This window comes from Bidens hawaiensis, unplaced genomic scaffold (assembly GCF_021521415.1).
Source record: "Bidens hawaiensis isolate Kalapana, Puna unplaced genomic scaffold, B.hawaiensis_p1.1 tig00056998_1, whole genome shotgun sequence".
In the NCBI taxonomy this organism is placed as follows: Eukaryota; Viridiplantae; Streptophyta; class Magnoliopsida; order Asterales; family Asteraceae; genus Bidens; species Bidens hawaiensis.
Genome location: NW_027500287.1, coordinates 13,332 through 85,420, shown reverse-complemented (window position 1 = coordinate 85,420; position 72,089 = coordinate 13,332). Strand labels below are relative to the sequence as shown.

Genomic DNA, 72,089 nt, shown 5'->3' with positions numbered 1-72,089 from the left:
CCTGAATGTTAATGATAAACAATCGGTCGTCCGTCCCTCCAAAATTTCCGAAGGAAAAGATCCTGGCTACGCCACTAAACATTACTAATATCAATGTATTAACACAACTTATGTACAAAATGTTATTCTCAGATTCTGATGGGTGTATCTGATGTTGCTGGATGGGGAGCATTTGTTAGGGTACTCCCAAATCTAATACTCTATTTGTGTCTTTAAGATTTTCATAGATTTAAATAAAAATTTAATGGTTATGTTTTTAGCACGCCGTTGAGAGAGACAAGTTTCTTGGCGAATAAAAATATACTGGTGAACTTATCTCACATGAAGAAGCAGATCTGCGAGGCGTGTTATATGACTTTGCTAACTCGTATCTTTTTAATTTGAATGACGAGGCAAGTATTTATTAATTATTACTATTATTCGCAATCACGGTATTTGTATAAGAATAGCATTTGAAACTCAAGTCAAGTTATATGTATGCATGCAGTATGTCATCGATTCATATCGACAAGGGAACAAGCTAAAATTCGCTAATCATCGTCAAATCCCAACTGTTATGCAAGGGTATGTGCGTCTTTCTTTTTTAGACTGATTGTTCAAACTAGGCGAGCTACTCGAGCTCGCAGCGATAAATAGCTCAAAACGAGCCGGGATTTGAGCTCGAGCCAAGCCCGTTCCTTAAATAAAGATTGTTTAGTTATCGAGCTTGAGCCTTGTATGGGAAGCTCGTTTAGGTTCTTTGAGCCTTAACGAGCCTTTTGACTTTAAGGTTTACCTTTTGTGGACTTTTATGTATTAATTTCACGCTCCGCATCCGAGCTCGAGCCGAGCTCTGGCTCGTTTAAGGTACTACACAGACTCAAGCCGAGCTTAGGTCCGTTTAAGACTTTTTTCAAATACATAAAAATAATTTTAAAAAACGAATATAAATTAATTAATAAATAATAAACGAGCCGAGCCTGAGCCTGAGCCTGAAAAACAACCCACGAGCCGAGCTCAAGCTTTAGAAAATAAACTCGAAAAACTAATTATCTTTTGTTAAACCTTGTTTTATAAGCAGATAAAACTTTTTTAAATGTTTTGATTCAAAATAAAATAAAATAAAACACTGATAATGAATCCAACTGATTATGTGCAGGTAATAAAAGTGGGAGGAGAAGATCGTATTGGCATATTCGCAAAAAAGCGGATTGAAGAGGGTGAAGAAATATTTTTGGATTACTGTTACGATCCCGAGCATTCATTTCCTTGGACTCATAAACCTGATGATGCAACCGAAGGCTCATCCGGTCCTAGATCGAAAAAGGCACAACCGGATGGTCCAAAAGAAAGCCCTTCGGTTCCTCCTCAGGAACAATCTAACAAGACACAACCTCGCCATTAGAAAAATATGTTTTCTTGCTTTAGCTTTCAGATGTTGACATTTTAAAAAGTCCACAAGCTTATTGTAAACAAAGTTGTTAAATGAGAGCACCTGTGTTTTTACTTATATACAGATATGGCTATTTATGTATTATTACAAAGGTATGACTGCAAATAGCAATACGGGTTTGCATGGGTCGTTTTTGGGCTCAAACCAAGCCAAAAGCCGAAAAATTTGGTTTTTGAAAACCAACTGATCTTGATTTTTTTATTTATTTTTTGGTTTTCGGTTTCCAGTTTAACACAAGATTCCAACTGCTTTATATTCTTTTCAACAGTTTTAAATATTTATTTTAAGTTAAAGACTTATCTAATACTCCCTCCGTCCCATTATAAGTGTCATACTTTGATTTTTCAAGTCTTTCTTGTTTAACTTTGACCGACAATATTTTTGTTTGTGTTATATAATACTTGATGTAAAATATATGAATGAATTGTGTTTTAAATGTATTTTACATTGATATAATTTTCATCAAGTATTATATGACACAAACAAAAATATTTACGGTCAAGGTTGCAAAAGAAAGACTTGAAAAGTCAAACTAAGACACTTATAATGGGATGGAGGGAGTAATTTTATTTGTAAAAAAAAACTTTATTAATTTACAACTTATATATATACACATATATATGCATGCATATGTTTAGTTTTAATAAAAAGTACGGAAAACGACAATCTAAACGAGCCGGGTACGTTAAAATGTTGGTTATCTTTTTCTATCAATTAAAATAGGTTTTTAATGTTTAAAATATAATTAAAATAATTCTTCTTTTTTTTCCAGAAAAATTCATTTTAGGGTCTAAAAGCTTCTTTGCATTAAAAACCGAATAACCCATGGTTCAGTTTCGTGCTTCGGAATTTGCATTCGAAAACCGACCCGTATAACCAATAACCGATAACCGAACCGATATAACTAATAAAGTGGAAAAACAAAGTTATAAAGCTACCCATGAACTGTGAACCAGACCTGAAACTAGTCACATCCAAATCATTTCTGCAATGACATCAACGGTTCTTGGGAGTTGACCTTGAGTCTTTGACCAGAAGCAGAATTTTCTAGCATTTCTTGCGTTGACATTATTTGATGGTCTTTGCTAGGGGTGGCAAATGTGACCCATTGGGTCGAATGGGTTGTATTAAAATGTATATAATGGGTCAAACTAAAAAAAGAAAATGATTGAAACGGGTTGACATTTCTTGAGTTCTTTTTTTTTTTTTTTTTTGGAACGAGAAAAACGGAGGAAACCTTTTAGTATTTTTACTTTTTCAGTTTTTGATTTATATTTCGAGTTATAAATATAAATCAAAAACTAAAAGTAAAAATACTAAAAAGTTTTCTCTGTTTTTCTCATTCCATAAAAAAACAAAAACTCGAGAAATGTCAACCCGTTTCAATCAAATTTTTTTAATTTGACCAATTCTGACCCATTATATACGTTTTAATACAACTCATTCAACCCAATGGGTCACAATTCCCACCCCTAGTCTTCGCCGTTGTCATCCTGCAAACTATATTATAAATGAGATATACAATTTTTATTACAACTGTGAAGTGTCATATACACTAAATACATAATATTTGATATTACCTTGGTGGGATACATATGACCAATTGAAACTTGCATCAACCATGTTCATATGCTAAGGACCAAACCTGAATGTAACCAGAAAAATATCAGTTACTCGATCGTTAAAAATAAATTCCAACAAAAATAACCAGCTGACAGTAACAATTAAAGTAATATCTTTATTGTTCCACATCGTAGGTCCAAGTAAAGTTATGATTAAAAAAAAGACAGAATTACAAATTTTGTCCTTTAAATATATGCGATTTATGGATCAGGTCCTTTAAAAAGTTTATCTGCGAGCGGCATCCTTTATATGACAAAATACATTCGCTAACTGTCATCCAAAAACTCAGTTAAATCCAAACATGCCAAGACTCAACGGGGTTTTTGTTTAACTTATTATATTTAGTTTCTTTTTCTGATAATATATTTAATTTGTTTTTTAATTATAAATACTTAAATAGTATGCGTAAAAAGGCTTAAGTGCCCTCACATGCCAATACTTAACGGGGTTTTTGGATGCCAGTTAGTCAAAAGGACAAAAATCAAACAGACATGTCATGTAAAGGACACCGCCTGCGAATAAACTTTTTAAAGGACCGGATCCATAAATTGCATATGTTTAAAAGACAAAATTTGTAGTTCTGTCTAAAAAAATGCAGGGTTTTGAATTAAAATGAGATATTGTAAAAGATTAAAATTAGTGATCAGAAAAAAGGGTGTGGTCAAAGTAATCATGGCTGACCTTTGAGTCAAAGTAATTATCGATTAGGGGGGGGGGGCCTTATAAAGTAATATCATAAATGATTAAGGCTATTCAACGCAATCCGCTTCATGGAAATAAGCGAATATGAATCCATTACAAGCACTAAACTCAAAAACTTTTAGTAAAAACTACCAACAGTTTGACTTGCTATTAAGTCAAACTGACACCTTTGACTTGAAATGCTTGTTAGACATGAAAATCGGTATACAATAATGACATTTAGTATTTACATGCCGAACTGGAAACAAAAACCAAAACCGCTTTGGCTCAGCCGATATTAACACTATAAAAACATTTAACATAACTTAATACATTTACAAATCAAGTACATTCAAAGAATTGATATTTAATATTATACAAAAACCACTTCAACAAAACTTATCAAAACACAACAGCATAAACACATTTACAATAATCATTTATCATGCATGAGCACTTCAAAAACATTTTAACATCACAGCATCATGCATGCAATCCAAAAGAGTAAATAGGGAATAAATCAATAAAACGCACCTTTAGCTCTTCTCCATTTGGCAACCTCTTACATCATTTGGCCTCGTATAATCGTAACAAGACATTTAACAGAATCAGTTCACGTCACAACATAATATCCCTGTAATTAGATAACACTTTAAATATGGATTATGAATAGCAAACTATTATATAACAGAAACCTAGATTTTCTAAATTTTTTAAACGAACATAACATAGAAACCATATTTAACGAGACAAATTACTATAATTAGGTTTCAAACAGTTTTATCCGGATTTTGTTTTTTAGCGGGAGCGGGACCACTAACGTGTGATGTTAAATATCAAAATATCAACTCCTTTACATTTTAATGAGCCCATATGGAAAGAAATCTTAATGTTTGCACGCGTTTTTTAGCCGACTTTCAAAAATACGGAAAACATAGCATTCCATTGTAAATAAAATCAAAGAAAACAAAAATCAAACTAGCATTTTATATATAAGGAGCTTGGGATAGCATATTAAAATTGTTTATGTGCTAATTGCCTTTTGAAATAAGCACCTTAAAACGGCTTATCTCACTTGCAAATACCAAATGATATAATATAGTGTTTGTATGTGCTTCTGCAGTTTCTAGTGCTGACAATTTGATTATCAGATGTTTATCATTTAGATAATTGCATGTAAAATGACCACCAAATAATAAATAAGTAGTTATTCGTGTGTTTAACGACTAAAATATTCGATGAGCATTGAGTATTTTAAAAACACCAATTATGTAAGATATATTATGGAAAATGCCCCCCAAATTTTACTATAAAAAATGACTATGTGATCCAAGAAGGTCAGATAAATCATAGTATACGCGATCAAGCCCTAAAACTGATCATTTGCGACTTGAAAACGCAATAAACAGATAACTACTCTCAAAAGGTAATAACCAAATAAGCAATCCCAAACAACACCAGAATGATGTAAGAAAGAAAATACGACACGAACAGTTACCGAAATATTAAACGATTTACCACAAATATTAAACAGTAATTTCCTTTCTCATTGGTGATACGCACATAAGCGGATCATGTGTTTCGTATACCATTTTGGATCTTTAACAACACTCATTAACAAATAATCAAATATAACATGCATGCACTCCACTTAAAGGTTTTAACATGTTTTTTTAGCATGCTTTTCTTTTGTTTCAATACGGAAATCTTTTTATCCTTTTTTTTATGTTGATGTGGAATAATAACGTGAATTTTATTTTTAGTTTTTAAGTTTTAATATATTTTAACGGTATTTTTAATTTTTTAAACATAACTACATACATTTCATTTTCCGACCCCCACATCTTCTTCTCCGTTGCTTACTTGACGCACGGAAAATTCGAAGACGTTCGATTTGAAGATTTAGTGGCCCGATTTGAAGAAAAATTGCACGATTGACCTAATTGTAACACTTTTGAAACCTGGTTACTATTCTGTGATATATTCCCTTTTATAAATAAAATCAGTTTCAGCATAACTCAGGAGGTGTTTGGCCTAGCTTTTTTAGCTTTATTTTAACAAAATAAGCTTAACTTGGTGTTTGGTTTAGCTTTTTAAGCTTATGCTTATTAGCTTATATAAGCTAATTTTAAGAAGCTTATTTGAAGATGGTTTTTTAGCTTATTTGAAAAGGCTATTTGTTTAAGGGTGTAGGTTACTCATTTACCATTTTACCCTCAATGGTGGTGGATTAACAATTATTGAAGCAACTTATTACCATAACAAATTAAAGAATGGTGGATTTAACAACTTATTAAGACGCAAAATCAACTTACAGAATATAAGCCAGTCCAAACACTTAAAAAGAACTTCTCAAATAACAGAAAATAAGCTATAAGCTAATTTAAAATATAAGCGTAAGCCTAAAAATAAAAGCTAGGCCAAATTTACTATACTCAAAGCCCTAGAAACACCAAACTATCATATAACCTAATAATCAGAATCAATTTTGTGTAAATAACAATAATAATCAGATAGAAACTAGTTAACCACACTCACTTTCTTATAATCAAATATAAAATCATTTATAAATAAATAAATAAATTATTACCTCAATTTGATATAATCTTCATCCAATCTCCAATGAGCATCAAAACTTTTAATATTTTTTACACCAATTTTATGAATCTCTTCACTTATTGGTTTCAAATCGTATGTAGTCACATTCCTAACTGATCGATCGAAATGGAAAACTGAATCATTTACAGAATTAAGAACCATGTGTGAATCCAATTTCACGGAGCTGAAATCAAGTTTCTGGATTGATTGATCGATTGATGCGTATCGGGTCGACTTTGTGGAGAAATATAACGTAGGATCCGGACCCCAAAAAAGTACTTGGGACCAGGTTTTTAATACCTTAACCCGTACTTGACCTTACCTGTAAGGTACGGATATGATATGTATTTAAGTACCAAAACCCGTACCCGGAACATGGACTGATTTATACCCAGTAATACCCGAAAACCGGAACCCGTTGCATACCAGGAACCAGGTTTCTCCAATACTCAAAACCAAGTTTTTCAAATACCCAATATATACTCGAAATTACCTGAAACATACCCAGAAATACCCCTAAAAAGTGCAACCTCTTAAAAAATATAATCTATACCCGAATAAATGCCAAAAATAACCTGAAAATAGGGGTTCTTAATGCCCGGGAATAGGGTGTTCAAATTCCCAGTTTTAGAATACTCGGTTCTATACCCGACATGAACCCGATGCATAATCCGGTTCCATACCCAAGACCGGGTATTTGAAAAACCCAATTTATGCACCTCTAGAATAGATAGATGAATATTATTTGTGTTCATTGGGCGGATCGAAGACTGGACTCGTGACTCGTTTGATAAAAAGTTTGAACACAATTAGTTAAAAAAAACTTGATTTAAAACAACTTAAGTTGAATTGACTTATTCTTGTAACATAATCAAAATTTACCTAAGCTCGGCTCGACACGTTGCCTTGATCTTAGGCTTGTTTAACTTCAAAATCGAACTCGAGCCTAGCTAAGCTGTCTCCTTTAATATTGAGCACAAGCTCGAAACCACTCTGGCTTTACTCGGGCTCGACTCATGAACAACTTTATACCGCAATGGGCCTTGCTGGACCGGGTCCCCAACTATGTATACGATCACGGGTGTAGGTGGTCCTTCCCAGTTGATGTACATGGATAGCGAGGCTTTGTTGGTTGTTTTAAAAAAAACATATATATAACTTATAAGCTACACATAAGCTATCTATATATATATATATAACTTATAAGCTACACATAAGCTATCTATATATGTTTTTCTAGCGCTGGAAATTGCCGTAGTGGCCTTCGTTGTGAGGCACGTTATGGAGGTGTTCGTTGTATATACAACAAGATGTTGTGAGAGAGGAGGAAATGGTCATGATTGCAAGCGGGTTTTGAGGGTTTTTACCATTATACCATTTTTTGCAAAACTAGCTATTATCGATGAGAACGTCACTTGTCGCAAAACCTCCTTATGCGCTTAGTTATCACTACATGTTGTCTTACAAGGAGCTAGGATAGTAAATATCTTGGACTATGTTATATAATAAATGTTAAGATGTATTGCTATTCACTTCCTGATCTAAAGAAATTTGTTTTGACGTAATAGGCTTTGTTATTAAAGTTATTAAAGAGTTCATCGAATCATCGCTGTATGCCTTTTAGATGAACTATATATAGGGTTTCTGGATAAAACGACTATGCTATTGTACTTTCTTGTAACATGTGCAATTCGCACCATGAATTAACTTTGTTTCCATACTTGTTTAGCGGTATCGTATCCAATAGGAGATTATTAAATGTTTCAGATATTACCCCGCAATGCTCATGCTTATGTGGACGTAGTAACAACCATGATACGTGAGAACAATTCATCGTGAACTCCTTGCTTAATGATACTAAGAGCCATTGCGTTCGACGATCACAATCCTATCATGCCGCCAAAAATTTCCAGGAATCTTGTGCGATCAAGATTGTCTTCATACATATCTGCCATAAATCATAGACCTCTCCTTTGAACAATGAGATAGGAATCGTTGAGTTGGTTTCTTTACCTGCCATTATCGAAAGTTTTGCGAAGAAATTGGTCACATCGTGGATTGCTCTGATACCATAATGTTGGGATTGGATACAAGAGCATGACAAGAGAATTACTAGAAATCAACTATATACTATATTAAGCAACATGTCTTCTTAGACCATGTTTAGTGGAGTAACTAAATAATGCAAAAAGTATTATCATGTCACTATCAAATAGGTGTAATGGTTTAACAAAAAAAAACTTAAGATATATTTTAACTTTCTTTTATAACCGAATCCAAAGCCCAAAAAACCAAGCCAAAGCTAATCGGAAATCGGTAATCGTCGGTTAGCCAAAATTAACCAAACTAAACCGTTCATATTTTTATATACTTATAGCTTTTATACCTCCATTTCATGTACTTTATGTATTATACCACCCGTTCATGTATTATATGCTTCATTTATGTATTTATGCATTCAATTCATGTATTTTTTAAGTAAAAGTTTTGGCCCAAATTTGATTTTGGTTATTTGCTGAACCAAAAACCGAAAAATGTAACAAATAGATCGAACCGATTAACCAAAAACCAATTGTTATATAACCTAAAAACAAATAATAAAAGCCCAAATATTTTTACTGTAACAAGTTCAAAATTGGTGCAAATCTTGTTGCAAACAATAAACAAAGAATATAGAGTAACTGATCTCTATGTCAAAACAATTTGTACAACAAGCAAACAATTAATAACAAATTCATAGATTAATTTATGCTATGAAGATCTTCAATCACTTTCAACAACTTGTGCTCATTTAGTGGTTTTGAAACATGAATATCAATTTCCTTTAAGAACTTGTTTAATTCTTCACCTTCTTCATGAGCTGTTAACCCGATAACGGGGATGTGAACACCATAATCTTTCTCCATTAGTCGTATCTGCCTCGTCGCTTCACAACCGTCCATCACGGGCATCTATAAAGTCATAAACTTAAAATAATACCTCTAGATGTTAATAAAATACAAGATTGGGTATCGGGTCAACACGGTCATGTTGAAACAAGTCCCCTTTTTTAGCATGTGGGTCAGACGGAGATGGGTTGACCGAAAACACTTTTTTTTTAATAATAATCAGATGCCTCTAGGAGTGTGCACGAAACCGAAATAACTGAACCATAAATGGAATAAATAACCAAACCCAATTCCTAATATTTCGTTAAACTGATTTTTTGGTCCGGTTTCCGTTACACAATCAACAAAAAAACGAACTAAACCAACTGGAACCGAACCAAATCGTACCCAAAAAACTGATTTTAAGTAATTTATTATAAATTTCTATAGATGGTGACGCGTAGTCGTGTAGCAAAAAAAATAGATATAAATGTGTAATAATCAGTTCATCATCATCGTACTCAGTATATCCCACCAATAACAAAGCTATGGTAGGGTCTGAGGAGGGTAAGATGTAGACAACCTTACCTCTACCCCATAGGGATAGAGAGGCTGCTTCCGGTGAGACCCCCGGCTTGATAGTAGTTTTGCATCAAGCCTTGGGCATAAGGCACATAACACTCAACCATCAGGACACCGCCGATTGATGAATGTACCCTTGTCTTTCGGCTATCAGCGCCACCACATGATGCCTGATTAACCTTCCGCCACTTTTAACGTTATTTTCACGAAATTAGTAATATAACGTCAAAATTGGTGCAATTTCACTTTTGCCCACCCCGAGGGTTCACACATATATACATTATATGCGTGCACCGCAAGCAGAGCGAAAAATGTGTAATAATCAGTTAATAATTAGATTTTTGTAATTTAAAATCACATTTCTTACATCGAAATAAAAGGCAAACGGGCAATAAGCTTCATCAACGTGTCACTATCCCCTTTTTAATGAAAAATTAAATCTTTTAATTAACAGGTAAAATAGACCCGAACGATTTTCATAAACTAAAAAATAAAATTTTCGGTTTTTGATTCAGTTTAAGCCCAAAACGTGCCTTAAAATAATAAAAAAAAGGGTTACCTGGCAATCCATTAAGATATAGTCATATGGCAAAATATGTGAAGCTCCAATATCTCTTTGATCCGTCAACCCTTTAGATACAAAAGTCAACGCCTCTTGCCCATTGGTACACGTGTCAAACACTACACCATTTTTCAAAAAAACCCTTTTAGCAATCATTTGTTGAGTAGTGTTATCCTCAACAACACTTTCTTACCCTTTAGTGGGCTTTTGTTTGGTGATATCCTAATAATATCTTGTACCTCCACTTGTCTTTCGGGCTCGTGTCGGTTCGCGTGCGGTGGGGTCCGGGCCATCCTATCTCCAAACTCGGGTACCATATCGATTAATGAGTATAAACGGGACCCGTGAAGCGGCATAGGTAAGACGACATCCATCGGTGGGAGTTGGTTCTCATTTAAACCATGGGCTTGCATACACCTTAAGCCCAACCAAACAACTCTAATACATTCATCTTTTGAGTCTTTTTTAAATTTGGCCACCACTTTACATAGCTCCCAAAAGTTGACCCAGGTTGTGTCCACCACAAGCAGTATGAAGCCCGGTAGAGTGGCCCGATTATTCATTTGGGCCAGTGACACATCCGTCCCATCCAATGCACTTAATGGAACATCCTTTGGGCTCCTACTGGGCCTCGGGCTTCTATTGGGCCTTGGGCTTCTACCGGGCCTCGTTAGATACCCGATGCCTAAATTCAAATAAGAGCTCGGGGAGCATGTTTTACCCGCGGGTTGTTTTAATTCTTTGAGAGTTTCGGACAACTCGAGAACGTTTTGGTGGCAAGTACTTTAAGCCCGTGGGCCCGTAGGAACTTTTGTGACACTTTACGTCTTTCGTCGCTACTAATGAAGAGAACGACGGTCGACGAGTTGGATTCTTTTCGTATGGGACTACAAAAGGGAGTGTTTGACCCGGAGGACGTGTTGGTCTTCTCATCTTCGCTAATGGCGTGTGGATCGGACCGAGAAACCTTAAAAATGACATTAAATCTGAAACATGTCCCGTTTTCATCGGGTTCTTTGCCGACTATGCTTATCTCTCCACCCATCAAACGTACCTGTATACAAGTGTTGTTGTTAATATAGTGCTAAAGTCAAACATAAAGTCAATGGATATTGTTCGGGTGTTGGTCCGTTTTCGCCTATTTTGACGGGTTTTCTGGGCCGAACCGTTAATAATTAACTAGCTACAAAATTTAGGCCAAACCGAACCCAAACCAAGAACCTGTACATAAAAAAACAAAACGTACGGTTTTAAAAAAACTCAAAAACCGACAATTCGGTTTTTGGTTCGGTTTTAGCCCAAAACTGAACCGACCCATTCACACCCCCGCAAATATGCCAATTCGACTTGGTATCTAAAAATTATTTTTGGACCTAAGGATATCATTATATTTGCTCAGGGTATCCGTATACATAAAAAAAGAAAAAAAATAACTAAAACTAATTTTGCACTTCGCCGTGAAAGTTGAGGGGTATCCTGGTCACCCCGTGGATACACCCTAGTTCTGCCCCTGGTTTATACGCAGGGGCGGATCTATGTATTAGGTTGGGGGCGGTCGCCCACCTTAATTTTTATTTTTTTTAGTTTTATTAGTATGTGAAAATCCCGATCGCCCCCATTAAAATTAGTGTTAAGTCCCGATGTCGCCCCCCAAGAAAATAATTCCTGGGACCGCCACTGTTTAGACGGTTAACGATTTCTACCATTTTCGCACTTTAAAAATCAAAACAATAAAAAGTTTGTAATATTACCAAAGATTGAACAATAGCAAGTCCTAATCCAGTTCCTTCAAACTCATGTTCAGTCCTTTAACTTGAACATAATTTTCAAAAATCGAATCTCGTTTCTCTTTCGCGATACCAATACCCGTATCATTAACTTCAAACACAAAATCCATACAGTTAACTTCACAACTAACTTCACCACCCGCTTCAATATCACCACTATCAAGATTCACAAAGCATAAAACCGACCGCCCCCAGAACCGGTTACAGGGCTCTGTGTAGTAGAGTTTACTGCACGAGCTCGAACACCAACAGTTACGTGTCCTTCGGATGTGAACTTGACTGCATTGCTTAATAAGTTTGTTAATATTTGTTTTAGTCTACGTTCATCACCGTTGACTTGTGAATATTTGGTCAACATGTCATGTTGTAGGTCTAGTATTACATCAACTTGTTTTTTTAAACCAACTGGATAGAACATGTCTACTACATTCTCTAGGGCTTTGACTAGATCGAACGGTTTTTCGTCGAGATCCATCTTCCCGGCTTCAATTTTATTCGTGTCGAGAATCGAGTTCAGTAAACCTGCAACGGGGTCATAGTTTGTTAAAACCTGGCATGAATCTAACACGAAATTTATGGGTTTGAGTTTGGTATAAATGAGTTCGGGTTAGTTTAGGTCCAACCTGTGGGGTTCATGTTTGCGGGTTGACTCATACCATAATTATTATTTTTTTAAAGGTATTTTTGTGTGATAAATTAAATTGGTTGGGTTTCTTATGTCGTATATAACTAAAATGAAAACTAAGATAAGATTTTATAACTAAAATGGAATTGTTTTACACAAATGTGGATTTTTTTTGTTGCAAAAAAAAGTAAGTTTAAAATATAAATATGAGAGTTCAGGTTCGCGTGTCTTACACGTTTTTTAAGTTAGGGTTTGAGTGTTTAACACCCCTAAAATAGTGGTGAAATAAAGATGTGATTTGAGTCGGAAATAGAATAGTTATGTAATCCGAAAAATACTCCAAAAAAATTGTAGTCCCAAAATTATACTTGAAAATAGAGGTTTTTCAATACCCGAGAATAGGGTATTCAAATACTCGGATTTAGAATACTTGGTTTTATACCCGACCCGAACCCGGCGTATAGGGTATGGTTTTTATAGACAATACTTGAACCCGAACTCGACTCGGATACTGCCAACACCCGATTTTCAAATACCCGATCATACCCAAACCCTGTTTAATATCGAAACCGAATATTAGGCAAACCCAATTTATGCACCTCTACTTTGAGGTCACCTAATTTGGGTTGACCCTAATAACCCATTTGCAAACTTTTTTTTACCCAAATTAGCCCTTCTTTTAAGAGTAAGTTATGATATTAATAATGAATCCATTTACATTTACCTTTACATAAATCAACTCATTCTTTAATAACATATCATAACTCATAATAATGCTTACCTTGAAGATACTCTGTAGACGATTCCACAATTCTTAAGTCCATGGCTAACTCCGCACCTTGATGATTCTCACTGATCGATAACTCTACCGATCCGCTAATCGCTGCCAACGAGGCTCGGATATCATGGCTTGCGGTTTCAAATGCAACGCTTCTATTCTTGCTCTTTCTCTCTAGTTGTTGTGTTACTTCTATTTGTTTGATAAGAGCAGTTTTAGCCGCATTTCATTAGTTGTTGATTTCATCGTTAGCACGATAGATAAAACAACTGCAACGATCATTAGTGACGAAATAACCGACACCATAACTAGATTTCGATGCATCTTGCTTTGCACTTCATCGTATGGTAATGCCAATACATAAGACCTACATAAAGAGTAAAAACTTTAAACTTTTAACGAATTTAAAAGGTAACGAGTTATTATTTAAAATATTTATTCATAAGTATCTGCTTTATAACTTAACGGTATGGAATTTAATATAGCAAAATTGGACTCAGACTTTTTTTAATATGCTAAATTTGTGATTGGAGACTTTTTTTATTTTCAATATATAGAAATGGATAAAGTATATTTCTATAAATGATATTAACCTTTTAAAAGTTTAGAAATTTAGGGTGTAAAATAGAAGGTTAAGGATATAATACTTATAGAGTTTAATATTGGTTTATTGGATTTAATAATTATTATTGAGTGATATTGGTCGATATGATCCCTATTCATTTTATTATCACTAGTGGTCTTAAATTTTAAATAGTTGGCCCCCAATGGTCCTGTTAAAAAGGACAACAGCTTTATACTTTTTTCCGAATTTCAAACTAATCTTTTAGGGCTTTTGATATGAAGGAGAATACAAATATATTGATGTAAAACTTAATTCGAAATATGATCCAAACAACTTGATTTTTGTTAATTGAAGGTTCAAACACGCGAATTGAAACAAAATACAAGTCGTTTGGATCACCGTTTCGAGTTAGGTTTTACATCAATCGAATTGTATCCTCCTTCCTATCAAAGCCCTAAAAAAGTAGTTTGAAATTTGAAATAAAAAACGTTGTTGTCCTTATAAAAGAGAGACCATTGGTGGTCAACTTTTTGAAATTTGAGATCATCAGTGGTGATAAAATGAATAATAATTATTATCGGTCAATACCAATCATCAATAAGGATTATTAAAATCCAATAAACCATATAACTTTTATTATTTAGTCGTTCAAAAAAATAATTTAGAAGTTTGAGGCTATTAAAGTTAGGTTAAATTTTGTTACCATTTAATGCAATTAGCTTATAAGGCTATAAGTAAAATCAAATGAAAGTTTCTTTAAGAAATAATAATCATACCGTTTGCATGCCAATAATGTCAAGTGTGGAAGGGTAGGCAACATATTTTGTTCCTTCAATGTTAAAAAAATACGATTTCGGCGTTTCATAATTAAGTCGCATTGTGATTCTATCCCCTCATGCTTCCAAAATTTGGAAATAAATCGTTGCATTTTCTTCAACAACAACACGCATGTTTGGGATCCCGTCACTCACAACTTTCCCATCTTTGGTAGCCAAATACAACCCACCACCAAACGGTTTAATACCCGAAAACACATTTAACAAAGATTTAAGCTCAAACCCGAGCGAGACAACTCCAATATTATCCACACGCGCTATGTTCAAGACAAGCGGATTTTTGTCGTCGGTCCATGAATTTCCTAACATGGTAAATTCTTTTGTAGTGTTCAATGCTTGGTGTAGCCATGTTTCATTAACCAAAGTAGGAAACAAAACAACTTGTCCATATAAGTTCCCGATATCATAATCAACGCGTTGAGTGTACCATGGATAACTAATTTGTGCACTTGGGTGTTTAGAAGATGACACATTTGAATAGACAGCAAAGATTTGTTGGTCCGCTTGCGAGTATAATGCGAAGAACAAGCCATCCTTTTGGATATATGAAATTTGTGAAACTCAAGGTATAGCTAACAATGCTTCAAATAATAAAGGAGCCACCTTATCAAAAGAATACAGGATTACATGTTAGTGATTGTTTCTTAAGAGTTATGACTTCTATTTCTATGTATATTAATTTATTTTTGTTTTTCTGTTTTTATTTAAATTATAATTTAGTATTTCTCTTACGAAATGTAGTATTTAAAATTTTAAAAAGTTCACACAAGTTTTATTTTATATTTTTTGTGTATGTTTTTTTATAAATTTTATTCAAAACCGAGTTATATCCAAAATAATGTACTTTTATATTTATAATGTGACATAAAGTAATTTATTTTAGATATAACTTGGTTTTCTGGAAAGTTTATATTGAACCATAGAAAAAATATGCATGCAGAATTTTAAAATGAATTAGATATTACATATTATTAAAAAAATCCCATATGTGTAGATAATTAAAATAAGAAACAATTTATGTTAAATATCAAAACGATAAAATTAATAAATAAAAAATAAGGTTCCATTAATGGGTTCTAAAAAATCTTCAAATAAGCTAACTATTATGTATGAAATCCGTTCATTTTAGTGCCCCTACTCATGGGCGGAACCAGATAGGGATGAGAAGGATTATATGGCCTTTCGATCATGAGAATTTGTTGAAATTATATAAAATATAGAGCCTTCTGATGACCCTTGGGTAAAGAAGTTCTGGTTCCACACTGCCATTGCTAAAGTAATAATAGGAATTATGTAAATGGAAAGATAAGCAAACCTTAGCTTGAATGTGAGAGGTGACATTGGTTTCACCCAGTGACCTAGATACAATTTTGGCTAAATTGGTTGATGATGAATTCATTTGAAGCAATGTAGTTGTGGCCTTTTGTATAACCATCCCTATTTCTTGATGAGTTTTATTCATCATTATACCTACTTCCTTTTCATCTTTTACAATTGCAACCCAAAATGGGATTAGTAAGCAAATAATCACCAACCCAGATAGTGACTGCAAATTCAAATTTATATAACTAAGCTTGTTTAATAAATAAGAACTAGAAAAAGATTACAAAATATTACGTGAACCAAACGCACTCTAAGAAAACTTACCGGGAGAATCAAGAAACATAATCTTCGCGATGTAATCATCTTAGTCGACTTGTGGAGTCTACAATCACAAGATTAGTTCAACATTTGTGAGATAAATTTTGAAATGAAAACTAATTTGGTATGAAAAAATAATATTGGAAAAAGATCTTTAAAACTGGGAATTAATCACTAAAAATAATTGTCCTAAATAAGATCATTAATGATAATTAATATTCTTGGTAAATCATATTATAATTTTTTTTAACAAAATCATAGTATAATTAGAAAGGAATTATTCTTAAAAGTCATCACAATTCACTTGCCTTGTTAACCTAAATTATTTCGTATGTTTTATTACTTTTATACATACTTGAAATAAATCTTATTAATCGCAATTAATGCTAAATTTCTACACTAACGTACTTATTTGGTTGAATTTTATCTACACGTTGATATTAATCAGGTCGAATCCATGTGCTAGGATGGGATTAGAACACGGGTGGATCTACGTATTAGGATAAAATGAGACGTGAACGGATCTATGTGATGGGGTGGGATAAGAACACTATTTATCTGATAAAACGCGTATTTGTTTCTACAAAAGTTAGAAGACCTCCTTCTATCTCCTAGATCACTCTCGATTTACAGTGTCGATTAAATATTTAATGCGCTACTCGTTTTACACGATTATTATCGCTTGTAACAAGTATGACTAGCATACAACTAAAACAATATATTAAGTTACAAATTTAACTATAAGGAAAATATCATCTTTTGAATCCACGTTTTTTCCTCTTTTACCACTTTACATAATTTAATTCTAAAAATAATATGTCCACTGTATTTTATAATAATGATACCAAAAAATTTATAACCTTTATAACATATTGAGCATGCCAACAAACTGGTTTCAATCCTATCAAATATCAATACATGGATAATAATAATAATAATAATAATAATAATAATAATAATAATTATTATTATTATTATTATTATTATTTGAACGAGTAAGGAAAACAATACAAAGAATGTAGTCTATAGCTTAGGAGTAACTCATCAACATTTATATCAAATCATATATAAAGAACGAACAACTAAATAAATGATTAACATATCATGATAGACACTAATACATCCTTATTATACCTAATTATAATTATGTGAAGAGTTAAACAAGGCTTACCTTTGAAACTACGGGCCACCTTGTCTTCGTATGCTTCTCAACTCAAATTTTCGGATTGTTTTTTAAACACCAAGGACAATGTGTGTGTGTGTATATAAGTATACATGTATATTTAGTTAATGAATCGTGTGATCCTTGAAATCTCTAGCACAAGATTCTTTTTGATTATCTCATATGGTGTAAACAAGTAGAGCTGTCGTGAGCTATCTAAAATTGGTTTGCTATAAATTTAAACTGCACTGAGCTTGAGCCTTAAAGATGCTAGCTTGTTTTGTAAACGAGCATGACTCGTTGTTCACCTATTCATAGTAAGTTTGCAAGTATAAATGAACATGTTATTAAAACTTTAATTTAACATGTAAACTACAATTGTATATTTATCATTATTGTATGTCAATGTAAAATAAATGAATAATATATATTAATAAATTTATTAATAAATGTATATAAATTATTAATAGAATGTATATAAATTTATATACATTTATAAATGTATATAAATTTATTAATAGAATAACAAATGATTAGTGTTGAACTTGAACTTTAAAAATAGATATTGAAATGAGCCGAGCTCGAGCTCTTATAAATATAATAAGCCAAACTTGAGGCTTGGCGGACTCGAACTAGACTGATTTACACCCTTCGTCTTCTGTTATCTTTAAATTCCCAACCCTTCTATTTTTATTTGATTTTCTTTAGCATGTTATCGTATCAAAATAATACCATTGACGAAAGGGTCGTTGTCATAGGGTTAGATAAGGATTTGCATTTCCAAATGGTTATATGTTCAAGTCCCTTTGTAGTCAGAAAAATGTGTAATTTATGAATAACGTTAAAGAATGTGTGAGTTGCTTTAAAAAGAATAATAAGAGTAGCGGTAGCGGTAATAATAATAATAATAATAATAATAATAATAATAACAACATTCGTTTCTCACTTCATAAATAACATTAATTATTTGTTTTGTTTATTTAAAAAATCTTAGTATGCAATTAATTAAGAATGATTGTTTTAATTAAGTCTTTGATATTTAACGGTTGTTAATTTTAAATTTTAGTATCTTCATTTATTGTAATTCCTAGAGGAAAATAATTCGAAAACCAAATTACACCTAAGACTAAAATCCAAGAATCTTGCAATTCTGCGATTTTTAAAAATTATTAGATGGATCAAAACTGTAATACTTTTTAGTTGAGGGGCTAAAAGTCAAGAATGTATAAAATAAATTTTAAATTCGCGGGTTGGAGGGTACATTAATAAAAGGTTTTTGATCCATCTTCTTAACCCAGAAAGGCATACATAAAACCCAAAAAACCGTTTCAAAACCTAAAAAAATGAAAATATCAAACCGAAAAAAGATCAACAATTTATATTTATGTTTTTTTTAAACCGAAGTTACTGTTCGGTTTTGGTTTTGCATGTAATAAAAATCGGGAAAAATAAACCGAGCCAAAGTTATTGCCTTTTATTTTAATTAATTTATAACAATTTTAATGAATATGTAATTCAAATATTTTAGCCCAAATTTATAAAAATCAATTAGATATTAACTATTTACTAATAAAATGACTTGGACCCAAATTTATAATTTTATGCAAATTCTATTTTCAGTCCAAAACTTACAAGCTCAAATGGTAAAACCGAAACTGAGCCGATTCCAAACCGTCTATTGAATACAGAAAAAAAAATCTAAACAGTTTCCAAAAATTCAAAAACCAAAGTTTCGATTCCTAGTTTTATTTTAGCCCAAAACCAAACCGTGCACACCCCTCCCGACTCCATTAACTTAATTACAAACCATTAATTTCCAATAACATCTTCAACAATTCAAAGCTTGGTTATAATTGTACCTTTAATTGCTCTTGTGACTTGAATGCATCCACCCTTTGAGAAATTTTTGCCGTCATTTGTCTGCAAACAAATCAGGGTTTAAGTAATAAAATGGGGTGAATTTCATCCTTTTATTATTCTATAATCACAACATATAATTTTGGAAAAATACCATTTGAGAAATTTTGTTACCAAATTGAATTCCATCACCAAATCCAGGTTTCATGTATTGGCAAAACAAGCCCTCACGGTTCGTTTTATCTTTAAAAACATTATATTTTCACGACCGGTCATATTGTTCTAAATGCTGCTTCATGCAAGGTGGCTAAACATGAGAAGTCATGTCTTGACAACCAACATAAATTTATACCATTTGCATTTGACACTTTTGGTTTTCTCGTGCCTAAAGCCGTGTAATTACTTACTCGGGTCTAAAGGGTTATGCGTGGTAATGTTTCGACCCCAAGATCCATGAATAAAGTTTTTAAAAGATTGAGAGCTTGTTGCCCTTTTACCTTATGTCTTTTAAAGTAAAGGTTACTTTTTTTATATGTATAAAAGTTTACCAATAAAAAAAAAGTATTTTCCTTTCCATTCTTAGTTATTAGACATGGGAACTTGAATAAACTAGATAGGTAATCTTATGATTTTGTTATATAATGATAAAAATTCGGATCAAGAAGATGCTTTGAGCTGGAGTAACACGAATGGAGTCGAGAAATTTACGGTAATAGCCGCGAGGAAAGATTTGGAAGCCAGGATGGAAGGTAACAAGGTTGCCTAAATATTCCTATTATGTAATTGGGTCCCGCTAAAAGTAAACTATTGTGTTTGGCGACTAAAGATGCCCTAGCCTTTAGAGAAGTTGTGATTTAAAGCCTTATTGCTTTAAGTGAGGGTATGGCTTGGAATCGGTAGATCACTTAGTGATCATGTCTATAAGTGTCGGAAGCGTTTAGTGCCAAATCTATGTTTCGCTAAAAATACCAATCTTGTCAAACGTTCACACAATTTAAAGCTTTACTCAACTTTGGGGAATTGCATAGAGACTCGAGAAAAAAGAAGAAATTAATTCAAGCAATCATCTTGACGAAAATGTGGAACATTTAGATGCGTAGGAACAATGATGAGTCTAACAATATGGTGTTCTCACTTCTCAGATCTCATAATATATAAATGTTTGCGATATATTCAAAGATTTGCATTTAGATTCGCGTACGCATTTTAAGAAGAATGTGAGTTCGAAAAAATGCTTTGTAAGTGAAAATTGACGTCAAAATGACCTCTACCCTACTTCAGCTAACCCTTGGCTCGCCTTATGTTCATCACTTATGGATAACACACGAGTTCAAAAATACTTGTACATGTAAGTTTTGAATACACACAAAATACTCGAAGATGTAGAGGATAAATTGTAAGAAATTTGTAATTAACAGACACTTTTATATGTTAAACAAGGCGGGAATTACATGGTATTTATACGTCTAAAAATAGGTTTTAAGTAAATAAAACACATATCTTATAATACATCGTTTTTAGGCATTTTTTTCTGATAAGTTTTTAGGCATTTAATTTTTTTAGACATTCATTTGATAATAAATAAAACACAAAGTTCTAGGCCCCTGAAGTTTGTATGCAACAATTGTATAAAAACCTTCACTAGCTAATAATCATACATATAATCTGCATACCAGTAACAAGCTTAATTCATTAACCAAAAACAAGATTTATAACCTCAAATAGTTGCTTGATAAACATAAGATTATAAGTCAACATAAAACATAATGCAAATTCCATAGCCATATATGCATACCAAACAATTAGTCCCATTGCTTGAAGCCAAAACACATCTTTCCGGATCAGTTTTTAATCGAATAACGAGTTGAAAACAAACTACTTCGATACATTCTTATATCAATTCCGGCTCCTTCTTCCCAACCATCGAATCCAACTTCACACAAACCGCCACTTTCCAAGTCGTAACCAAACACACGCTTCCATCTATCCGTCATTAACACGTCTCCCTTTTCGTTCCAAACCCCCAAAACATTTATCAAACCATTAGCAAGAGGCGGCTTATGCTCGAACGCACAATGCATCACCCATCCTCTCTCCTTCAACACCCACACCTCCACCCCCCGGTCAACAATATTATACACGTATCCATGTTTACCGTTTAAATCAACCAACCGCTCCATAACCAAATCGTCACGAGAAGGTAGACCTTCATGAGGCGGATTGATTTCTCTGAATTCCTCCTTAGCCATATCAAAGGATATTATTCTCCGTCCTGAGTAGTCTTCACCAGCATTATGAAATTCGTTACATTAACGAACACGCCTTCACCAGATACTGGACCACACGGGGCGTGTGGTATCTTTCTCCACGTGTTCGTCCCCAAAACATGCACCGTGGTGCATAGATTCTCCTTTAGTCGATTAACATCTATTGACTCATCTTGTAATCTTAATACAACACACACCATCTTGAAACTATTAGTGGAACCATCAAAACCAAGTCCACTAGACTCCTCGACACATACTCGTGTCGATTCTTCCCCATGCCCGCTCTCGTGAGTGGAGAAAACTAAATGGTGTGATCTTCATGGGTGGCAACTCATAACGTTAGAGGATGGATCACAACCAGAGTGGTGGAGTCAGGGTAACGTTGTGACGAATACATCAACCCGTTGCAAGAACCTAAGATTACGCCATTAGGGTATCTTGAACTCGTGTTGGTACACATAAACTCCATAGCTTGTGGCTTCTTTGTCACTTCTCGGGTACAAGTGTTTGATGATATTTCGTTACGTTCCAAGAAAGTGAGTGTGCATGGCGAGTTCGGACAATGTGATGGATTTTGATGGAACATGATGAGCGTTGGAGCGGTTGAAGCCGCTCGTTTTGCATGCATGGTTTCGAGATGAGGGTTGTTGATGAAGTTGCGCCAATGATCGCTTACACGCCGCATTCGAGCCAGAGATTTCACCGGGATTCTTGATAAGATGTTGTGCATGTTATCGGAAGGTAACTCGGACATGATGATTGTGGTTTAAGAGTTTAGGGTAATTGGGTTGATTATAGTTTGTATGTAATATGCAAGATGTTGGTGATATTTATATATGTAGATTTTATTGTCGGTTAATATTAGGAAACTAGATCAAACAATTTATTTAAATTTATTATACAAATCTATTTCACTAATGCAATTGTTTCATTATAATTGAACTTTTTTTCTTCTTTTTAATTATTTTGCCTCTTGTGTATGTTGTTAAAGGCTATTTGAATGTACGTGTATTAATGTTTTACTATTATTTTTTTATAGACAATGGTAATTCGAGCTTAGTAGCATTATCTTTTATAGCCCAGAAGTGATCATACTTCAGACGGGATTTCAATCATCCATCGTTAATTTGATGCTCGAGCATGTCACTAACCCATACTAAGAAGAACCCGACAACTCGTAAAACTCGCCGACTTTATTACTTTTGAGAGCTAAATAGCATTCATGTTAATGGCAACAAGATTTTTCGTGTTGGAAGTGGGATTCGAACTTATGACCACTAAGGGCACATAGTCTTATCTAAGGCTGGCAATCTATACATGAGATACGAATACACGACACGTATCTACACGACTTTAACAGGTAACATGTAAGGCCTTAACAAGTTTCGTGCACTAAACAGGTAGATACGAATTTATCTGTTAATTTTCATGTCTTAACAGGTAAAATACTTGTTTACATGTTAAGTATCTGGTTAGATTTTTATAATTATATGATAAGTTATCCTAAACTCTAAATTCTTAAAACGTTCTCACTCTCTTTTTCTCAACCGTCACCACTCACAAACTTTCCCTCTTCGGCTTTTGTTTCATAAACAGGTTGTCAAATATGTGTTTCTAGATCTTATCGTGTATTATCGTGTTTGATCGTGTATACCATGTAGTAACAGGTTCATGTTCATGTTTAGGATACAGGTACATGATAAGTTTTCGTGTCGTGTACATGTATGCACATTTCGTGTTCGTTTCTTATCGTGTACGGGTATACACGATATGCCAGACCTAGTCTTATCCACCCAACTGATGCCAGTAAACCAAATGGCCATCGACAACAATGCATTAATGGACAAAGAAGAAGACGCGAGACAGATTGTTAACAAAACACATACTTCTATATATTGAATAAGGCGAGAATTACACGTTATAAATAGGTCTAGAAATAACCATTAAAACCTATCTAACCATCGCCTTTTTTAACTGTCCTATAAATCGTTTAGACTCTTTTCGGCTTCGTCGGTCCACTTAAATTGTCCCTTCTTTAGACATTCGAATAGTCTCTAAAATGTTGCTAGCCCATGAATTTAGCTATGAATGTGAATCATTGTCTTAAGAAAAAGCACGGTAGGATTTACTCAATGTAATTACATTACAACACCTATAATAACTAGACTAATAAAATTACACTACAATATCACAACCAATGTAATAAACTTTATAAGTAGCGTAATAGAAATACTCTATTTATAAAGTTGTAGCGTAGTAAACTTACGTCAGTTGCCATACTATTTTTTTTATTACAACAGGTTAATTGACTATTTACTTGAATTTTAACCTTGCATTGATGAAAACGAAATTGATAAATATTTTTCTAATTTTGAAAATCTCTTTAATTTACCTTATTACACTAGCTTTTCCAATCTTCGTCCATTTACTATTAGAGATTATATACTTATAATTCGTTTTCTAGTCAATAACTCAAATTAATTAACTAGAAAACATAAACTTTATATATTTAATTAATTGTACGCGTCCTTTGGTTAATTAACTTAAAGTTTTGAAGTATACATAAAAGGAGTAAATCCTAGGAGTGTAATTCCTGACACGACCCGAAACCCGACACGAAAAAATATAGGTTTTGAGTTAGTTGACATGACTCGTTTTCTTAAACGGGTCAACCCGAACCTAACTCGTTAAAAAGTGGGGTGACCTGTTAAACCGTTAAACAATTTTAGAGAAGTTGCTATTTTAATTTTAAAGATAAAATGTTTTAAATTTTAAAATTAAATACTTAGTTTGTTAATTTTCATATATCAATTAACTTTTAAAAGCAAGATTAATTTTCATTTTACACTACTTTTAATAATTTCATTTTATTAATTCCAACTGTATATTCTTTGATTATTTCATTCGTTTGTTATTATCTTGAGTTAAATATGTGAACTTAAGTTTGTTAATTTAGAATGAGAGATAAATACACAAAAACAATTAGATTTATCACAAATTATTAACAAGTTTTATGTGAATACAAGAGTAATTAATTACTTAATTTATTACTAAGTCAACAGATATTACTCATATTCGTATATGAACGTAAAATGGGTTTACCCGAAACACAACCCGAAAATGACACGAATTTAAATTGGTAGATACGACCTGACCCGACACAAATAAAAATATGGGTTGGGCTAGGGTTGAAAAATCTCAACACGCTAACCCGCAAGCCCGAAACTCATAAACCCGTCAACCTGACATGATTGACACCCCTACTAGATCCTCTTAGAATGGTACATCTTTGAGAGAGCACGATGAATAAACTGATCAATCCATTTAGTTTATAATACAAACGGGCATATTATTTACGCAAAATATTAAACTAATTTATCTATGTATTTTTCAATTTTATACAGTTTCTATACATATGTGGATTATATATTTAAATTACTTAAATTTCAGTATGAGAGTAGCAACATTAATATTTCATGTTTCAAGATTAAATACATTTTATTCTTAACATGAAAACAGTAAAAACTAATTTGTTATTATTATTATGTTTGATTTCATAATTGTTTGTTGCTATTTTTTTGTTCGTGTTTGCTAATTTTCGATTATGAGACGTTATGAGTATTTGTTGATTTACATTTTGTTGTTATTATTAGGTTTTTTTCTTATGTTGGTATAAGCATTTGTTGTTATTATTTTGTTGGTGATTTTGATTCTTTTGTTGTTATTATTAGATTTTTTTTCTTTGTTATTATAAAACATTACTTATGTAGATTGGTATTGTAATTGGTATTGTTTTATACGTTCTCATTTTAGATAAATGGTATTATTTCCAATATTCTCATGTTAAGATTATTTTTTACATGAATATTCCCTATATTTTCATTTATATCAATCTTCTTATTCCTAACATAAAGTGTCTTAAATAAAGTTTAGTTTCAAAGGAACTCATATTGGGCTCCACAGGAAAGGGCTGTCGCGGTGAGATGATGGCAGGTGGGCCGAATGGTAAACCGGGTCGGGTGAACCAGTTCCGGTTTTGGTCAACAAAGTCAAGAACCGAGTTAGGCAGAAACGAGTTCGTGTACGGTCGAATTTTTTACTGGGTTTTGACCGGTTTTTGGCTACGTTGGTTACGGGTTTTGACCGGGTGGAGGTGGAACCGGTTTTGATGGATCCGGTTCATGTACGGTTTTTCTAAGGAATTGAAAATTGATTCGTACCCTTGGGTCGGAACTGAGTTTTACGCCCATTTCTACTATTATCGACCATCTTCTGCATCATTAGATTATAGTCACTGGAAATTTGAATCGATATCATATTCGTTTGATTACTGATCCAAAAGAGAACAAGTTGCCACTTCGGTGCTTCATTACCGGAAAGACAGGTCGAAGGGTGGTCTGAGGGAGGAGATTTGGAATCTTGTGACATATGACCCCAGGTATTTGTATTTGTAGTTCGTTAGGAAGCCAAATCAGAACCCATGTTATTGAAGAACCGAGTTATCTTAGTGTGGAAATGTAAATATTCGGCATAGATGAAACGAGCCGAGCCCCACCCGACGCCGATTATCTCAAGGTCAAGCTCAACTCTCAAGTAATGTCACAAGCTAAGGTTCAGCTTGCTTATCATTCATTATTAAGCGTTTATGTAGCAGCATAACAGATACTAACAATTACTTGTATCTAGACTTATTTATACAAGTAAAAGGCTCATATAGGCTCACAAGCTTAATCAATTTCGAGGTATTAAGCCCGAGCTAAAGCTCATTTAACCTATTTAAGCTTTAACGAGTTGATCTCAAAAAGTTCAAGATCGACCCGGTATCATCATAATGATAACTATATATGAAGCAAATAAAGTAAATAACAAACTCGAAGACAATTTCAACTTATTTGCTTATTAATAGATTGATTTACTTTATGTTTTATCTCTAACGGGTCAAACGAGAATTCAAAAAAATAGTTATAAAAACATGTCAAATGGGTAGAAAGGCGCCCAACGCGTATTATTAATGCATAAAGCCTACTAAATCATACTGTTAATATATACTAACCATGCAATAACAATTTCACAAATGTTTCATAAAAAAATAGACCAAATTCTTCCATAATAATTCATAAAAAATAGTGCAAGCACACCAAACAAAACTTAAATCAAAATAAAAATGTTCTTTTCTTGAACTCTTGTTATTTCATTTCTTCAAGATATTGTTTTTGTGTTTCTTGAAAATAAAGAGAGTTTATAACAATAATAATACCTGACAAACTTTTGTAATAACCTATTTGATGTATTGCGAAACCCATTTGAATCCGTCACCGTAACCCATTTTGCGCACAATACTACACATAAATACCTCCAACGGACGTACACTTGAATCTTGAAGGTTCACTTTTCCTTTGCCGGTTGTCACACCGGTCAAACCCAAATGGTAACGCAACTCGTCCTCTGAAGCAGCATATGGTATGTCAATCTTGTTACCCAAGATAAGAAACGGGACCGCAGCTAGATTTTCATCAGAAAGAAGTGCATCCAGTTCTTTTTTTGACTCTGCAAATCGTTCCTTGTCGTAAGCATCCACTAAATAAACGACAGCATCAACCTATAGACACGTAAACTTATGATCATTTGCAAAACAATATCATATCATATATTCATATGTATGTTTTAGGTGGTGTTTGTGATTGCTTATCCAAATTATTGTTGTATTAAACACATTAAACAGATCAAAGCAAGTTGGCGTTCACAATAAAGAAAATATACTATCATGATACAGAATGAAATCCTAACTAGTTTGGGGCAGTAGAACACAATTATTTCATTATGAGCTCAAATTCAGGATCTTTCAAGTTGAAATGAACCAAAAACTAATAGAACCTTATGTAATCGACAGTCACTATATGAAAAGAACTTAATGTAATTGACAGTCACACACATGAAAAGAACTTAATGTAATTGACAGTCACTATATTGAATTCATAGCAAATTTATGTCAAATTAAATTGCACATATAGGGCTGTAAACGAACGGAACCATAAAGGTCTTGTTCATGTTTGTTCGAAAAGATTTTATTGGACAAGCGAACGCATCACGAACACCTAACCGGACAAAATTTCTTGTTCGTCTTCATTCACTAAGAAAATAAACTTGGTTGTAAAATGGTTCACGGACACAATTGAACGAGCACAAATGGTCATAAACAATGTTTAATTTGATAGGGCTAACCGGGAATGATCAGTGTCAACGGTTCGCTCAGCCAACCAAGTTTGTGTTGCTTTTTTTTTTAGCTTTCGTATTCATATGTTAATTTTACATTTATTTGTTTACTTTGTAGTTGATAATATTGCTTAAATCTATATATTTAGATTAGAAATATTAAAAACCTTTACATCAGTGCACAAACACAATTGAATGGGCATAGCCTCTGCCCATGTTCATTTAATAAAATTTTTGTTCATTTATTAAACGAAAAACATAAACGAACTTCCAGTCAAACAATTCACTGAACGTTCGGTTCGTTTATAGCCCCACTCACACATATACATGAATATACGGTTATGAATTTGTAAATCAAGGTAACATCAAGCAACAAATTCAAACATATGCAGTCAAAACAAAGTCTATATGAATGTAATTATATACCTTCGCGTAATAATCCTTCCAGACTCTACGAGCAATCTGATGACCTCCTAGATCAAACGCTTTGAACTTAATTTTTCCGATACTCAACTCTTCGGACGTAGGATGTTGCGTCGGTTGATGCTGAACTAATCTCTGTTGAATCAAACAAAATAAAGTGAGAACATACCAAAATCGCTATTAAAATAGCACAAACCGGTGAAAATTAGGCTAAAATTAATGCGATTAGTGTTAGGAAACTGAAACTGAAACCGAAAGGAAATTAGGTCAAAATTGATCAGGAAACTGAAATTGACAGGTAACTAGTTCAAAATTTATGAGAATTTGTGGTAAACTGCAATCAAGTGAGAACATAACAAAATCACGATAAAAATTACACAAAATCAGCAACAATTAGGTTAAATCGATGTGCATATGTGTTAGAAACTGAAATCAAGTGAAAATATAACAAAACCGTGATAAAAACTAGATAAAACTAGTAACAAATAGGTTAAAACTGATGCAAATTTGTGTTAGGAAACTCAAATCAAGTGAGATTATATAAAATCGTGAAAAAAATCACAGAATTGACGAAAATTAAGTCAAATTGATGCGAATTTGTGACAGAAAACTGACTGTAACCAAATTGCGATAAAAAATAGACAAAATCAGTAACGATCACGTCAAAATTGCTCCAAATTTACTGAATTCAAGTGAAAATATATCAAAATAGTTAACAATTAGGTCAAAATTGATGCAAATTTGTGGTAAAATACTCAAATCAATTTAAATGCAACAACATATCAATTAAAATTAGACAAAATCAGTAACAATTAGGTCAAAACCGATGCGTATTAGTGTTAGCAAACTGAAATTGAAAGATAAATAGCTCTTGTTGATACGAATTTGTGATAGGAAACTTAATATAACAAAATCGCGATAAAAATCAGTAACAATTAGGTCAAAATTAATACGAATTAGCTTTAGAAAGCTGAAATCAAGTTAAAATATAACAAAATCAAAATAAAAATTAGACAAAATCGTTAGCAATTAGGTCAAAATCGATGCAAATTAGCGTTAGGAAACTGAAATTGAAAGTAATTAGGTCAAAATTGATGCGAATTTGTGTTAGGAAACTGAAATCAAGTGAAAATATAACAAAACTGTTAACAATTAGGTCAAAATTGATACAAATTTTGACCTAATTGTTACCGATTTTGTTACATTCAGTTATTAATCACAAAACCGCATCAATTAGACCTAATTATGTTATGAAACTGCAAATCAAGTGAAAATACAACAAAGTCTCGATGAAAATTAGGCAAAAACAGTAACAATTAGGTCAAATCGAAGCGTATATGTGTTATGAAACTGCAAATCAAGTAATATAATAATATATAATATAACAAAATATATCGATGAAAACTAGGCAAAATCAGTTACAATTAGTATTAACAAACAGAAACTGAAATTGAAGGTATAATATTATTATGTTAGATCTGGACTGACCTCATCTTTAAGCATATGAAGCAAGGTGGTTTTACCGGCGTTATCGAGCCCAAGGAACAAGATCTTGGCTTCCTTCTGCCATAACCCCAGTGATGCCAGTATGCCGTAGAACCAATCGAACAGAAACATTATTATTATTATTGAATTATGTCAAAATTGAGTTGTTTCTGCAACTGCAATAGGCTTTTAAATTGATTTGTTGTCTCACCAAGATGACAGCTCAGACTGGTGAGCCGATCTGTAATTGTAGTTTATGTTTAATAATATCATATGTTCGTAACTACTCTTGGTTGTAAACACGTCGGGTTTGCGGGTTGACAGGTTAAACGAACCAAAAAATTGTGTTAAATTTAGGATTGTTTATGAGCCGAACCGAGCCCAGAACCGAGCGGAGCGACTTGTGTATTTTCAAGCGAAAAAACGAGTGAGTATTTGCCGAGAAATATCTGAGTGAGCGGTTTGAACAACCCTAGACTACTCAAATTTATTGGCTCGAGCGTCATACGAATATTTATTTGTTGATACGAAGAAGACCTTTTTTAAACGTGATTTATTTTATGTCTTGTTTTAATATTTTAAGACTCTAAATTATAGATCAGCTCAGTATCGGTACCGATGGTAAAGATTCGATAAAATACTGATCTCGAAACCTCAAAAGGTTGATACGGAAATGATGCTAACGGTGTTTGATTCGGTACTGGTACCGATCTCATTTGCTAATCCTTACTTCGAATTATGTGTGAATTATAAAAGTTGTTATTTCTATTTTTAACTTTTAATTTTTGGTTGTTATAAAGCACATAACTTGAAGGTTAAATGAATAAATAACTTAACTAGTTAAAGTGGTCGGCCAACGAGCGTGTTAGGATGACCTAGTGGGACATGTTTAGCTAAATTTCCTTGTGGGATTGACCCGAAATTGACCTAAATTCATTTATTTAAAATAAACACAAACTCACGAATTTCGTGTCAGTTGCTTGTTGGTTTTCGTGTCATGTTACACATTCACATCCCAAAGTTAAATAGTTTGTTATTATTAGTATAACTATAGATAATTTTTATCTCTATTCATTTTTTATGATTTGTGTTACATTCGTCCTCATGGACCTCATGTGGCGTTAATAATTCAGTTTGTGCAGCCTTAAATTTAATTGACTAAATTCTCATCATTTTGTGAATAATATAATAAATTTAAACATACTTTAGACCACCTACATTTAATAAACATTAATAGCATTCATTGCTATATTAAATTTCTTTGCTTTCGGAAGAAACATAATGTCTAAATGCGTTATTACACAATATAAATATTAAAAATAATAAATGTTCATCCTTGAAAAATAATAATGCTATGTTTTTGTTATATGTATTTTCTTGAAATTTAAACAAAATAATAGTTTTCTTTTTTGTTAGCTTCTTTATTCGAGCATTTTATATGTTAAAATTAAATATTGACAAACTCGAGTGACTAACTAACAAAAGGGCGTTAGGTTGAGTACGTCCATCATCATACTAGTAATAAAAATATAAATATATTGAAATATTAAAAATGAAGTAAATATAGACTTTTTGATTAAATTTATTGTTTCGGCCACGTTTAACACATATAGACAATTAAAAAAATGTTTCATAACAATTAAAACAGTAAAATATAAGTATTTTATTTAGTTTTCACTGTTTTTTTATATATGTTCATATGTTATCATTTTAAATAACTCATATGGAGGAATAAAAGAAGTCAAAGATAGATTGCTTGCAACTATGAACTATGTACAAGTACAGTCAAGAAATGAAAGCTAGACCTAGACACAACAACAAAAATAAAAACAAAAGAAACATGGGAAAAAGCTAGATACCAAGCCATGGATCATAAGTGTTGGGCATGTAACTTTAAACTTAAGTATTGGCCCATGGACTATTATTATTATTATTATTATTATTATTATTATTATTATTATTAGGATTATTTGAGTTTCTAGAAATATTATTTATAATTTTTAAGGCTTTTGTAAAGTTATATTAAAATGCCTTTTGTGAGGGTCTTATTTGATTTTAGATTAATACATGATGCTAAAAAGGCCAACCAAACCCGAAATTAAACTGATTCAACCAAATTGTTTGAATTTGACCCAGAACCATTAATTTAAGTAAGCTCTAGCCCATAGTAATAAGCCCAGTGAACTTCAGTAATTTATCCAGTATTTTCTAAGCCCGGTGAGTATATAACAATTAACAAATGATGAAATGAATATAGTTTGTTTCTTTTTCTTTCTTTTTTTAATGACGACATTATATCAACAAAGGCTAATTAGCAACTACTAATCCTCAACAACAAAAACAAGAAACTTAAATTTACACCAGATATTTCAAACGGCTACTATTTTATTCGATCTTGAGACCACCTCGTTTCTTGCTCTTCAAATACACCAAATTGTGACTCGAAAAATGGCTTGAATTAACTTTGTATGTCTTCTATCCCGGGCCGAACTAGATTGATAATCCAACACATCGTTTATGGAGAAGGCAAAAGCTTACACCAACTAGCTATATGTCACCAAACAAGGTCCGTCTTCTAGCAGTAAATCAGCAAATGGTTCATTGTTTCATCAAGATCAAGACAAAGAGGACATATCATATCCCCGTGTTCATGTTCCTTCTCAATAACTATTTTTAAAAAATAATAATTATATATGGAATGTAACAAACTGTTTTAGGCGGCTGCAGTTTTTTCATAGTGCGCTAATATATAACAAAAACACTAGCAAGATGCTAGATAAAAGCAATACAAACTACGTGATAAAATTCTGGGAGCAACACTAAACCGGTCAAGAAAGATGATGAAATGTTGCTCTAATACGATCCAATTGAACATGGAGTTCCTAACTTCCTCTCTTTCGAAATATATGGAGTTCATCAATGTTCTAACTTTTTAAGAAACAATAAGGAGTTCATTGTTTTTCCAAATGTAGATTAAATCATATGTACTCTTTCCAGCTAAGGATTTGACTCGTGATATTTCTTGTTTACATAGACTTGTGCCTTAATACCCTAGCTTGCAGTAGATTTTAATGTGTATTTGTGTTTGTACTCGTTAGAGTTGATCAAAAAAACCGGTTCCTGGAACCGAACCGGTGGACCCGAACCGGTTCCTACCCGTTTTTGGTAGGAACCGGACCCTATCTGATTCAACCCGAAGATCCGTGACCGGTTCTTGCGTTTCTGAGTGGGGGCGGGTAGGAACCGGAACCGGAACCGAACCGGTTCTAGCCGTTGGATCGATTAAGCCGTTGGAAATCGTTTTTTTGGCCGTTTTTTGACCGTTGGGGTCAAAAATAGCCGTTTTTTGGCTCCCCCAAGCACCCCACTACTAGTATAAATAGGTATTTGGTGTCATGGGTTCATCACAACACTCAAAACGCAAACCCGAACGCAAAAAAATACAAAAAACGCTATTACAACTTTTTGAGTTCTCTAATCTCTTGTTTTCTCTTCTTCTATATTCATATTTTTTGTTATGGCTGCCTCACAATCATCGGTTGGTCAAGGTTCCAACGCCGAACCAAGTTTCGTTCGTATTGTACCTCATAATCGTAATCAAGAGATTTGGTGCAATTGGGATTTGGTTGAATTGAGTGACCATTCATTGAAGGCTCGGTGCAAGTTTTGTGGGGTTTATTTAAACCCACTTTCGAATTCAAATTTGAAGAAACACATCAAAAAACCGTATTGCAAGGCGTTGAAAAAGAACGTCGATTCGCAACAAACGCAAATGGATAGTGAAGGCGGAATATTTACATACCAAATTGATCAAGTTCAATATCGTATGGCGAAGTTTGTGATTCAAGAAGCTTTGCCATTTAGCCACTTTGACAACCCTCGCTTAACCGCCATGTTTCGAGATACGCTTCAACCACAATACACTCACGTAAGTCGTCATACTCTTAAATGTTATTGTTTAAAATTGTGGAAGAAGGCCAAAGAGGTACTAATTGCATATTTTGAAAATATAAATACGGGAATAAACTTAACTAGTGATGTTTGGTCGGCTCCACATGGTCTACCCGAATCTTATCTTTGTGTCACCGCTCATTGGGTAGACCCGTCATCGTGGGAAATGATGAAACGCACCATTGCTTTCGAACTCTTTGAGTATCCACATACGGGAGATAATTTGTTTGAAATTTTAGATTATGTTATAAAAACTTATAAACTAGAAAATAAAATATTTTCAATGGCATTTGATAACGCGTCGAATAATACATCGGCGGTTGATAAATTAAAATTAAAATATACGCCGATTTGCAACGGTGTATTTTTTCACTCAAGGTGTGTTGCACATATCATTAATTTAATCGTGCAAGACGGACTTGCTTCGGATGAGGTTATATCGGTTATAAACGATTTTAGACTAATGATACATGAAGTTTTTAAGAAAAAAAAAAGACAAATGGATATAGAAAATTTTGTAAAGATACGGGAAGAAAAGCTTTGGGAGCTAATTGGGATGTACATCATCGATGGAATTCCACTTGCATAATGTTTCAAAGTGCTTTGAAACAAAGAGAAACTTTACAAATGTTTCATTCTAGTCTTGCCGAGAATGATTTGGCAATCCCCTTTTCAAATGAGAAATGGGAAATTATCAATGACTTATCGACTTTTCTTGAAGTTTTTAAAACATCAACTACGAAACTATCGGGAACGTATTATCCGACAAGTCTCTTGGTTCTTTCGGAGTTATTTTTAATCGTTAACAATCTTAAAGAATTTGAAAATAAAAGTCCAATATTTTCAAACATCATATTACCAATGAAGTTTAAATTAAAAAAATACTTTCTTGAATTGCCACCGGTTTTTACTTGCGCCGCCGCTTTAAACCCAATGTTAAATGTTACGGGGGTTGAATTTGTGATAGACGAAATTTTTTCAGCCTTAGATATGCATGAAGTTGACCCAAACTTTTCAACAGAGGCAAAAAATGATTTTAACTTGAATTTTAAATTTATGTATGACTTTTATTTAAATAAATATGGGTCAAACATACACACGCCTATGCCGGGGGGGGGGGGTCTTCATCAAGTTCAAGTGCTACTAGAGTACGAGATCCCATGATTAGTCTTATGAACACCGTTCGCAACGTAACGATAAAAAAACAAAGGGGTAACACCCCTTCAAGCGAACTAGGAAGGTATAGTGCAAATGATTACTCTACCGGTTTATCCGAAGAGGAATATGGCACTTTTGATGTTTTGGCTTGGTGGAAGGTAAAGGAAACCGAGTTTCCGATTCTTGCCACCATGGCCCGTGATTTACTAACCGTCCAAGCTTCTACGGTAGCTTCGGAATCCGCTTTTTCTCTTAGTGGCAGGGTAATATCGGTGAGAAGAACAAGACTAAATTCGGAGTCGGTGGAGATGTGCATTTGCTTAAAGGATCACTTGGACTCAATCGATCGTATTCAACACGTAACCACTCTCGAAGATGAAACACCACTTGATGTTCGAGTGCACGACGAACAAGAAGGCATTTCTACAAGTAATTCCGAGGAAGAAGTCGCCGCTCAATAATTACGACGAACAAGAAGGCTTTTCTAGAAATAATATGTCACAACTTTATATTTATAAGTTTAATGTTTTGTTAGTTTGTTTTTGAAGATTTTAAAACATGTAACCTTTTTTTTTGAACTTCTTAAAGTAAATAAAATGAATTTTATGTTAATTGTTTTGTTTATTTTTCATGCTATACAAATACGAATCGTAGTTTAGAATCCAAATCGTAAACGAAAAACGAAAAAAAAAAAAATTTTTACACTGTAACCGGTTGGAACCGGTTACAGTGTAGGAACCGGTTTAGGAACCGGTAAGAACCGGTTAGATAGGTTAGGGGTCCGAGGGTGGGAGAACCGGTTCGGTTCCCTAACCGGTTCGAGCCTGGAACCGGTTTAAAAGGGGGTTTTGAATATAGGAACCGGTTTGGAACCGGTTCCGGTTCCTAGTCCCAAACCATTTTGAACATCTCTAGTACTCGTTATTCCATCTTCTCTTAAGTTATATGATTCGAGATTACAACATGACCATGTTATACGTAAGATTGCTCATTAGTATTTGTACTTTGTTACCAGAACATGCAATCGCACATGTGATGGGTCCGCACGTATAACATTACGACATGAATGATGTAGCACTAGATGATGGTTCGTAATCTATATTACATTATAATAGAGATAGACACTCTTTCACCTTTTTACATTATCTCTTCATGAGACACAGTTATATAAACACCCTATTTAGTCTCCGGCAATCTCAATGTTCTCGAGTGTAATCTCTAAATTAAATACCCTCATTATGTCTACAATGACTCCTATCTCTGGCGATTTAAACACATCGTCCGTTACAAGCATTAACAACACCGCCTGTTATACCATTACTTTCTTCAAAACCTATTTTTGCTCCCAATTGTATATGAATAGCGAGAATTCAGTGGGCTCAGCAGTAAGAAACCCATCAATTTTTCGCATGTGGTGTTGCAAAAATCTCGAATAGGCGTCGATTAATCCCCGATTAATCGATAGTCCCCACTTCACTGATTAATTCTGGGCTAATTGGTCAATGGTCAAATCAGGCCAATACAGACGATTTCTAGCGAGATTCCAACCAAAATTAGCGGTTTCCGGCGAGATTCGATAAAAAACCAGCGGTTTCCGGCGAGATTCAAGCCTATTTCGGGCCAATATGTGTGTACGTATCTATAAAACAGTAACTTACATATAAAAATGTGTGTCCGTATATAAAAATTTGAAAATTATACATTAAAGTTCGATCCAGTTTTTCTTGATTAATCCCTATCCTCACCCCACGCTAGACTAGCGACTAACGATTTTTACAACAATATTCACATGTATGTGTTTTATTTTCAATTTTGTTGAATCCCATGTTTGATTATTCTCAATCATTTTTTTTTCATTGTCATGTTTATAAAACATAAAGCTAATCAACTTATTTACATTCTTTATAATTCTAATATATTTATAAATTATAAAATCCACTTTTCCAAAAATAAAAACTAAACATTGAGCACCTTGAAGTCTTGAACACGTATGACTCACTAAATTACCAAATATTATCATCCAACGCGTTATTTTAAACACTTTTTAACACTAAACATATACGTTTCATCCAAAAGTCAACCACGGTTTCATTCACAAGTCAACAGTTGTTGTGAGTCAAGAACCGGGCCTGTCAAATACGGGTCAGACCCAACTCAGAAGAGGAAACCGGACCCGGAACACTCCAAAAACATGGAATGATTTTGTTATGCACGCCACATCAGCAGAGCAAGGAGGATGAATGCAGTAGTGGGTTTTGTTATGAAAATTGTATGAATTAAGTCTTTCTCTCTCATCTCACCTTCTATGTTGAATAAAAATCTATCCTATGTTTGCTTGATTTGTTATTTCAATCACTCCAACAGTCAACCCCACTTTACACTCCACCACACAACACACCATATATATAACATTGTAACATAATATAAACTCATCATTCATCAATCATCAAAAGTATTCAAACAATTTCAACACATCAAATAACTTCATGTTTCAACACAAACCTCAAACAAGCAAAACTCATCAACATTAATGGAACGTTACAACATATTAATGTTCCTATAACAGCCGCCGAGGTCATGCTAGTTCAACCCCCTCGTGTCCCGGGTGCCGAATAATCTTTATTCAAGTTTTCAGTTATCCGCGTTGCGAGCGGATGAGGTGTTGGTTAATGGTGGGTTGTATTTCTTGATTCCTGGTGATAGGTTGAACTCGTTTGTTACGAAATCGGAGTTGGAGATGTTGCGGTCGGGTTGTCGGAAGGGGAAGTTTGGGAAAAGGCGTGGGGAATCGAAGGTTTTGCCGGTGGAGGTGAGCGGTGGTGGTGAGGGGGTTATGGGCGGGCGGGTGTGTGGTTCGCCTATGTGGAAGCCGGTTTTAGAGCCGATATATGAATAATTGTAGTTTAAAATTATTGGTGTAAAGTAAAGTTGAAGATTAGAAATTTGAAATGTGAATTAAGTTATAAGAAGTAATATATTAATCTTTTGGTTGTGTAGTTTATTAGACATTTGTATGTGACATTGGTGTTTTAAAAACAAACTTAAATAGTCTGATAACCCTGTAATATTGGTGGACGGTTGGACTCTAGTCAGTGTTGTAAAACTCGTTAGGAGATGGTCGACCTGTGAGGTACCGACTAGCAAATAATCCAAATTTATCATACTAAAAATCTTATGTGTATTTTTTCAAGTAGATAGGTTTTAACCCTTCCCGACCCATTCAGAATCTTAAACGCCGAAAATTAGCCAAAAACTAACCGAAATTAAGCCCTATTTGGGGCGATTAGGTCTGGATTTGACTGACTAGGGATGATTATGGCCAAGCAGGTCCAACTTTGACCGATTAGGGGCAATTAACAATTAATTGTCACCCCCACACTGATTTTTACAACCACGTCGCCGGTCACTTACAAGCTAATGAACCTTACCTAAATTAATCTGCGGTATTTGGTTAAACATGTGAGTCCTACTTCTAGTCGTATGTCCCTCGGGCACGTAAGAGTTTTATGTGAATTAATATCACGCTTGAAATGCGTGGAAATATACTACATTTATAGAAAATAAAAGAAATGCACTTGCAGTCAGTAATCTGCTAGTGAATTAATCGCCGACTTTCTCTTCTTTGTTTTCTTATTACCTTCGTCGCGTATGTTTAGTTTTAAAATAAAAAAAACACTAGTCGTCAGTAATTTATAGTATGTTTGGCCACTTAGAAATGTCCTTGGTTAAAACAGTGAACTTTTTATCTAATTTACTGTTAGAAGTCATAATCATGAGTTAAGCAATATCAATAAGTAAATGAGTGAATAATCAAGTGACCCACCTAATGTTTATTGTTAGTTTAAGTTTGGTTAGACCCATAAACATATAGGTACATCATTCACCATGTGTCCAAAGTCTTACTAATGTAGCAGTTTAACTAACACTTATTAATGTTCACCTTTATATTCAATAAATTTCATAAATCAAATGAACAAAACGCCACCACCATTTATATTATAATTACACACTTCTTAACTTTCTAGTCTAACTTTGATTAATATCTATGGGGAACCATGTCTCAAATGGCTCAACAAGGGTCATACTTCCCGACGGAACGGTTACAAAATACAACGAACCGGTGACGGTGGGTGAGCTAATGCTAGACCACCCACAACAAGCAGTCGTTGAGTTTCAACCCGTTGCTAAAAAACAAAAACCGTTGGTTGCTGATTTTAGGCTCGAGAATAATAAGGTTTACTTGATGGTGCCGATGAGGCGGGGTCCAGTAGCAGATATAACATTAGATATGACAATGGAAGAACGACGACGGTTTATTTTGAAGTCAGGGTTGTTTTTGTCGGCTTACACGGGTATTATTCCGTTGTTTGTTAAGATGTGGCCGAAGACGGTGATCAAGAGTTATAATAAAACGAAAATAACGAAGAAGCCGCCTGCGGTGATGATGAAACCGGAGTTGTTTAGGGAGGTCGAATCGGTGTTGGAAGGGAGGGGTGGTCATTATGTGAAAAAATCTTGGAAGCCTAGTTTGGATACCATTAAAGAGAAAGGTGTCAAGGCTAAGACGCGACGTTGGTTGCCACTACGGGAAAGTTTATAGGTTCAATTTTTCACAAGAAGACAGTGTAACTTAAGAGTAGTGTAGTTTATCGTTAAGAAAAATGACGTATTGTGTCGATAGACGGTTGGTTAAAATAAAATGTTTATGTTTTTAGCGGTTTGGTTATTGTGTCAATAAACAATCCGTTTGCAATGCTCCTTGTTATGTTACTTTTGAATTTAGTATCTTGTAACATAGACTACACACTGATTATTGTGGTCAAGTTGACTGTTTCACACATAATAGTAATGTGCAACTAGTCTTAATTTTAACATATGTATAATATGTGAGTACATCAAAAACAGAGAATAAATACTCTTTTTCAAATAAATATTTGTCCTCTTTTAGTGCTCTAAGAAATGTATATGTTTCTTTACATAAGAAATCCAATATTTAATTTTTAATTACTTGTTAATTAAACTATTATACTTCTCAATTCAGTTCATGTAATATAGCATGTATTTTAAAATTAAGTTAACACACTTATTAAGACTAGTTTTAAATCAAGTTTCAAGATTTTAAGATTGTGTGTAGCGGATTGGACACCTTATTCATATATAGGGTTCTTATTGACTGATAAATAGGGTCTACATGCACTCCTCTCTCATGCCTACTAACATCTTTAGGCCGAATGTAGTGGACGAATTTGGAGGAGCGATTTTTGGGGGAACACCCCCCCCCCGGGGGGATATTGGGGCGATAAGGGGCGGGGGCGGGAGGGATTTGTCGCCGGAAGGAAGAAGAAATTATTATTTTACTAACATGTGTTATATATATATATATATATATATATATATATATATATATATATATATATATTACTATTTGTAGCCCCTACACTATTACACCCCTAAAAACAAATTTTCACCTCTCACTGACTAGGCGTCAAATATCGCAATTCGCCCCAATTTGTAGTCCCTTCACTACGCATAGCCTTATAAGCATGCCCTTGGCGCCCATAGCATGGTGTTTAAGACCACTTTTTGCTTGTATGAATGTGGTTTTACGACCACTACACATAGTCTAATAGCTAAAATTCACCACTCTTCCGTCGCATGCCATACCCATCTCCCTCACATTTCTTTCTTTCTTTATATATATATATATTAATTTCTAGATCTATTTTTTTTTCATTTTGTGATTTTGCTTGTTTTTCAAAGCTTAAAAGATTTATTCTAGATGAAACACGAACTTCAAGATAAATAGAGATTTCATATATGTTTTAAAGACCCAACACAAACAACTTAAACATGGACAAACATCTTCTAAAATCGAGACAATGTTTTAGAATTTTAAGATTAAGTTATTGGATTAACTGAAATATTCTTTTTTGAGCGAAAAATCAGAGTACTTACAAAACTGATGAGTGTGCTGTAAATTGAGTATATGTTTAAAACACAATGAGACATGTTATTCGAAAAGGTGCGGCATGTTTTTTTTTCTTAAATAATTGAAATTAGTATGCAACACTCTATTATTTTCACTTATTGGTACATGAAACTTTAAACAATCTTATAGTCATAACATATATAAAGTAGTTAAACGAATATTTTCATATTTACTACTTGTGTTAAACGTGTAGTGTCTAATATGTTAAACCCGTTAAAATACAAATTACCAGCTCTACTAATGAGAACTAACCTTGGTGGGTTTTCTTTGTTCTTTTTTATAATGCAAAGGTCGTGCTTATCAAATCGGATCAGAAAATCGAATCAATTATATTATACATGTATTTTTTATTTATATGTTTATGTTGAAATTCGATCGTGTGTGGATTATTATACTGGGCCCACGTACTGTGTTGCAACTTGCAAGTTGGTAAAAGTGTTCATTATGTTTCCAATAAATATTCAAACCAAGTGGATGATATGATATTCATGTAAATCATGTTTATTGTATATTAATTGGATTACTAGTAACGTTTACCACACATTTTTACCCTTTCTTAATAGTTTATTACACGGTTGGTCCATGATGTTTTTCAAAAGTAACGGATCTACGGTCTAAGTTTTTAAAATAATATGTCAGGGTTTAGTGGTTTTCAAATTTGTAATAACATTGGGCATTAAAGCTAACCGTTTCTTAATAGTTTATTACACGGTAGATCCATGATGTCTTTTAAAAATAATGGATATACGGTCTAAGCTTTTTAAATAACATGTTAGGTTTAGTGGTTTTCTAATTTGTAAGAGTGTTCTATACAAGTTACTATTATTAGTGGTTTTCAAATTTGTAAAATTTGTAAGGCCATGTCTTTTAAAAACAATGATCAATTTGTTTTTTCTACTATACAAGTTACTATTATTATTATTATTATATTATAACATCACGAACCACTGTAGCCGACCACCACGAACCACCCATCACCACCAACCATCACCCTCGCCCATCATCACCATTTCCTGACCCACACCACCACTGACCACCATTACCTCCCGCACCCCATAACCACTGTCACTAATTAGCAGTTTTTTTTTTATTTATTCCATCCTTTTATTACCACTTTATTGGATTTCTAGTTTTGGTATCTATTCAAATTATCTATTTTGGTGGTTAATACGTGTTGCACGCCAGGTGTTCGACGAAATTATGACTTACGTTCGAATAAGTTAAAGGTTGTTTACTTGCATTTGGGTGCTTAAGGGGGTATTTTGAGTTGGAGTTATACCCGATTTACTTTATTTTGGGGTTATACCTTCCTCCTCTTATACCTTAGCGGTTGTTGTGGGGTGCTAGATGGGGGGTGAGGAACCCGTAGTTGCTCCCCTCCTTCGAGTGTGAGGGGTTTGATCTTTGATTCTTGCTCTAACTCATCTCGAGTCGGGGTCTTTAGGGGTCCGTTGTCTTTTGTGATTTGTTTGTTTTCTGTTCTCGTGTGTACATGGCTACCATAAAAAGAATTCGAAACATAAATACAGGAGGGCTTGGTCCTAGCTCCACTAACGATTTAAGGCCATGCCCCTTTAAGCATTTCCACGAGTGTAAGGATGGTAGACCTGGGTCCTCGTGGTTTTTCCGCCTACTTGAGCACATGCAAAGTACCCATTTCAAAACGGGTACTCGGAAGAACCTTTTAAAAGATGCTATCTCCAAGGATTTGGACCTTTTTATAGATGTTGGGGAAGCCCTTCGTGCGGGGGATAAATGGTTATGTGGGAGGTGCATGACGTTGCATGCCCTTAGCAGGGAGTGCAAGCATGTTGATGGTGTCTATTCTTTTTCTGTGGATTCTAGAGATGCTGGAGAATTCATCGTTGGGATCCAGAAACCTAATCGTGTGTCTGTGGATAGGGACCCAGGTCCATCTGTAGGAGTGGTTGGGTATGTATCCCTTTTGGAACGGGTTTTCTCCCTTCACGTTCAAACGGTTAAGAGCATCCCCCCAAGTTGTCGTTTGGCGTTTGCTCAGACTTTGGCATGCGCTTTACGCAAGGTAGTGGATTCACCAGGCTCAATTGAGAATTGGGTCAAATTACTATTGTTGTCGCGTTGTACTTTAAGGGTGGTGAAACCTTCCACTAGGCAGGAACGCAGGTCAGGGTATCGAAAGTCTTTGCAATGTAGTAGCATTCAGCAAGCACCTGCGGTGTGGAAAGATGTATCTGGTTTTGCTGACTTGGTTCTTTCTCTCTTTGATAACGTGGGGGGAAGCACTTTTTCTAAAAGAGAGGTTGGAGGGGATGAGGGTTCTGAAAACAACCTCAATATTAAATAATGTCTTAGGAAAGTCAGGGATGGTCATTTCACAGTTGCAGTCAAGGTATTATGCTCAAGTGGGGTTGCCCCTCTCAGAAATTCAACCATGAAAGCCCTCATTGATAAACACCCAGTGGTGCCGCCTCCGTCCTTGCCTTCTAGCTCTGTCGCCTTACCTACTCTCTTTGTGGATGGGGATTGTGTGATTAGATGTATCCGATCATTTCCTAAAGGGACCTCATGCGGGAGAGACGGGATGCGGGCGCAACACTTGTTGGACGCTCTTAGTGGTGAGGGATCAGTGACTTCCATGGGTCTGCTCTCAGCCATCACTAAAGTCGTCAACTTATGGCTAGGGGGTCTGTGCCCCAAGGTGCTCGCTGAGTTTATTGCTTCGGCCCCCTTACCCCTTTATTAAAGCCGGATAATGGAATTCGGCCCATTGCTGTGGGGGATATCTGGCGTAGGTTGGTTTCTAAAGTGGCTATGAAGATGGTTGGGAAGGAAATGACTCAGTATTTAGGGGACTTTCAGTTTGGGGTAGGACCCCTAATGGGTCAGAGGCGGTGCTTCACAGCGCGAACCGGTTTCTTAACTCCTTTCACGCGAATGGTTCTTTAGCTATGCTTACCGTGGACTTCTCCAACGCCTTCAATATGGTCGACCGCACAGCCCTTCTCCGTGAGGTTCATCATCATTGCCAGTCTATCTATCTATGGGTCCGGTTCTTTTATGCCCAGCCGGCTAGGTTATACGTTGGTGATGATTGTATAAGGGCTACTACTGGGGTTCAGCAGGGAGACCCCATTGGGCCCCTCCTCTTTGCCTTAGCATTACACCCTCTTGTTCTCCGGGTACAAAATGACTGTAACCTCCCATTTCATGCTTGGTACTTGGATGATGGGACTATTATTGGTGGTGCCAAGGAAGTCGCTAAAGCCCTAGACATTATCAGCTCGGAAGGGCCATCATTGGGGCTTCAACTTAATATTAAGAAAATCGAGGTTTTTTGGCCAGCGTGTAATGGAGTGAAAGTTAAAGATGGGCTTTTCTCTAGTGGGATTGGTAGACCAGAGAGAGGGGTAAAGCTCCTTGGAGGGGCTGTTAGTCGAGATCCCTACTTTATTAAGGAGTTGGTGAGGCGGAGTGTAACATCCCGAAAATTCTAAAAGAATATTTAAATGTATTAGTTGCGTCGGGTGAAGTAATTGAGTTAGTAGGTAAATAATAATAAAAGGATAAGTAGGCTAGTTAAAGGAAATCAATCATGGACCAAAAAGGAAAGATGGGATTTGAGTCCATGGGCTTAAGGGAGTATAAATACCCCCTTAAACCCTAATCCTTTCCATTTCCATCCATATTATCCATCTTATTCACTCTACACCTTAAAAACACACACTTAAGCCAACCATTCCCTCCCTAGCCGTCGGTCACCATCCAAACCCTTAAACCGATCATAGTAGCGTTGGATCTTCGATCATACAAGCTAGATAGCAAGCCCAAGATCACGTATCAAGCTAGTCGTAACCTGGAAACGTCTAAAGGTATGTTCTTGATCTTAAAGGTTACGTGTTTATGAACGAATAATCATGAAGCTCAAACCTAGAGTAGATCGGGTCTAGATACATCACAAAAATGCAAACTTGATGATTAAAATGGATGAGAGGGACTCATAGATATAAACGGTTCATAAAGGAAACCCTAGATCTAGCCTATAACGTTTTAACCCTATAAAGGTTTAAGCTTTATGTCTAAAAAGGGTTAGATCTTGAAGCCATGATGATAATGGGTGTATAATAGTTAAATGGTGGAGAAAATTTGTTAAGTTCATGGTATAAACAATAAAATGGTTAACTGAGCTAAGGAAATAAACGATAAGGTAGAAAAAATCTGAGCTGAAAGCTTCAGACCAAAGTTCTCGGTGGCCTGAGCCTTCATATGGGTTCTCGGTCAACGAGAGAACTCGGTCAACCTGAGATTTCGGCCAAAACAGAGTTCTCGGTGACCAAGGGTTTCCGGTGACCAAAGATTTCGGTCAAATAGGAGTTTTCGGTCAAGAACATAGGTTCTCGGTCAACACATGGGTTCTCGGTCAAACAGGTGTTCTCTGCCAAGAGTTCTCGGCCACTTAGTTCCCTGTTGACCTTGGGCCTGACCAGTTGGGCCCAGATGCCATAATGAATGGTTGGGCTGAATTGACTAAGTCTGCATGGTGCAGGCCTATATCCAATGTAAAGCAAACCAGCCCATTATCTTAAGCTTAACAAACAAGCCCAACTTAGGAAATAACTTGAAATGTTAATGGAAAAAGTGTTAAGACAGCTCGACCCCAGCCAGGGGCTCTACCCCTTGGACCCTGCTAGGGGCTGCCGCCCCTAGAACCCCGCTGCCAGGGGCGCTGCCCCCGGACCCCCGTTCGTTGAGGGTAATGATTTGACTGGAAACGTGAGATGAGTAGTGATAGTTAATTGATGCATGTAATTATTATATAGTTAGCCGTTCCTAACTGAAGAGAGGAATTTCGATTAACGGCGAGCGAAACAGGATCCAGGTGAGTTTCTAGCCCCATTTTCCTTGTTATGTTTTCGGGGCTGTGTGCATACTCGATGTGAAGTGTGAATACACTTACCTTAAGTGGTAAGTGTATGCTATAGATGCTATACGAGGTAGTTATCATATAATGCTTGTCGGTGCGTGAACGATCTTCGGATGTTGCACGTGTTGCCAAGGAAAGAGATTAGTTCCTTACATGGATATTACATAATAGCTTATATACGGTGTTCCTTATATGGATAATATATTGAGCTCCTTCTATGGATAAGGTATAATGTTCCTTCTATGGATAGTATAGTGTTCCTTCTATTGATAGTATAATGTTCCTTCTATGGATAGTATATTGTTCATTCTATGGATAGTACGTTGTTCCTTCTATGGATAGTATCATGTTCCTTCTATGGATAGTATAGTTTTCCTTCTATGGAAAGTATAGTGTTCCTTCTATGGAAAGTATATAGGGTGTTCCTTCTATGGATAATATATATATGGAGTGTTCCTTCTATGGCTAATATATGTTTAGAGTGTTCCTTCTATGGATAATATATGTATAGAGTGTCTCTTCTATGGATAATATATAGAGTGTTCCTTTTATGGATAATATATATATAGATTGTTCCTTTCGTGGAAAACATATACAGTACGAGTAGTAGTACTGATTCCCTTATTTGATATTATGTGACGTTCCTCTTATGGATAATTATACAGAGTTACAGTATTATTACGTGTCTTCGGATACGTGTAAAAATGTATGAGAACGAATTGTATGTTAACTGATTAAATAGAACTCACTCAGCGTATCTGACTTTTAGTATGCACGCAGGTACATATGTTCATTGAGAGGGCATGAGGATGACACATGGCATGGATTGAACGGCTGGCATCTGAAGATAGAAGAAACGATGTTTTAAATATGATATTTTATGTTATGGTTTTAAAGAAAGTTTAGTTGTTTTGTAATGAACGGTTACAGTTTTTATATTCCGCGAAAGTTTTAATTAACTCTGGTTGTGAACTACGTGAATGAGTAAATCCAAGGACTAGATGTGAGGCACCGGGAACGGGGCCTTACACGGAGAGCATCTCGTGCGGTTGATTTTATGAAACTCTTACATTGCCTTAGGGATCCCCAGATCGAACTCCTTCTTCTTAGGTCTTGCATGGGGGTTGCTAAGTTGCTTTTTGGGTTACGAACATGCCACCCCATATGATGGATGATGCGGTATCCTGTTTTAATAAGGGGCTTAGAGAAGCCATCGAAGACATAGTTGTATGTGGAGGCCCGTTCTTTGGTGATCTTCAGTGGCGACTTGTATCTTTACCGATGCGCTTGGGGGGGTTTAGGCCTTCTTTCGGCTCATGATGTTGGGGTTTACGCTTTTGTAGCGTCGATGGCTCAGTCTTGGAAGTTACAGAATCACATCTTAAGGAATAGCAGAGTTGTCGACCTGGACTCAGACTACGTGCAGGCTCTGGAACGCCTAAATGGCGCTCTCCCAGACTTTGGCATTGGCGGTTTCTCTAATAAGGACACCGCCCCACCAAAGCCTCAAAAAACTTTGGCGAATGCCCTTTTTGGCAAAATCGCTCAGAGCCTGGGAGAAGTTTTTGGATTGTCCTCCCGACAGAAGGCGGTTATTGAATGCTTACAAGGTCCTCATGTCCAAGAATTTCTGACCGTTATCCTGATTGATGGCTTGGTCCAAAGCATCTCTGCGATCGAGTATAGGGCCATGCTTAAGTATCGTTTGATGGTCCCAATGTACCTAGAAGACGAAACATGTCCGATCTGCCGTAAGGCTTGCCTGGATAAATTCGAAGAACATGCGGTTCATTGCAAGGAGATGCCTAGGTTCAAATACCGACATGATTGGGTGCGGGACGTTCTTTGGGACATCTTAAGGCGAGCTGGGATATCGGCTAAAAAGGAAGCCCCCGTAAACTTCCTTACAGTCCCCACGGAAGGGAGATCCACTCTACAACCGGCAGATTTGCTCGTCTTTGGTTGGGCCGGGGGAAAACACGCTTGTGTTGACCTCACAGGGGTATCTCCTTTAGCTGGTTTGAGGGATAATGGGTTTGTAGTTGGGCAAGCAATGAAAAGGGCTAAATGAGGAAGGTGGAGAAACATGCTAAAGCCTGCGAAGAGAACCAACATGTTTTTGTCCCTCTGGCTTTTGATACCTTTGGCTTCTTGGCACCGGAAGCTATCTGTTTCCTAACCAAGGTCCAACGGGTTGTGCATAGCAATGTGTCGACTCCAAAGGGGCAGGGGTATGTCTTTAGCAGGTTAGGGTTTGCAATTCAGAAAGGGTGGCGGCGCAGCTTGTTGCCCGCCTACCTGCTATGTTGATGTAATATCTATGTTTCTATATAATGAGAAAAATTGATTTCAAAAAAAAAAAAATGTAACTACAATGGGTATTAACGCTAACGGGTGTTAACTTTAAATCGAAAAGGGGTCACGTGCAATAAGCGTGAGGGTATTTATGGAATTTCAGTTCTTTTTTTTTGGATAAATGTAAGAACAAGCAATACACAAACGTTTGACACTTCGACGGTATGGTTTCTTCGTGGAGATAGCTACGACAGTGGTCTTCTCCAGGATCCTTCGACTAAATACCTTCACGTGACCACTCAACAACAATACGACATTGATATGAGCTGATTTGGACGAGTCTAGTTGGATCCGTTGATTTTTTAACCAACCAAAATTTATTAATAAGATTCTATAATGACGTCACTTTTGTTTAGTTTATATTGTTGAATTATTACTTATAGTGTAATCAAAACAAATGTATAGCCGTTATTATGACTAAACATTGCAAAAGCTTTTGGTCTGGAAGCTCAAAAGAAGAATATGTTGCAGAGAATTATCATCATCTCGTGTTAGAGTATATAAAAGGCGAGGAATGCAGATTTTTTGAAGGTAAAGAATAGAATGCTTAAGAGATTATATGTGAAATCAAGTTGTTAGGATTTCTTGGTTATAACAATGATCAAAAAGAAAAATGTTAAGAGTGGTTAAAATGGTGTAATTTAAGTTTTATGTAGCGGTATGTTCTTGAGGTGCCTCTCTGAATTATGAAGGGCGTCTGTGTTTTTAATTTGGTTGATTGTTTATAAAGTTTACGGTTCAAAACCAATATAAATTATTATGACTAACCTAAAAGTTAATGATTACATTACTGATCAACATTTAATATTTTATTTAGTAAATGGGTGATTTCATATAATATCAACAAAAATGTAATATATGGTTGATTGGTTGAGAAGCAAACGAAGTGAAAGTTGGTGGTGACATAATTAAGGTTACAACCAACATTTCTTCCAAGTGAAGCCTTTTGCTTTGCGTAACAAATGTTTTTCTTGTTTCCTTAAAAACCCAAAACCACACATTCCACTACCACTCGTTTGTATTTAAAAAATATATAGAAAACTTATTTTAATAACTAGTAACATATTATAAACCCTATTATTCTTTCAAAGTTTAAACTCTTATTAGTGACTATGTTATGTACTTATGTGTTACTAATCGTAGCATCTACACAATTTATAAACTTGATACTAACATGCTTAATTTTGCTACTTTACAGCAAATATCAATGTACATTTATTTCAAGTTTTTAACATATTGTGATAAAAAATAATACAAAAATACAATTATTCTTAATAATGTTCTAGTGGTAGGAGGCATCCCTCCTTAAATGGAGACGTGTGTTCAATTTCTATATGGACGGGTTGGAAGGACATCTAGATGAAATGACAAATCAAGGCTTTAATCCTGGGTTCGAACCCGACAGAGGACAAGAGTTTACGGATTCAATCTTGTTCCCATACATCAGCGGGGTACGGTCTCATGGTGGTCAAGAAGTCGACCTTAGACATGACCCCGAAAAATAGATTTATAAGTCTGATATGCATGTGCCATTAAATGAATAAAACAATGGTGTTGATTCATGTATGTATGTATTCATAACATATTCGTGTATCTAAAACCTACTTGTATAGTTGTATACTAGACGGGTGCCCGCGCGATGCAGTGGGAACACATACTGTTGATGTTGATAATGGTTTGGTTTCAATTTTTAACAATTCTGTTTTGGTTTTCGATAACCAAAAACCGTTACTAATGGTTTAATTTAAAAACCATCGAAACCAGATCGCAAATACCGCTACTTAAATGTTATTTCTTTTAAACTAAAAAAAACTAAAGCAATATCATACTCAAATTAAAGAGAATAAAATTCTCGTTTTTATGATGCCAAATTTTTAAAAAAACAATAGCGTATGAAAAAATTATAACCGTTTAAAAGTCGTGGGTGGAAGTTGGGTTAAATGTGAAATTAAAAAGAATATATAGTTAAAAGTTAAAGGGCTAAGTTGTAACTAATACTAAAATTTACAAAAACTAATTAAAGTTGAGGGGTTAAGATTGTAACCATGTTTAAGGAAATAAAGTTTAACCGTGCATCATATTGTCTAATAGACTATTTTGTCCCTCCTCAACATGCTATGTAAGTTGTACAGTTTGTTAATTAAGTAGTAAATTACTTAAAACTCAAGTGTCTTAATTTGGCCATCACTCATACATTATATATAGTATAGATTAAAGACTATAATCCATCATCTTAACCATTGGCGTAGCTAATTAGTTGGGGCCTGGGGCGGCCCCGGCCCCCTCCGTTTTTTTCACTCGGTGGTGTAAATTTATCATTTTTTGTCCGAAAATTTTATACATAGTGTAAATCTGTCTGTTTCTGACCGAAATTTTGAGCCCGGCCCCCTCTGTTTTTTGCTCGGTATGGTAAATTTATCTTTTTTTCGGCCGAAGATTTGTATAAATAGTGAAATTTACCTATTTCCGACTGAAATTTTGAGCTCGGCCCCTCTGTGTTTATGCTCGGTAGTGTATATTTATCCTTTTTTGGCCGAAAATTTTTATGCATAGTGTAAATTTACCCGTTTCCAACCGAAATTTGAGTATGCCCCCCTCTAGTTTATGAATTTTTGTATACATATTGAGTTCGTCCCCCTCGACATGTATGTCCAAGCTTCGCCACTGAATTCTTAACCCAAGTGTATAGTTGTATATTAAAGACAATAATCCTCCTTCTTAACCCAAAGGTAGTCTATGTTAAATGTGTCCAACACCAACTCAAATTGAAGACTTTTAAAAAATTTGTGAATGTTTAGTATAACAATAATAATTAGTTTATTATTATAGACAAGTTAGTCATCTTTAATCTTAACTGTATTTGGTTTCAAATAATGTATTTGAAATAGGTTAGGATTAGGAACCGTGGGTTTAATGTGGTTGTAAAGAGTTCTACAAATCTCGTGTTTGTGTTATTAATTCACTTGCTCAAAGTTTAACGGTTTATTAGTTAGTTCTCTTAATATGGTTGTATGTTAAAGACTAATACTACTTGTTACTATATGGTTGACTAGTAGGGATAGACAAAGACAGGGAAAATCAAGATGGTAACGTATCCCTTTATTAATTTACCTATGTACCTTTTACCTATATGTATTTTTTTAGTTTTAATATATGTACTTTTACCTATGTACAGTACCTGCATTTTTATGGATTTACATAGCAACGTTTTCTATTTTATAATTGCTATGATTAATAAAGTAATTAACGTAATTGTTTTATCTTATTGTTAATACCTAACGTGGTCGTCAATCGTAATTTCGGCCGGATTTTGGCTGATTGACGTTCAACGATGTCGATCGGTCTTCTGCAGCTCTGTGTTTTCCAACTCTTTCAGTCTTTCTTTTCTTTTTCATTAAGATTTAAAAACACGAACCAAGGCTTAACCTTTAAACATCATTTAGACATTGAGCCTAAGAATTAAGACTATACAATGTTAACATTTAGACATTGATCATTAGCCTTACGAGTTATCATTTAACATCTGAAAATTGGGCTTAATTATACAAGTAACTAGTGCTTAAATGAGAATTATTATTTACATTAATTTATTTTTGAATGTTTATAACTAACTAATTTAGTTTTTCTCATGGGACGGTTTTTAAATTTCGTATAGTTCGGTTTTAAAACTTCAACGGGGCCGAATACTTTATGAGGGCACTCGGGATTTAACGTTATTATCAATATTAAAAACTAGTGGGATTTACCCGGACGTTATGGCAGGAATACAACAAGCATTCAGTTGTCAATTAGGTTTGTTATAGTTCAACAATCAAAAAAGAAAATCCAAAAAAATAAAGCCGTCTGAACACTCATACTAAAGTACATTAATTTCATCATCCTTAAAATAAAAGAAAAAAAAACACAAAGATAAAAAAAGTAATTTCATCTTATATTTATTCATTTTTTATCTATACTTTATACGAATTATCTATACTATATATAATATATATAATTTATGAAAGGAGGGCAAATTAAGACACTTGATTTTAAGGGATTTACAAATGTTTAAACACATGGTACAACATAAAATGAGGGTAAAGTAGTCATTCTATCATAAAATATTATGTATTTTCCATTTTTTTTCAAAATAGTTATAACTTTTCTCCTTCAACTTTAATCAACTTATATAAATTTAAAGAAAAATTATAAATTTGATCATTCATCTTTTAACTATCTATTCTTTATAATTTCATTTTTAACCCAAATACCCCCACGATTTTTAAATGGTCATAACTTTTTCGTACGTTAATATTTTTTTTTTAAATTGCACCATAAAAACGAGCATTTAATTCTCTTTAATTTGAGTATGATATTGTCATAGTTTCTTTTCTGTTAAAAAAAATAAAATTTTACGTATATGCTTTTCACGTCCGGTTTTGATGGTTTTAAATTAAACCATGAGCCAAGTCATTATTAACGGTTTCTGGTCACCGAAAACTGAAACTAGACCGTTGAAAATAAAAACCCAACAAAACCAAACCATTAACGATGGTTAGGTTTCGTTTTCGTTTGTACTTTGATATTAAATTGAGTTTAAAATAAGAACTATGAATTTACTTATAACAATAAATGGTTTCACGGTTACAACGAAACAACAAGCACCCATAAATCTATATGATTACCAAGGTATGTATTTCCCGCAGTATCGCGCAGACAACCATCTAATACATTTATATACACCAGTTTCTTCAATTTAAATAACTGTCCTTGATATTTATCTCATATACGATCTAACACCAACTACACTCATAATAATAACCATATCTTAAATGCCCCTCTTAACCCTTACGTAAACGCACAATATTACTCGTTTAACACTTCTACTACGTTTCTTCTTCGATGAGTCAAGGGTATTAACGACTTTTCACAAAATATTAAAACTTAACATAGATTCCTTTCCAACAATAGTTGCAAACTTACAATGACAATACAATTTCCAACTCCATTACTAGCCCTACGATTCATCCATCTTCTGAGGACCTACCATTAAACTACCACACTAGATTTTTACCATCTTTAAAGATGTTTGTTAAAGAGATGTGTTATTCATACACCCTTTATAGGGTGTATATATAGATATGTTATGTGTTAAGAGAGTGTTTGAATAACCAAAAAGGGTGTATGAATAACCATTGACTTGTTAAATACTAAATACTAAAATACTAAAATAATAATATAACCTTATCCATTAATTCACAACTTGATGTAGTAGAAAAAAACCTACTCCCCGTACTCCTTTATTAATGAAGAAACATGGGGCCCACCCAGCCTCTTTTCATACAAATCATAGAGTGCCACGTGTGCATTAACAATAAATACATTGTACCTTTAATACTTTATTTCACTTTCAAGTTCTCACATATAATCGTGTCCGTAAAAAATATGAAAGCTCGAAATCGTTCTCTCTTTTTGTTTCGATTTGAGAGTTCATCTTTTTATTATTATAATTTTTTAAAAGTTTAACTAATATATTTAAATTGCGTCTAAAAATACCTTTAAAGGTACGAAAAAAACAACTAAATAAATTTGTTAAAAAAAATATAGTGTTTACGTCGAATAACATAAACACTGATATTGTAAATAAGAATAGCATGTTACATCCACTAGATCATGTCCTTTTGATGAAAATTGACATGGTTTTATGTAAATCGGTAGTCTTTTCAAACTACATTTACAATGCTTGATCCGATTTACGTGAAGTTACCTTGTTTAGGAGTACATGGAAGATTTATCGACCTAATTCATTGTTTTGTGCTAAAAATTTTAAACACAAGTTCATTATTTTGATCATAAGGTATCGCCAAATTCAATATTTTAGATCATTTTTTGCCGTATCTAAACATCCTAAGTCCAAATATAAATCGAACAAAAGCCATACCTAAAGCTCAAAAGCAAGAAGTGAATGGCTATTTGAAAAAAAGGTAAAAGAAATCAGAATACTCGCCTTTTTTTTTTCTTTTCAGCATGAAGTTTAAATCTAGAACCGACTCATGCAGGTACCTCTTTAAAGCGAAGTACATTGGATTCTTTTTATAGTTTTAAACTAAAAATTTGTCAACTAAGTTCAAACAGATTTTAAAAGCAGCACCCTATGGTGACCATTAGTTTAAAAACTATATTTTTCAAGCATGAAGATCTTTATTCACAAATCTTTTCTATTCAATGACAAATCTTTACCCATTAAAAACCAGATAAAAAACCCCCTCAAAAATGCATGACTTATTATCTTGTTATATTATATTATACTAGTCACACAACTTGCACCAAAAGCAATAGTTATTATTATTATTTTTTCCTTTACACAAGTTACTGATCAAAGTGATTCCCTTTGCATCAACCAATTTGCCCATACCCAAACTTCAATGATTGTATATAACTATATATATACCCCTCTATAGCCTATGTAATGTTCACCATCACACCACCACCAATAATAATAATATGGCCTCCACCACCACTATACTACACTCTTGTATTATTATTATCATACTACTACATGTTACTTGGCCTGCTAGCAATGCTAGGAGGACATTCGCATGTGACCCGACAAATGCCGCAGTGAAAGATATGCCGTTTTGCAATGTTCGCTTGTCCTCGGTGGATAGAGTGAGGGATTTGCTAAGTCGATTAACTTTTAAGGAGAAAATCGGGTTGTTAGTGAATAAAGCGGCAGCAGTGCCACGTTTGGGAATGGATGAGTATGAGTGGTGGTCGGAGGCTTTACATGGTGTGTCTAATGTGGGTCCCGGGACAAGGTTTGGTGGTGACTTTCCTGGGGCCACTGCTTTCCCGCAGGTTATTACGACTGCGGCCTCGTTTAATACGTCGTTGTGGGAAGAAATCGGACGGGTAAGTAGTTTAGATTTATCAGGGTAAAGTATAATAAAAGAAAATATTTTATTTTACACTAATTTCGAATATGATACATTATGCATATGATATTATGATCTCTCACATCAATGATTTGTTAGATAAATGTTACAAGGGTATTTATGTCATTTAAAGTAATATTCTTATCTACCTTAATGTGTAAGGCTTTTCAAAAGGCAATATGCCTTGCCTATTTTTGTCAAAATACAAAAATAATTAAATTAAACACTTACTACATTACCAAGATTGTTACAAAAAATGACATCTTTTTCCTGTTTCCAATATAATATAATATGTTAAAATCAGACCTGTTGAGAAACAGTAAAAAAATAAATACATCAGTCAAAACCTAATAAATAAATTAATCAATGTGACAAATTTATATTTATTTTTAAAATGTGTAATTATCAATATTTTTATTGACCCATCTTATCATTTTATAAATTTTAATAAAAACTACTAATTTCAAGATAATAATACTACTAATAATAATAATAATTAAAAAAAAACCCTTTTAAACTGTCAAACCGATAAAACTGTACATTTTAGATATGCCATCCAACCAGCAAAGTAGTAGTAATAATAATAATAATAATAATAATAATAATTAAAAAAAATCTTTTAAACTGTTAAACCAATAAAACTGTTCGTTTAAAAAAGTCATCCAACCAGCAAAGTTTGGTTTGTCGTTTCTAGAAACAAGTGGTCCTAAAATTTATTAAAAATATAAAATATGTAGTCATAAGTCATAACAAAGCTTATGATTGATATGATATGTTATGATTAATTGATTTATGGTATACAGGTTGTGTCTGATGAAGCAAGGGCAATGTACAATGGAGGCATGGGTGGGTTAACCTATTGGAGTCCAAACATAAACATATTTAGGGACCCAAGGTGGGGCCGGGGTCAAGAGACACCCGGTGAGGACCCGATCGTAGCCGGTGAATACGCCTCTCGATATGTTAGGGGACTACAAGGTAACTTGCCTGGTGACCGGTTAAAAGTGGCTGCTTGTTGTAAGCATTATACTGCTTATGATCTTGATAACTGGAGTGGGACTGATAGATTCCATTTTAATGCCAAGGTAATTTTTTGTTAGAGTTAAAAATAATATTTTAAGAAACGTGAATGTGCATGCATTATTATATAAATTGACTAGAAATGTATTCAGATTTTAAAAAAGTAAAAAAATATATGGTATTTGTAGCGTCTTGTCTAAATACAAATGTGCGCATACGCTATATGGATATGTGCATAAGTTTATACTATTTTAAAAATAATTACGAGATAAACATTTTTTAAAACATAACGTACACTAGAGGTGTGCAAAAAACTGAAAAAACCGATTCGAAACCAAATAACAGAAAAATCCAAACCGAAACAAAAACCGGTGGTTTGGTTTTATGTTTTTGTAAAAACCGAACTAATGGTTTGGTTTTGGTTTTGCAATTGATAAAAACCGAAAAAACATATTCGAATTCTTAAAATTTTTGTTTTTTTTATATTTTATATTAAGTAATTTATAAGAATTTAATAAATATTTAACTCATATATTTTTGATCAACTCTATAATATTCTATTATTTTACAATTAACAAAATTATTTATACCTGAGATCATTATTTTTTGCCAATTTTTTTTCTGCCTAAAATTTTGAAGCTCAAATGGCAAAAACTCAAAACCAGAAACCGTAAAAACCAAAACCAAACGGTTTTAAAAAATCCAAAAACCGAAGTTTTGGTTTTCGGTTTGGTTTTAGAGAATAAGAATAAGTAACTATTAAGAAAGCCCATTTTCCACTAGAAAAAGTAAAGAAAAGACAGTTTCTTTATGTAAAGTAAAAGTAAAAAAGATAATATTATGCAAATGCAGGTAAGCAAGCAAGAAATGGTGGATACATTTGAAGTACCATTTAGACAATGTGTTATGCAAGGGAAAGTAGCAAGTGTAATGTGCTCTTATAATCAAGTTAACGGCATTCCGACTTGCGCTGACCCTAGACTTCTTCGTGACACCATTCGTGGCTCTTGGAAACTCGACGGGTATTTAAAATTATATAGCTAATAATATTTAGGATGTTACACTATATAATAAGGTCACATGGTACATGTCATGTTAATTTAACTTATAACTATTCTCGGGTTTGGGTGAAGTCTAAACAGGTTCTGACCTGTTTTGGGCCGGACCCACAAACACATTTAGCAAAACAAGTTGTGTTTAGATTAACCTGACAACTTGACATGTTTAGTTTTATAATGTGTTTAATATGGTAACTTAAAATGATTGGATATATTAGGGGTGAGCGTGAACCGAACCAAAAACCAAACTTTCGGTTTTATGATTTTTTGTAACCGTTTGGTTTCGTTTTTTCGGTTTTTGGGCTCGGTATGCGGTTTTTTTCGGTTTTGCTAATCGAGCCAAAACTTTTTGGGCCAAAAAGAACTTGACCCAAGATATTGAAATTGGAGATAATAATTTTTGCTATAAACTAATGATTAATAGAATAATGAAACTTTGGATCTCAAATATTAAAAGCTAATAAAAGTTACGTTTAAAATCAAAATTCAAAATCAAAACTAAATGTACGGGTATTATTAGTTATTAACCATACGTAGAAACCAACACATATTTGTTATTAACCATATGTAAAAAAAAAGTAGTCATCGATAGATTTTGTTTAAATGGTTAGCGTTCAGATTTTACGTTTATTTCGATTTTCTGGTTATTTCGGTTCTGTTCGATTTTCCGGTTCTTAACAAAATACAAAACCGAACCAAAACCAATATTTTGGTTTTTGCTAAATTATAAAACCAAATCGCCGGTTTCTAATTCGGTTTGTTTTTTCGGTTCATTTTTTTTGTTTTTTCAGTTATGGTTCGGTTTTTTCGTTTTGTGCAAACCCTTAGGATATGTTGTCAAATTAATATACACAATAAATGAGCATCAAGTTTTGAAGTTTATACGTAATTATCTTATACACGATTCTAAAAGAAAATTTCGGGTTAGACAAGTCATGTTCATGTCATGATTTTCGGGCTTGTGACGGGGTTGACCCACGAACACGAACTATTTAAAATCCTTAATTTTATATTTTGCTACATTTTTTTACATGTCTTGCTTATTATGTTTTTTATAATGTCATTGTTTCCAAAAATAGGTACATCGTCTCAGACTGCGACTCGGTTGGAGTATTTTACGACAACCAACACTACACCGCGACTCCTGAAGAAGCCGCAGCCGACGCAATAAAAGCAGGTTACACCAAAATACTATATTTCATCGCCGTCAACATTTACATACATGTTTCGACATCTAGTCATAAACTTCACATAACAAAACTAGTTACAAAATATTTTCAGGTTTGGATTTGGATTGCGGTCCGTTCCTAGCAGTGCACACACAAGGTGCAGTAGACCGAGGTCTTTTAAAAGAGACCGACATCGATAGTGCATTATTTAACACGCTTACGGTTCAAATGAGATTAGGCATGTTTGATGGTGAGCCATCATCCCATACCTTTGGTCATCTTGGTCCACGAGACGTGTGCACACCGGCTAACCAAGAGCTAGCCCTTGAAGCAGCAAGACAAGGGATAGTTCTTCTTAAGAACCACGGCCCGGCACTGCCATTGTCGCCTAAACGACACCGAACCGTTGCTGTCATAGGGCCTAACTCAGATGTTAGTGTCACAATGATAGGAAACTATGCAGGTATACTGCTACCAAGTATTAAGTTTCGCCGCTTATACTATAAATAATATACGTTTTTAGCGCTTTTAAATTTTAATAATAATAATAATATTTTATTTATCATCTTAATTTTATTTCTATTAATTTTTTCTTCATCATTTTTTTTAAATTTATGTTTAATTTTATTTTTCTCAACATTTAGTTATAAATTTTATTGAAAACAGAGCTGTATTAAAAAAACCAGTAATATGAAACTTTTTTAGTTTTCTTTTTGCTTTTAAGTTTCACTCCTTATACTATATAAATAATATACGTTTTTAACGCGTTTACATTTTAATAACATTTCATTTATCATCTTAATTTTATTTCTAGTAATTTTCTTCATCATTTTTTAAAAAATTTCTAAATACGCAGCTATGTTTAATTTTTTTATCTCAACATTCCGTAATAAATTTTATTGAAACAGAGCTGCATTAAAAAAAATCCAGTAATGTGAAACTTTTTTATTTATTTATTTTTCTTTTAAGTTTCATCGCTTATACTATAAATAATATACGTTTTTAACGCTTTTACATATTAATAATATTTCATTTATCATCTTAATTTTATTTCTAATAATTTTTCTTCATCATTTTTTAAAAAATTTCTAAACGTGACTATTTTTAGTTTTGTTTCTCAACATCATGGTATAAATTTTATTGAAAACAGAGTTGTATTCAAAGTAAAGTATTTTTTTGCTATCTTAAACGATTTCACTCGTGTTTTGATAAGTTAGTCTGCTAGATTGTAGATACACATGTACAAAATCTCTGTCACATCACGCGATGCAACTCCAACTAGTCGCATAATAATAATAATAATAATAATAATAATAATAATAATAATAATAATAATAATAATAATAATTTTATTTATTAATTAATTGATTTATTTTTCTTGACAGGTATTGCTTGTGGATACACAACACCACTCCAAGGAATATCAAGATACACAAAAACAATACACGGGAGAGGCTGCCCGGACGTACACTGCAAAAATGCGCACCTTTTCGGTGGTTCAATCCGGGCAGCCTGTGAAGCGGATGCCACGGTTTTGGTAATGGGTTTGGACCAATCAATCGAGGCCGAGTTTAAAGACCGAGACGGGCTGCTTTTACCCGGGTACCAACAAGAACTTGTTTCTAAAGTTGCTGCAGCCTCAAAAGGCCCAACTATATTAGTGTTGATGTCTGGTGGGCCTGTTGATGTGTCTTTTGCTGAAAATGACCCGCGGATTAGTGCTATTGTTTGGGCTGGGTACCCGGGCCAAGCTGGCGGTGCAGCCATTGCTGATGTGTTGTTTGGAGCCCATAATCCAGGTATAACTTATAGGGCCAAGGGCCACCCCTAGATGTGTCAACGAACTGAACGAACACGAACAATTACATAAATGGGGTTTTCTTGTTCGTGTTCGTGTTCGTATTCGTTTGTAAACAACATTAATGAATGGTTCATGAACGTAAATGAACGAACATAACTGAACTAAAACCAATTAAAAGTAGGCGTGCACAAAATACCCGGTTCCTACCCGTACCCAACCCGCAAGTACGACCTGGTATAGGATTTCTCTCCGGACCCACCGGAACCGGAAATACCCGGTCAAAAACCGATCCTACCCTACCCGACACCCGAAAAAAAAACCCGGTCAAATACCTGACTGTAACCGGGACCGGTTCCTACCTGATCCGGTTTTGACTTTTGTTGACCATACCCGGAATTCGTTCTGGTTCCAGAAAATAAATGGTTTGTGCACCTCTAATTATAGTAAAAGTGAACAACAATGTGTTGGGCCTAAAAGTTTATTAAAATTAGACTAAATCACAATGAGCTTATAAAAATTGAATCGGCTATATTAGCGAACATAAACGAACAAACTTAAACAAAGTTAGCATTTCTGCCAAACAGTTTACCGAATGTTCGCTTCATTTACAGGCCTATAATCTCAACTAATATTAATTATAAATTCTTTTTTCAGGAGGAAAGTTACCAATGACTTGGTATCATCAAGATTACCTAAAAAATGTACCAATGACAACAATGGACATGAGATCAAACCAAGCAACGGGCTACCCGGGCCGAACCTACCGTTTCTACAAAGGCCCAGTCGTGTACCCATTCGGGCACGGGCTAGGCTACTCAAATATCATCCACACACTCGCAAGTGCACCCACACTGTTCACGGTCCCAGTGGACGGGCGCCACAAAAACACAACCGCAGTCACTAACGACGTTAGGGTGACCCACACCAAATGCGGTGGCCTTACGTTCGCTCTACAAATGGATGTGAAAAATGTGGGGTCCAAAGACGGGTCCCACACAATGCTGGTGTACTCAACGCCACCAGTGGGCCATTGGGGCCCACATAAACAGCTGGTGGCGTTTGCAAAGGTGCACGTGCCAGCACGGGGTAATATCCGAGTGCCGATTAATATCCATGTGTGCAAGTTTTTGAGTGTGGTGGATAAAAGTGGGATTAGAAGGATTCCTATGGGTCAACATAGTTTACATATTGGTGATGTTAAACATCTTCTATCAATTCAATCAACACCACTAGGAGTGATTAAAAATTAAAATGATATTGGATACAAAATATATAAAGGTTTAAGAATATATATATATAGGTTTCATCTACTATTTAGAATTGGAATTTGTAAAGCTAAGTGATAAGAATTGTTGCTTATTAGCTCATTCAACTAGAGAATGCATTAATGAATTCATGGTGTTTCATATTTTGAATATATGATTTATTATTTGGATCCATGTTATTGTACCTAGCGATGTAAACGAACTGAAACAAACAAGGCTTTGTTCATGTTCGTCTGTTTAAAAACCGTTCCGATTTGACTGAAAAGTAAAAAACTTATTGTGGTGGACCAGGAATGTCATGGGCTAAGTTGACCTACTAGCTAACCCACCTCACTATTGGACCATTGTTTAAAAAAAGAAGATGGTAGAGGTGTTTCCTAACATTCTCATGGACCATGGACCATGTCACCATGGTCATACCGTCATAGTTATTATTGTTTGTAATTAAAGTAATGCAAGAATAAACATAAAAAGCAAAGCATAATGTTTAAGATTTGGGCTACAAGAATAAACCTAAAAGGTAAAAAAGTTTTGGCATCTAACAAAATGGCATTTAAGCAGGTAAAAATCCTTAAATAAATTTCTAAATGATTTTTTTATTTATGATATGGGTGTATATCTATAGTCTACAGTGTATACAGCTATATAATACATATTTTTTGAAAGGCATACAATACATTTTCCATGGAAAAACTAAGACAAAATTTAAGTAACTATGATTTATTATTTAATTAAAAAAAATTAACATGTTAAGTGATTACCGGGGTCAATGACTAATTCATAGTTGTAGAAGTGTGGGCCAAGGCCCACCGTCCAGTATAGTTTGTACTTTGTAGTGTAAATGTCTAATAAAATAACCCAGTTTTTTTTCTTTTAGTTAAAATGTACACCATCCAAAATTTTAAACCCAAGGCTCAAAACAGCTAAAATATCATCCTGATCGGTTAATTGTAATTTTTAGTCTTGTCATCGTGAATCAACTTCTGCCTCCTAGGCACGTACCACTTACCGCTAGACTTCTCATATTCGACAATCTGCCTCCCATCGCGTCACGTCACCCCACTGCCGCCACCGTCCGCCGTATTATGCCTCCAATACAAATGTTTTCTGTATCCGTCATTATTACGGTATTTGTGTTTCCGCTGCATCTCGCAGACATTCCTAACATATATATGCGTGTCATTGATTCAATAGAGGTGGTGGGACTTGAGAGATCATACAACATGGTCCAGAAAATAGACACGTGGCAGATGACTCCTAGCAAATAATTTACATTCAGGCCCTTCAACAAATAACATTTTCCAAAACTATACCAAAACATTTATATGAAAATAAGAGATTATTATGAAGTTATAAAACCATGAACAAAATAATTGCTATTGAGAATAATATGATATCGCTTTCTAAAAGTAGAAAGCACATGCACACCACGTGAACAACTTATCCACAACTTTCATGCTTTGCCATTGGCTCAACTTATCTTACTATCATTTTATATCCATTTTCGTACTTGCAATTTAATTATTCACATGTGTTAACCATCACCTTTTATTTCAAGTGAGTTTTGTTTGTATAGTTAAATAATAAGCCATTACCATTTTGCTGGAGTGGCTAGTATAAGTGTTATTCGGGTTTCGAGTATTTTGGGTCGGGCTTTTCAGGTTTAAAGTTTTAATTTTTATTTGAACCTAATTAAGATCTATCATGGTTTTTTTGAGTTCGGGCTATTTGGGTTTGAGTGTTTTTGGGTTGATTTAATTGGAGTTCGGGTATCTAAGTAAACAAAAATAAAATAAAAAGGTAAAGAAAAACTACAACACAATAACTGAAGCACATTTTTTTCTTTGCTTGTTACATAAATAATCAAATTATAAATAAACGTATCCCAGCAAAACAACAATTTCTTCTATTATGATCATTATTAGAAAAGATATATAAACAATAAGTAGTCGATCAACTATAACAAGTGGAATGTGTAGAGTGTTTCACTTATGGTGTGCGTACATAATAATAATAGTATTATGTTTTTAAACAAATTGTTTATTCAGGTTGACCCGAAGCCTAGAAATCATGCCCAAAAACCAACACAAATTACTTCGGTCCAGGTTTTGGTTTTTTGGGTCATGTTAATTTGACTTGGGTTTCGGGTAAAAGTGACAACCCTAGGTCAAAAGTTTTGTCTTAGGTTCATATAAGAGTTTTTTTTATTTATACTGTGGGTTCGCATCCCACTTGCATGTCATATTCTTAGGTTTAAGCTTGAATAAAGCCTCAATAGATAAGTTAGATTTCACGACATCAAATCCCCATGAAACTATCCATGGGTTTAATTAGTGTTCATCGTTAAAAAAAATAAATAACAATATGTTATTCTTTTGGGTATTTATTAATTTATTTTATAGTCGTTTATTATCCAACTAATTTTGATAATTTATAATTTATTTATATATTGAATATTATTAGGACTTAAGGGAAGGTCTATATGCTATGTGCCTACTTTACTTTTGTGCATTTATTTTTTCCACGTACCTTACCTTTCTAAGTAAGTTAGGTTTATACACTTTTTTAAAATGTTTATAACGATACATTTCAAATATAATATTTGACATATAAATTTAACCCAATTAATACTTATTATGTCTGGTTAATTTAAAAAAAACAGGGATGCTTCGATTATCAGTGGAGAGGAAATAAAAGTGTTGTGTAAAACAAGTCGTGTTTGATACGCGGTATAAACATATCCAAACAATGTCGTGTAAATTAACTGGCGTCGTTCGTGCAATTTGCAAAAGTTAACATGTTTAGTTGCTTACGATGATTGATTAAACGTTATATGTGTCATAAATAAATTAAGTAGGTTGGACCAGCTTAGACACATACGTTAATATAATGTCATTAATGTGTTAACATTTACTACCTATTTAACGTATTGTCTATAAGTTGGTTATGGCTCAATGCTAGAGCACTCATTATAAGTGAGAGGTAGGGGGTCAAACCTCACTACCACCAACTTATATAGGAGATATGAGAGATGACCCTGGCTTGCCATGGTTCGAGTCCTGATCTCACCTGGTTTTACCGGCTCCTCGCTGTCGTGCTGTTTGGCGGGCGTGGGGGTCGGGTTTTATCCGGTGAATCCCTCAACAGGTGGACCGCTAGGGGCTCCGTCCGTCCGGACTAGTGGCCGGCTCGGGCTACCTTTAGCCAATGGAGGCCGCGTACGGGATGCCCGGCGTTACTTAGTTGGCCGTTCAAAAAAATATTTAACATCTTGTCTACTAATATTGTGTTGGATAATCCTGTCATGAATTATCGGCTTGACAAGAGACATCATGGTCCATAAATGTACAATTTATTTATTTATTTTTTATACATTTTTTCATGTATATGTACATATTTAATTGTACTATTAAGTTTTACGCAATAAAGAATTTCATGATAAAACAAAAGGCTACATGTATAAGATGTGATGCTAGTAAAGTAACATACACAGTTTAAAATAATGTAAAACAACTATTTTATTATTTAAATTCTTTAATGAAGTGTTGGTTGAGTCATTAAAGAATTAAAAAGATACGATATCATAAAAATAGTAATAAAATAATACATCCAAGTGCTCCCTTGGATACCAACACTTTAAGCAACTTGATTTAATAATATTTATTTAATGAAATGAGATGTTGAATTATTATTTATGAATATTACTTGAATAGAGCTCCCCATGTTGTTGATTCCTTAACCATGGATCTAGTTGTAAAAGCCTTGCAAATATGCAACCCTCACATGCACATTTTCCCTCCACTTTCAAAATTCACTAACAAATTAACAACTAAAAAACAAATAATTATATGACATGAGATCTACAATATTCAGGGTCGTTTTTAAGATTTCGGGTGTCTCAAACGAGTACTGAAAAATACTCTTATATATAAATTTTTATACCAGAGATCGACGATGTGATAACAATAGACAAAAACCAAGTTCCTTTAATTACATGTAATTTTTCATTTGTATTTGTTCCAACACCTTGCTAAGGTTGTTTGTTAATGAAATGTGGCATTAAAAAAATTTACAAAGCGAAGTTAAACAATAAACAAAACAAAAATTAGATGAATATAGTCTCTTCTATCTGTTGTGGGCTTAGATGCTTAATTAGTTTGATTTCTTTTAATCAGGGTGATGGTCGGTTAATTTGTATATGTTTTAGTTAGTTTATTATTTAGTTTTAACTGTTTATTTTAAAACTATCGATACTTCATACGTGTGTTATTGGCTTTCAGGTCACAGGCGTTAAAGTACTCATTTTGGACCTGTTGTGACACGGAATGAAGACCCGAGATGTCCAGCACGCGAAACGATAACATTCATTGCAGTTGGCTGTAGCAGAACCCATCGCGGTACGCGATGGGTGTGTTGAAGGTCCCATCGCGTACCGCGATGGGACATAAATGAGGCTTTGACTTTTGGTCAATCGCGGTACGCGATGGGCCATAGAAGACCCCGTCGCGTACCGCGACGGATGTGTAGACGGGAAAATTTGGTTATATCATATCTTTCATCATATGAAACCCTAACTCCGTTTTTTAAGAACCGAGACGATTCCAGCAGCTCCGATAGGCGATTTCACCATCCTAGCTCGTGTCAAGACCATATCTATGATCCATATCATCCGTATTGAAGATTCGATGATGTCGCGGCTCGGCTAATCTCCTAGAATCACACCCGGGATGTATAGTTTGTAACCATTTACAGTTTTTCTCATGTGATTAAGAATACTTATGTTTTAATTATTGAAGATTGATATATGATTATTGATGTTTAGTATTTCTGTGTGTCGATCGGTTTAGGTTTACGTTGGTCTGAACGATATGTTACCAGTTGCTAGATAATTAGTCATATAACTGTTTGGTTAGATTGAATACGATAAAACGTACAATTACCCTTAACCGAGTCACACTGGCAATGACTGTTTGATAACCAGTGCCGTGTGTAAAGTAATTTTTGACGTCTAAGGTTTTGTCTGGTTGATCAGTTTTCAGTTAATCGTTAATAATAAATCTGTTAGGTTGCATGAGAGACTGTTTGGCTGCTTACTTGAATTCCCGGGTGTGATTTGCTTTGTTAACTGTTTGAAATTCATTTACTTGTTCATTGCTTAGTTCTCTACATTTACTAAAAATTGTTTGTGTGATCAGCACTAAAACCAGTCACTTCATAATATTAAATCTGTTACACGAATTGCATTGACCACATACTACTTGTGATACGATATCTTACTTGCTCTAACTATTTAGAATAATTAGGTTTTTGATTGACTCAAACGACGGTCATCACAGGGCTACCATGAGCTTAGGTTTTTAATAAAAGCCTATTATATGCTGATTTACCATATGTGTGTGTGTGTAACTTTTGAGTCCCTCTGGATACAGTGCCCTCAATGGCGGCTAAGACCTGACTAGCCTTGACGCCAACCCTCACAATATTATTAATAAAAGCATCCACAATGAGTGTATTAGGTCTGGGTTTGAGCTCGACGTCCTTGGATGTTTTCGGATGCCCCTGTCTATATACAAGGATCAAGATGAACACGTTATGTGAGATGGCAATAAAAGTTTTTTTTAGGCTTTTCATTAAAGATTCTCTAATATAGTATATATTTAAAATAAAGATAATAGAACTAGGCTTGTTATTTTGTTTTGGCATGCCTCTAGCAAAATATGACCTCTACATCTACAAAGGTGAGATGTTGAAACTTTATGTACTTTTTTAATAATTCGATTTGAATTATTGGGGGCAAATTTGCTATGTATATACAAAATAATATGACAGCAATTTAATGTGTGGGGTGGTTTGTAGATCAAATAGGAACCAAAGTCAAGAAGCTATGGTCCAACAAACAATGCAAAATAATGCACCTAGTGTTTGTTTAAAATTCCTATGTGAAATTTTTTTTGAGTTATGCAATGTTTTTTATTTGAATTATGTTAACGTTACACAAATATAGTTTCTTCAAAGTATGAAAGGAATTAAACCAATGATAATTTTTGTCTAATTTCATTTAAATTTCAATTCCGACGAATTTTATGACCCACATTATAAATAACGAATTTTGTTACCCGCATTATAACACTACAGTTTATTTGTGATTATGTTTCTATTTGGATTTGGTTAGTTTAAAGACTTTCTTAGGAGAGCATATAGCTAACTACTCTCAAAGGGTCCGCACTACTTGTGTCATTTGTTTATTTGCTCTATGCTCTCTTAGTCTCTTTTATATGTTACTAATACAATTATTTTAAAGGGTTCGTAGTATTACTACTCGGTGGCAGAACTAAAACTTTTTAGTCAAATAATCATCACAAGGTTATTTACTCATTCGACGACAACTAAGGGATTCGATTCTTATTTTTCTATAAAACATCAAGTTTGTATATAGAAATAATCATCACAGGGTAATTTACTTATCAGTCTGGTCGGTTTATAATTACTTTAACCACACTTTATACATCGTTTTACTTGCATGTAAAAACCGGGGTTGTTTTTAATTCTCAATGATCGCAATTTCTCTATCTAATAGGATAGAAAAGATGTCTATTCTCGTTCAGTCGTTTGTTTGTTTACTCTTATCAAACTTTTAACAAACAAGTCTAGTTTTCTTTTAGTTGTAACTTATATATCAACCCGAATTGATGATTGACTTTAACTCATGACCAACCATAACAACTTATTAACTTTTTATACTTTTTCTCTCGTTATCACCGGGAAGGTTGATCAGAACTTAATAATGTGAAAGTAGTCTATCCACATCCATAATAATTAATTCCATCAAACCCCCCAAATATTAATATGCATGTGCCTATTTTGGTTTTATATATGTCAATGCAATGTCAATAAACCATTGCAAAAGAGGTTAGGCTTATGTGGGCGGAGCTACCTATAAATGAGAAATGATTTTTTATAGAGCGAAAACTTTCTTATGTGTTAGGTCACATTACTCTCGAAATTTGAAGATATGTTGTCTTAATTTGGCTTACGTTAGCTTCAAAGTTTGGCTTAGCGTTCCCCCGGGAAATCATACCGTTGACTACCACTTGACAGTCGTTGTGCCCACAAGAGTACAACTCTTTTCCGTAACACACGGTGGGACGAAAACCCGGGTAGGCTCGGAATTTGAACTGGCAGCCTCGAAAATTTTAATCAGCCGAATCATTTTCTATAAATTATTGCTATTTTTAGTTCTAAATTATAGTAATTTTAAAGAAAAAATGATTAGTTTTGTTATGAGCACTTTGTAAAAGTTTTCTTTAATGACGTTAGGATCATGCACACACGCGAAAACAATCAACGAACAACAGGATTTGACGTGCTTCAGTCGAGACTGATCTACGTTCATGAGTGTCAAGTAGATATTCTTTATTGAGTGATACCCGGTTACAAGTACATAAGTATAATATATATAGGGAGACTAGATTAAGGTTTGTGACTTGGTAAATAAGAAATCTCAAATAGGTTGGGCTTAAGGCCGACTGCCTTGCGTCCGTCTCATCTTTTTTAGCTTAACTAACAGTTTGGCCTAACCATAGTCGAACCTGGCAGATAGTATCATGAACCAAACTTAAAACGATCAGTGAATATTTGATTCATGTTATATGTGTTTATTTTCAAGATTAAAAACTTTAGGGAATCTTGATTTTTTTGTGTTTAGTAAGTTCTGCCTCGTAAAAGCTAGTTCTATTCAAAACCAAAATTTCGGTTTTGAAGTTTTTGAAAATCGTTAGTTTCGGTTTTATTGGTTTTCGTGTTGGTTTTGGATTTTTCGGTTTATTGTCATTTGAGCTTGAAAATTTTATGCCGAAAAATGTGTTGGCAAAAAATTATGAATTTACGTATAAATAATTTTATTAATTGTAAATTAATAATAAACCATTATATATTTGATAAAAAAATATTGTAATTACATATTTATTAAATTCTTATAAATTACTTTATATAATATATAAAAAAACAAAAGTTTATGAATTCAGTTCGGTTTGTTTTTTTTGGCTTTTTTTACATGCAAAATCAAAACCGAACTGTTATTGCGGTTTTTACAACAATATAAAATCAAACCGTCGATTTTTTTTTAATTTGTTTTTTTATATTCAGATCAATTTTTTCGGTTTCTTGTACACCCAAAAAAAAAAATTACTCAGATGCCGAAGATACTTACAAACATTGTTAAATAAGTAGTTGTACACTGGAGTGCCACGTCATTAATTAATAGTTTACATCCATCCAGGATGCTTAGTTGTCATTCCAAATGACACCTACTTACCTTTTATAAAAAGGCACCTCACCTTATAGCTTTATAGAGTCTATAATCTATATACACTCCATGGTCTCAATTACCCGGGACCATAACACCAAATGGTCCCTAACCTACTTCAATATTGTCACAATAGTCCTAACCCCACCAAACCCTTCATTGAACCATACCCTTCATCAATAATATTCTTAAAACATCTTTACCACAAATGAAAAAACCTTTGTTAAAACAACAAAAAGTTTCATACCATGTATTTCATTGTTTTAAGTAGTGTAATTGACTATGTAGCAAACCTATGGGCTGTGGTGGTCCTACAATAATATAACCCCGTTTAGTGAGGCGTTGATCACGACGACTGTATATTAATTTTCATGGTTGTTACAAGAAACATTTTTATAGTAATTTATTAGGTTTTTCTTTGTTTATAATATGTTTTTTAATATATAATTTGGTGAAATTATTATTTTTGGTTTAGTTTCGTAATTGTAACTAACTTAATCGGCGCCAACCGAATTAATGTCAAAACTGCCTTTTTGTTTTAGTTATGTTATTTTTGTTATGTTAATTTGACATTTATTTCGGGTTTTGTTAGTTCCATAATTGTAACGGTCCTAGCTTACATTGACCGAATTCGCGTCGATTCACCGCCGGACTGTTTGTGTTTAACCGAATAAACGTTATTTTAAACATGTTATAAGTTACACGAATGACAATACTGTTTTAGGCCTTTACTGATTTATTTGTAGGGTTTAGTGCATGTACTGTAACGAATCTGACCGACAGTGGTCGAATTCATGTTTGTTTGATCATAAGTTGTACGTGTGTTGATATTATTTTGGCCGCTACATATTTATTTATTTTTTATTTAGTGTTGGTGACCTAACAAACTTAAGTGATACCAACCGAAATGGGGAATACATAAGTCGAATCCTTGTCTAGTGACATTATAATGTGAAGAGGTAGGTCCCAGCAGAGCCCAGTTGGACCCGCAAGACTCACCTTGAAAATGGACGTCTGCGCAGTTGAACCCGCAAGACTCCTTAACGGACGTCTGCGCGGTTGAACCCGCAAGACTTAAAAGGGACGTCTGCGCAGAGACCAACTGGATCCGCAGGACCCACCATGCTCAGAGACGTGACGTCCTTACGCGCAGTACGCAAGCTGTTCCCGCAGGAAAAGCCTCCCAATGGTAAAGTACTCTGCATGTTCCCGCAGCTGCGGATACAAGCCATCATGGAAGGCTACCTGCGCAGCAAAGCTACACGCACAAGGCACTTAGCTCTCATAATAATTCAGTAATGTCACCTGAAGAAGGAATGAGCAAAGCCGAGAACTCTCCCGCACAAAGCCGGGAGAACTCCCGCCCAAATGAGCCAGTCCGTACGATACCGGAGGATCTTTTGTACTGTACCTGACGAGGTATGGACAAACGATCTGACCAAGGATACGACAGCTCACTGACAACAGTATGACGAGCAGCACGCTCTTGTACTGTATCACTAGTAGCCGCTGCCTACTCACCAACCTGTCGGAGGACGTGCATAGCCTGGAGTTGGTGGAACAGGAATAGTACACAGCCGGCCTGGTCACTATCAGCCGCTGCCTACCCACCAACTACCAGCATGGCATGTGCGTAGCCCACAGTTGGCAGAACAGGAACACTATTCAGCTGGCTGTACCTTCTTGGAAATCTACCTTCGGCTATAAATACTCCAACACCTTGGAATGGTATATCATCTTATCTCATCTTATCTTATATCATATACCTGATATCTGCTCTAGTCATTCTCTTAATATACACTTATATTCAAGAGCAATCTAGTCTGATTCTCACGCCGGAGGGTGGTCACAAGGATGTACCCCCCCCCCTTCTCAGTGACGAGCTCACGGTGTCTGTTTTGCAGGTTATCAGAAGAACCATCTTTGCCGGATCTAACCCCTCGTGGGAAACATCTATTTAACCCCCAGATTACCCGTAATCTGCCCGGGGTCCATTAGTGTTTCTTCATAATGTCATTATAATGTATGTACACTTGTATTACAAATCCAACCAAATGACTTATATTATTGACTTATGTACATATACATTATAATGTCACAAACAAATACACACAACTATGTGTCTCACTATGTTTATATAAATGTATGCTATTGATTATTGAATGACAATAGTTTTAGTTGTTTTCCTAGAATTAAATTTGAAGTTGACATGGTTGG

At 34.4% G+C, this 72,089-nt stretch overlaps 5 protein-coding genes and 1 pseudogene across 5 annotated transcripts; 3 read left to right on the top strand and 3 right to left on the bottom strand.

Moving 5' to 3' along the window:
* Positions 1-1,384, top strand: part of LOC143601719 (uncharacterized) — a 7,837-nt pseudogene extending 6,453 nt beyond the window's left edge.
* A 7,691-nt stretch (positions 1,385-9,075) lies between these two features.
* On the bottom strand, positions 9,076-13,581 carry LOC143601718 (histidine kinase CKI1-like). The gene is made up of 7 exons (XM_077079044.1): positions 13,539-13,581; positions 12,319-12,654; positions 12,159-12,223; positions 11,105-11,399; positions 10,539-11,030; positions 10,343-10,464; positions 9,076-9,285 (listed from the first exon to the last, which is right to left on the bottom strand). The coding sequence occupies exons 1-7, from the start codon at positions 13,579-13,581 to the stop codon at positions 9,076-9,078; spliced, it is 1,563 nt and encodes a 520-aa protein (XP_076935159.1).
* Positions 13,582-22,194: 8,613 nt separating this feature from the next.
* LOC143601717 (F-box protein At3g07870-like) lies at positions 22,195-22,617 on the bottom strand. The gene has a single exon (XM_077079043.1). It carries the CDS (start codon positions 22,615-22,617, stop codon positions 22,195-22,197), a length of 423 nt encoding a protein of 140 aa, XP_076935158.1.
* A 4,394-nt stretch (positions 22,618-27,011) lies between these two features.
* On the bottom strand, positions 27,012-30,211 carry LOC143601723 (small COPII coat GTPase SAR1A). Its single transcript, XM_077079046.1, has 3 exons — positions 29,988-30,211; positions 28,503-28,634; positions 27,012-27,462 (listed from the first exon to the last, which is right to left on the bottom strand). Exons 1-3 carry the CDS (start codon positions 30,114-30,116, stop codon positions 27,142-27,144), a joined length of 582 nt encoding a protein of 193 aa, XP_076935161.1. The 5' UTR covers positions 30,117-30,211; the 3' UTR covers positions 27,012-27,141.
* An 8,927-nt stretch (positions 30,212-39,138) lies between these two features.
* Positions 39,139-39,693, top strand: LOC143601716 (uncharacterized). Its single transcript, XM_077079042.1, has one exon. It carries the CDS (start codon positions 39,139-39,141, stop codon positions 39,691-39,693), a length of 555 nt encoding a protein of 184 aa, XP_076935157.1.
* A 14,898-nt stretch (positions 39,694-54,591) lies between these two features.
* Positions 54,592-61,671, top strand: LOC143601721 (putative beta-D-xylosidase 2). The gene is made up of 7 exons (XM_077079045.1): positions 54,592-55,231; positions 56,058-56,339; positions 57,127-57,296; positions 58,412-58,509; positions 58,614-58,964; positions 59,887-60,300; positions 60,957-61,671. Exons 1-7 carry the CDS (start codon positions 54,824-54,826, stop codon positions 61,550-61,552), a joined length of 2,319 nt encoding a protein of 772 aa, XP_076935160.1. The 5' UTR covers positions 54,592-54,823; the 3' UTR covers positions 61,553-61,671.
* Positions 61,672-72,089: the final 10,418 nt, after the last annotated feature.

Excerpts from the sequence above, each read along its gene's own strand:
- LOC143601718 (XM_077079044.1), bottom strand. The coding sequence starts at position 13,581 with ATGGACTTAAGAATTGTGGAATCGTCTACAGAGTATCTTCAAG. Across the intron at positions 11,031-11,104 it reads TGCCACCAAAACGTTCTCGA|GCATCGGGTATCTAACGAGG; the intron begins GTTGTCCGAAAC and ends ATTTGAATTTAG. Across the intron at positions 9,286-10,342 it reads ATATCTTAATGGATTGCCAG|ATGCCCGTGATGGACGGTTG; the intron begins GTAACCCTTTTT and ends ATGACTTTATAG.
- LOC143601721 (XM_077079045.1), top strand. The coding sequence starts at position 54,824 with ATGGCCTCCACCACCACTATACTACACTCTTGTATTATTATTATCATA. Across the intron at positions 55,232-56,057 it reads TGTGGGAAGAAATCGGACGG|GTTGTGTCTGATGAAGCAAG; the intron begins GTAAGTAGTTTA and ends TATGGTATACAG. Across the intron at positions 56,340-57,126 it reads GATTCCATTTTAATGCCAAG|GTAAGCAAGCAAGAAATGGT; the intron begins GTAATTTTTTGT and ends ATGCAAATGCAG.
- LOC143601723 (XM_077079046.1), bottom strand. The coding sequence starts at position 30,116 with ATGTTTCTGTTCGATTGGTTCTACGGCATACTGGCATCACTGGGGTTA. Across the intron at positions 28,635-29,987 it reads TTCATATGCTTAAAGATGAG|AGATTAGTTCAGCATCAACC; the intron begins GTCAGTCCAGAT and ends TTGATTCAACAG. Across the intron at positions 27,463-28,502 it reads GGAAGGATTATTACGCGAAG|GTTGATGCTGTCGTTTATTT; the intron begins GTATATAATTAC and ends ACGTGTCTATAG.
- LOC143601717 (XM_077079043.1), bottom strand. The coding sequence starts at position 22,617 with ATGTCCGAGTTACCTTCCGATAACATGCACAACATCTTATCAAGAATC.
- LOC143601716 (XM_077079042.1), top strand. The coding sequence starts at position 39,139 with ATGGGGAACCATGTCTCAAATGGCTCAACAAGGGTCATACTTCCCGAC.